Here is a 54,846-nt window from a genome sequence, read left to right on the forward strand (position 1 = left end):
GGGAAAAAAGGATTTAAACTGTATTTAAATGCAAAACAGAAAAAATAATAATATCCTTGGCCAAAACTGGACACACTTAAAAGTAGAGTTATTTTAAGTACTTTAAGTACATTTTTCAAAAAGGTATTGTCTTTAAATAATAATAATAATAACAATTTCAACATAAAGTGGAGTTTTAATTCTTAAAAAAAATAAGGCAGAAACATAAGGATTATTTATTTGACCAGCTTCACCTTTAAACTCTGAGTAACCTTAACCAACATTATTTTGTACATTAGGCTAAAACAGTGTGGTCATCGAACATTTTAGTGCAAAAAATAACAAACTCACTGGACTCACAATACCTCCATGCTTATTTACTGTCCACCTCTATCAGCCAGTTACTTAGGAAAAAACTAGCCTGTTTACTTTTTCAGAGCTCAAAGCAGTTCTCTTTTTTGTTACAATGTAACTTGGAAGTGAGAACATTCTCTCACATGGGACAGAAGTGGCAGCACTAATCAAATACTTGCAGGCCAGGACTGGGTTCATCCCTGCTCGACCTGACCACCAGTCTGTCTCGCTGATGGTGATTTTCTGCTCTGTACAAACTCAGGGCCCTGTTGCACAGGGCTTCCTCATCTGAATCTGGAGCACAATTTCTAACGCCACTGATAGTGGTCTACAGTCCAGAGCAATCCATTTTGCGAGAGAATTTGTACGTTTGTCCGATGTTGACTTACTAATTTTGGTCCCGAAACCAGTCATTTCATCAAATTTGGGCTGCTGACACCCTTTGTTGGTAGTCGAACTGCTAGCACTAACAGCTCCCACGGTTTCTGTGCTCGCTGCAACATGTTTTGCATTTAGATGGTACCGTAAGGTTGAAGTGCTTCGGTGGTATGCAAAGTCCCTTTTGTGCTTTCTTCTGATTCTTCCATTTTTGTAACTGTGTGCATCAGTGTAATTGGTACACAAGGAAATTGTGCATTGGTAAAAGTTCTCCTTTGATTCCACTTTGAAATTAATTAATCGCAATTCACAAGTTAAATTCCCACCACTAATAAAAAGCATAACCAAGTTGATTCTTGAATGAATTCTTAAGTCTCCTTAATTTACAAATGGACCTACTGACAGATTGAACTGTGCTCTCCACAGATCGGAGCATCGCTGTTTGCCAGCAATATTGGCAGTGTCCATTTTGTAGGAATTGCTGGTACTGGCGCAGCTTCAGGAATAGCCATTGGTGGATTTGAATGGAATGTGAGTAACTGTTCCTGAGCCACTCATCAATTATCACTTGTTATATAGAAGAATTTCTCGCCTCTGATACTGAATCAGTTCATGTCAGCTCCTGGTTTACTGATTTTTATGAGCGCTCCATTGTGCAGAGAAAAAAGGATGAAAGGAAACAGAGTTCCTGATTATTGCATATCTGTGTGTTTCAGGCTCTTTTTGCGATTGTTATCCTGGGATGGATCTTTGTGCCCATCTACATTAGAGCTGGGGTAAACAAAAGCCCTCATATATATATTTATATATACATGAGGCACACCCTTTCTAAATAAGCAATGATTAATGAGTAAAATCTCATGTGGATGTATTTAGATCATCACCATGCCTGAGTACTTGAAGAAGAGGTTCGGAGGACAGCGCATTTGCATTTATCTCTCTCTTCTCTCCCTTGTCTTGTATGTCTTCACCAAAATTTCAGTAAGTTCCTGAAAGAAAAGCAGAGAATATTTCTATTGTGCCTGTTTTGGATGATCCTAAATGAAATCCCACTTTTCTTTCCTCCCCATTCAGGCAGACATTTTCTCGGGTGCAATTTTCATCCAGCAGGCCTTTGGGTTGAATATCTATCTCGCTGTTATTGCACTTCTGGCGATTACGGCACTGTACACTGTCACAGGTTTGTACACGGGGAAAAAATCATTTCCTATTTTACTGAACTTACAAACAGACATTTTCCTCATAAACTACCCAAGAAGCAATATCTACAGTTATATTATGACTGGGGTAAAGTCCTCTCAAGGCCGTATGTGGAGATGTAGACACACGCCACACACACACACACACACGCCACGCACACACACACACACACACACACACACACACACACACACACATAATTGCTCTCTTTCTTCAATGTTGGTTTATCTTTGCTGAGTTGCTGTGGTTGATTGCCATGGACTATGATAAGCCTGAATTGGCCTTCTGTTGCTGTTTTGTAACAACACATCCACAATTACACGTTTTAAAGAATGAGTAGTTACATAATGACATGATGAGTTTATTGAAGAGGACTTTTTTATGTATATTAGTGCTGATAAAATCTCAAGTGATTAAGTGAAGATTTTCACAGACTGATAACATCATATATTTTATCCCAGGTGGACTGGCAGCAGTGATCTACACGGACACTTTACAGACCTTTATCATGCTTATTGGATCATTCATTCTGATGGGCTTTGGTAATATGAAATATTTTACATACAAATTATTTGTTGGAAAGTTACAAAAATAAATAATAATGTTGATCTAACTTGCATATGATTTTCCTCAGCTTTTAATGAAGTGAAGGGATATGAAAACTTTGAGAAACTCTACATGCAAGCTATCCCCTCAATCACGGGTAACATCAGTGCAAACTGTTATGAGCCCCGGCCAGACTCCTTCCATCTCTTCAGGGATCCAGTTACAGGAGACCTCCCATGGCCTGGTCTCGTGTTTGGACTCACTATTCAGTGCATCTGGTACTTTTGCACTGATCAGGTGAGTTAAGCAAATAAGTATTGGGCAGCTCAACTGCAGTTTTCAGCAACCAGTCTGTAGTCAAAAACCGAGACAAATTCAACTGATTGCCTCGGTGTGTTCATATATTCATACTAAATTCTACTATTTCTATATGAACAGATCTATTGAAAGAAATTCACGTTCAAGGTGTTGAAAATGCAGATGGAGTCTTGGATCCATCTATGAGTAAACAGGGTGAAGCAGAAATGAGGAGGACCTGGGTTGCATGAATAGGAATCATAAAGGCAGAATGACAGACAAGCACTAAGATTTAAAGTATGCAGAGAGGGGAGTAGCAAGGATAGTATGTATTCTGCCCTCACTGCTACACTGGATACAGTTATGCAGATAGATAAACTCCTCGACAACTGACAGGTGTATCGTCCCTTTTATTGACGCTGCCTTCAATTATCAACAGAGTGAAACTACAAACAGAAGAAAATAAGCAATATTCAGTCTATATATTCACACGATAATGCAAATCAGTTGACTAAACTAGCTAACATTGGAAAGAAAGTAAATCTGAATACAGTACACCTTTAACCATAAAAGTGCATAAATAATAGCAAATAGAGTTGCATTAACTCTTGTTCAACTTAAATACTCACAAGTGATGCTTTCTGTAAAACAACGAAGAGGATGGATGCAGGTGTTTATCCGAACAACATGCTGAGTCAGTCTTTTCTCAAAGTGTGCTGCATTACTGACTCTACAGCTAATAACAAACAAATCTTGGCATGAAAGAACTGTAGTGACTCTTGCTGGTGGGAAGAAGAACTACACCAGCACAGTATGGCGTTATTTTTGTGCCACTATTCTGAGTGCATGTAAAAAAAATTTGCAAGTGTAGATTATGCATTTTGAGGAGAAATTTATTTTGAGCGAAGAAAAGCTCAATTTGAGTGAACAAAATTCATTGCTGTGTGCAAAAAATGTATTTCAGTGTTTGCTATTATCCACACACACACAAACACACACACACACACACACACACACACACACACACACACACACAATGGCAGCCCCTCTCGCTCGGTTTTTGCATTTGCGCTTGCTCGCAATGTGTTGCTTGCGCTCTCAACATTTCTGCCCGTGCGCGTTCAACTCTTTCTGTACACCGTTATATTTGTGCCACAAAACCAGCCAATCACAGACTTGACTCACAAAAATTCTGATTGGCTGTTTTGGTCTCCAATCAGCTCGAAATGACGAAATGCAATATCCCAGAATCTATTTTGTCCAAAATTCAAACAAGGCAGTGGCGGAGGAACACAGAGTGGCGGAGTTTGAAATATTACTCTTTCTGATCACAAAATAAACTTTTAAGATATTTTCATGTGAGAATGGTGCTGAGTAAACTCCAAATATCTGCTCGATTTATCAAGACATCACATATTTGCATAAGTGCTCTAATGTTTTCGGAAATGCCTGTTACCCTCCAGCTGACCGCAGAGCTGGACTGGCCATTGGGAATACCGGGCATTTGCCTGGTGGGCCATGGTGATTTTTCATTTTTATGTTTGTTTGTTTTTTTTAAAAACGGTATAAACAATGAAAGGTGGTGGATTAGCCAATTGGTCATGATCAACTCTGGGCTGGACCAATTACAATACATCTGTATTGAGGGGAAAAGGAACAAGATAAGTCCTTTAGCTAGAATGAAAAAAGACACAAAGCTGGAGTTATCCAGTGTTTTTGCTGCACAACTGAGTGTTCTCCCCTCATTCACCCCCCTCCCTCTCCTGTTGCTACTTCAATCATGAAACTGATCAATGATCAGCTGATCGGCTTTTCTGCCACAAGTCCCGTCTTTCTTGTTTGTTTATTGCCCACTTTGCACCAGAAAGACGAAACCAGCGGATGTCGCGCTAAACAACAGCAGCGCGTTCAAGCTTGATCAGCTGTTGTTAGAATTTATTTAATATTAATTTTTCTAGTATCAGCTGATGTTTGCTGGAGCCACAGCTGTAAAAGTTGCTGCTCATGATATCGGTTTGGAAACATGAAGGTGATACAAATCATACATATATACCAACAAGACAGTGTACATCACTGTCACAACAGCGTTTGTTTTAGTTCAAAGGCTTTATGGTTTTTCCTATAATACCTGGTGGTGTAGTCGGCTGATTTTTTTGTCAGTTCAGCCTTATACATTATGCTAAACCCGAGTGACCACCCCGTCAGCTAGTGGGTAACAGGCATCTCCGAAAACATTAGAGAACTTATGCAAATATGTGATGTCTTGATAAATCGAGCAGATATTTGGAGTTTACTCAGCACCATTCTCGCATGAAAATATCTTAAAAGTTTATTTTGTGATCAGAAAGAGTAATATTTCAAACTCCGCCACTCTGTGTTCCTCCGCCACTGCCTTGTTTGAGTTTTGGACAAAATAGATTCTGGGATATTGCATTTCGTCATTTCAAGCTGATTGGAGACCAAAACAGCCAATCAGAATTTTTGTGAGTCAAGTCTGTGATTGGCTGGTTTTGTGGCACAAATATAACGGTGTACAGAAAGAGTTGAACGCGCACGGGCAGAAATGTTGAGAGCGCAAGCAACATGTTGCGAGCAAGCGCAAATGTGTGTGTGTGTGTGTGTGTGTGCGCGTGTGTGCGTGCGTGTGTGCGCGTGTGTGTGTGTGTGTGGATAATAGCAAACACTGAAATACATTTCAGTGTTTGCACACTGCTCAAAATAAATTTCTCCTCAAAATGCAACACTTGCACCTGCAAATATTTTTTACGTGCGCTCAGAATAGTGGCACAAAAATAATGCCATAGGAGACATGACCAAAGGAACAGAATATAGTCAACTGATGAAAAGGTCCAGATAGCAAACAGGAAAAAGGGAAGCAGGACAGAAAATGAGCCTGCGATAAAAGCTCAAGGGCCATCAGAGGCCAGCAGAGAGTGATATGAACCTGCAATAAGATTTGTGGGTTGACAGAGGTGAGTAGGAAGAAAAAGGCCTGTAATAAGGCTGGAAAGCTGTTGGAGGCCAGGCCAGAGCCTGCATTAAGGCTGCAATGTTACAGGGGCCAGGAAAGGAGGAGAGAGAGAATTTTGGCTCAAGGCCTGTCAGAGGCCAGAAGAGAGTGTGAGCCTGAGATAAGACTTAAGGGCCATCAGAGGCCAGGATGGAAAGCAGAAAATCTCCAAAAGGCTGAGAGTTCAAGAAAGAAGACAGAACCTACAATATCGCTCAAGGGCCAATAGAGGCCAGGAGGAAGAGCACAGAACCTGCAAAAGGCTGAGAATTGACAATGGTCAGGAGATACAAGAGAGTCTGCAATAATGCTGGAAAACCATTTGAGGCAAGGAGAGCAGAGAGAGAGCCTACAAAAGAGATTGTAGACTAATGAAGACCAGAGAACAAAGTACTTGTAAACAGTAATAGAAATTTGAATAAAGGTGGAAAAAGGCTAAAACTCGCTGTATGTCTTCTTACCAAGAATTTAACTTTTGAGTGACTTTAACATGAGGAGCAGAAACCACAGATAAAGAAGACATGGATGAAGAGAGAAAACACATGGACGATCGGGGCAATCGTGGCTCAAGAGTTGGGAGTCCGCCTTGTAACCGGAAGGTTGCCGGTTCGAGCCCTGGCTTGGACAGTCTCGGTTGTTGTGTCCTTGGGCAAGACACTTCACCCGTTGCCTACTGGTGGTGGTCAGAGGGCCCGGTGGCGCCAGTGTCCGGCAGCCTCGCCTCTGTCAGTGCGTCCCAGGGTGGCTGTGGCTACAATGTAGCTTGCCATCACCAGTGTGTGAATGTGTGTGTGAATGGGTGGATGAAGCGCTTTGGGGTCCTTAGGGACTAGTAAAGCGCTATATAAATACAGGCCATTTACCATATAGCATGATGCTGGAATTTAAGAAGAATAGGCTACTGCTGATCATAACAAGACAAGGAACAAAGCCTTGTGAAGCTGCTGAAGCGCCACCTGCCTAGCCTAGAGGTAGCAACCTTACTCAGAGCGGAAAGAGTGGTGCGGCTGGTCAAATAGAATAGGGTGGTTTTGCTCCATGATGAGCACTCCTTGTCTTGCACTCAGGGCCCCATCATCAACCGTAGACCCTAAACCCAACTTGAGAGACCACCGAGGAATCTTCAAAGCCAACTCAACGACAGTGTCACCTCCCCCAACAATTCAAAGATTTTGACATGGACATGTGGGGTTTTGGAGACAGCTAACCACCTAGTTGGGGGATCTCATAAGCTGATGAGGTAGGCCCTCGTTGATGCAAGTTCCCAGCAGAAACATGCTTACTGTATGATTCAGGGTGAAAGGTCTTGTACCTGGGGAGCAGGTGTGGGCCTTCAACCCGGAGAGAAAGATAAGCATTTCTCCTAAACTGATGAGCCAGTGCGTTGGACTCTGCAATGTGTATGACCGACTGTCAGATGTGGTTTACATGGTGTGGCTGGTCAAAATAAAAAGGGTGGTTGTGCTCCATCGTGACTGTCATGCACTCAGGGCTCCAGCACTAACCCTAGACTCTCAACCCAACTTGAGAGACCACTGAGGAATCTTCTAATCTGACTCAACGACAGTGTCACCTCCCCCAACATCTCAAAGATTTTGACACAGACATGTGGGTTGTTGGGGACAGCTAATCACCTAGGTGAGGGCTGTGTGGAGTGTGGGAGTGTCTAAATGTAATTTCCCATCATGCCTCTGGAACACTGTGTTTCATACTTAATTTAAGAAATTTATGTTTGCTGTTATGGTTATGTAGCTGTAATAGTATGTTCCATGCTGCAGGTCTGTTTAGACTTATACGTGTTCTTTATGATGGAAAAGAGATGCATATGTTATAAGTTATGCACAGTGATAGTAACCTGCTGGAAGCACAGTGTTAATATGCTTTTTAAATGCAAATGCTCTCGCACTCTGGGGCCTCTGGATGTCTGGGGCCTGGATCTCCTCCATGCCTGCTTCATGCCCTGGGGGACCGGGCTATGGCTCGCTACATCCTCTTGCAGACCATTACATGTGGAAACCATTTGAATACAAGCGCGCTGATCCACACAGGTGTGCACATGGGTGTTCACTGTTCGTAGACTTAAATTACACCTTTCTTGGCTACTACTTCAAAGCACATTGTGCGCTGTCAGTCCTGCGTGCTGCACAACAACATTGAATATTTAGTATTTACTGCTGTCTACACTTAGCTAGATTAATGCGATGATGTTGTGTTTAGTATGTTGCTTTGGTTTTTGTTGCTTGTTTTCTATCCTTTTTCTCTCAACAGGTGATCCAGGAGATTCCCCCCCCCCCCCCCCCTTTTCTCACTGTCCCTCTCACCTTCTGTTTTTCTTTTCCTTCCTCTTTCTTTCTCCCTTTCCTATCCCTCACTCATGTCTGTCCCGCCTGTAACAACTGAAAATAAAATAAAATAAATAATAAAAACAAAGGTCGATCAAATGGACCAATACGGCAATGCCACAATGATCCATTTGGCAAAATAAATCCATTGGGTATCCTTGTTGGTCTTCAGACAACAATTCTGACGGCTAAAGAACCAAATGGGACAGGCAAAAAAATAATAATAATAATAAAAAAAATAAATGCAGAATAAAAGAGCACAGCCTTTGGAGTTGTAGGGTTTACAGCAGTATTTGAAGATTCAGTGCCTCCTTGTGAGTTTCTTGCTGTCTGATTTCTCAGCTTGTTGCAATACTTCACATTGAATCTGGCTCTATGAGTAAATGTATTTTGTTGCTTACCACCACTGAATTGTACTACAATTGTTTCCTAATTGTAGGTGATTGTGCAGCGCTGCCTCTCTGCCAAGAGTCTCTCTCACGTGAAAGGAGGTTGTATCCTATGTGGATACCTGAAGATACTGCCCATGTTCCTCATGGTTTTCCCCGGGATGATTAGCAGGATCCTGTACACAGGTGAGTGTGGTGTGTGGTTTTAAGAGTCTGTTGTATGCAACTTATGTAGCAAGCTTACTGGTATATTTAAAGTTGTGATAAACTGAAATACTGTGGATTTTCTTGCCTTTAATCTAGATGTGGTAGCATGTGTGGATCCAGATGAATGTGAAAAACACTGTGGGACCAGGGTGGGCTGCAGCAACATTGCTTATCCGAAACTGGTCGTGGAACTCATGCCTAAAGGTTGGTGACCTTTGTCTTATTAACTTTTAATTATTGCAGATTTTTTTTATATTTCTACTTTTTAATCTGTTACTCTATTTCAGGCTTGCGAGGTCTTATGCTGTCTGTGATGCTGGCCTCTTTGATGAGCTCCCTTACCTCTATCTTCAACAGTGCCAGTACTCTCTTCACCATGGACATCTACACTAGAATTCGTCGCTCTGCTAGTGAGAAGGAACTCATGATTGCTGGCAGGTAAAACACATTTTTGTTGTTGTGTCTGATACAATGATTGTCTAAAGTGTTAAATACTGATTGCATTTTTTTCAACTATGTACAGAGTTTTTATCTTGGCCCTGATTGGTGTGAGCATAGCATGGATTCCTGTGGTGCAGGCAGCCCAAAGTGGTCAGCTTTTTGTCTACACTCAATCCATCACCAGTTACCTTGCCCCACCTGTTGCAGCTGTCTTCTTGCTTGCCATTTTTTGCAAACGTGTCAATGAGACTGTAAGTGTTTGCTTGACTTTTTCATGAAATAAGAAAGAAATCTGTTCTTCACTGTGGTTTTGCACAGTGAAAGAATCCTTCACATACCTCTGGGATTTAGTCAGGAAAATGTTATCAAGAGCAAAGCTTTTGTCATTTGACACTTTAAGAAAAACAGTTTACATCTTTGCTGAGTTTTAGGGATAAATGATTAAACCAATCTGTAAGTCTGTAGAGAAAAATAAGCCAAGTAGTTCATAGCTTAGCTCAGTAGATGGACTGGGAATAAAATAGAGCTGTCAGAGTGCTTCTTGGCAAAAGTAGTTATTTCCACCCACAACCACTGAAAAAGTTCAATAATTAATAAGTTGTTTAATTATTACAAAATGTCCACATCATGATTGAAATGTAAAACCAACAGATTAAAATGCAACATTGCGATAAGCGCTAGGCCACCACGAACTATTCATCCCCGTGGTGTCTTGGCAGACACTTACTACTTAAAACTCAGCAAGTCAGAAGGATTGTGAGCCCCTGCTTTCAAAGTCTGTATTCATAATTGAATTGCAAAATTTAATTGTCTTATAGTTATCTCTGGATTATATATAAATAGTCACTTTCTATGTGTTGACAATCAGCTTGCGTAACATCCCAGTAGGTCCTGACCACAAAATAGTATTACACTTGGGCAAAAGTGGTAAATATTCCTTCATGAACTGTCAAACTACTTTTTGTAGACACATTTTTTATATTTTGGATCTGTACATATTAAACACAGGATGCAACAAGAGTTACAAATGCTGGTATGTTAATATACTGTAAGAATCATGATTCCAGCTTCCTGTTCAATATGCATCCAAATGTAGCGCTGATTCAATCTCACTTTTAGCAAGAAGCATTTATCCAAAACTATTTCTTCAAACACAATATTATATATACATATATATGTTGCTATCTATTACCATTTTACTATATTGTATTTATTTACCATTTTTAAAACCTTTAAACTTTTTAAAACTATTTCGATAAAAAGTAATATTTGTCCTTTTTTCTTTCTTTCCACAGGGTGCATTTTATGGCCTCATAATTGGGCTGTGTATGGGCTTGAGCAGGATGATTACTGAGTTTATTTATGGGACAGGTAGCTGTGCTATCCCCAGTAACTGTCCCACTATCATATGTGGAGTTCACTACCTTTACTTTGGGCTCATTCTGTTTGTCATCTCCGGCATCGTCATGCTGGCAGTGTCTCTCATGACCAAACCTATTGACGACAAACATGTAAGTTTTTAATTTAAGACACCAAAATACCAATGCACCCATATATTTTTCTCTGTTGCTCCATTCATGCTGATGACACCCTACCATATACTTTCTCCACATCTACAACACCTCCTGACCTCTCATGATCCTGTCTGACACTCTCTTCACCTCTACAACAGTATACACATACTCTTACAGGGCTCTACACTAACTTTTTGCTTTTTGCCAATTGCACCAGCGCCAAAGTTAGGCACACCCAAATTTTTCAACCGCATTGCTTAACACCACAGTTTTAGATGTGCACTTTTTTGGGGGGGGGAATTGCAGTCCATACAGACAATATTGATTTGTAAATGATTAACTAACAATCTTGTCAACACAAAGTTCTTTATTTGGAGCACAGTTGTACAAGAAAGATAAGTTACTGAAAAAGTGCTTGTGCTTAAAGTGCATTGGCATTCTTTGGTAATATTGTTGACAAAATTAAACTTAATCATCACATCGGCCTCCTCTGACGACCTGTTTGCTGCTGCCTGCCGCTGAAAGGCAGTGGGGAGAGGGGACACTTGGGCAGTGCATTTATCACAGCATATAATGTGTTTTCTGGATATATGTATTTTTTCAGCGTTTAGATACTGATGGCTCCGTGTCAGAGCACTGACTATGAATTTCAGACGGATCAGGCCTTAACAAAAAAGTTGTCAATCGTTCTTTTCATCTTTTCTTATTACCCACAGCTACATCCACTTCTGTCGGGCCTAGGCTACTCACTAGGGCTGGGTATCATCACCGTTTTCTATAATCCATTCAATTCGATTCAACTTTGCCGCAGACAGTCAGAAATATTATAATTCTGATCATTTATCAGTGCTGATACATGTATGACTTCGTCAGAATTGTGAGCATCACAGCCTTTGTGTCAAAGTAACTGAGAATAAAACACAGAAAAACATGAAGGAGGTTTTCCTGGCTTTTTATAACAGAAAACTTAAAAGAAAACTTAAATTTAAAATTATTCTGCAATTTTACATAATTTCAAAAAGTTTAAATTTCTTCAGTATTGACCAGCAGAAATTAGGCTTTGTCCGAGGTCATTTAAGTAAAGTAAAAAAATTTTAAAAAGACAGCGGCCGACAGCACTGTAAACTACGGTAGACTGGTGGGTAATAAGCAGTGTTGGGTAAGTTACTTTAAAATAGTAACTTAGTTACATTACTAGTTACTTCTCTCAAAAGTAACTCAGTTACTTCAAGTTACTCGTTACTTTCAAAGTAACTAGTTACTAGGGAAAGTAACTTTGGTTTTACTCAGAATTCTCTTGTTAATGTGTTTCTTCCATAACTTTGCCAGTCTTCTAGCTTGCTTACTTGCCACAAGTGCACTGTGCCACCTACCAATAGAAAGGAAAAGATAATGTGCATATTTCCACGAGAGAAATCCCACGCCTGGACCGTCATTGACTGCTGCCATGATTCTAGCCTACGTCACAGAGTCATGTGCGCTTTTTACATCCAACACAAAAACTGTAGTCGTGGTGCTTTCGATTGTACTCAGAACTCGGAAATTCTGCCTTCTGAATAGGAAGATGTAGGCAACACCAGACTGCAGATGAGCTGCATACAGGGCTGGACTGGGACAAAAAAATCGTCCCGGGCATTTTGACTAGAGACCGGCCCACCATTATAGGAAAAATCATAAAGCCTTTGAATGAAAACAAACGCTGTTGTGATGTACACTGTTTTGATGGTTAATATGCATCAATCTATCAATCGTTTGTTGTAAGATTCAGATAATTATTTTTTAAAAGCTAGACATTTTAAATGAGAATAAGAAAGAAAAGTATTTCTTTGTGCCCCCCTTTCCCTGTTAATGCCCTACATGCCCCCTGGCAATACTTTGCTAGACCCGCCCCTGCACAGTTACCAGCTGTCAGCTACCTAAAAAAGGATCCTGGGGTTATTTGTCTCTCAGAAACAGTTCATAACTTCCCTTCAACTCATTCATGTCACCTAAAAGGTAAACCTGTTTCTCCATCACAGCTCAGATGATCCAGTAAGGACGTCTCCTGGTTTCATCTTCATGTTTCCCTCTCACCAGATAACCAAACCATATCATGACGAGCAGCTTTTTTGCAGCTGTGGCTCCAGCAAACATCAGCTGATACTAGAAATTAATATTAAATAAATTCTAACAACAGCTGATCAAGCATAAACGTGCTGCTGTTGTTTAGAGCGACATCCGCTGGTTTCCTCTTTCGGCGCAAAGTGAGCGATAAACAAACAAGAGAGCCGATCAGCTGATCATTGATCAGTTTCATGATTGAAGTAGAAACGGGAGAGGGAGGGGGGAGAATGAGAGAAGAAGAGGCAGCTGTGCAGCAAAGACAGAATAACTCCAGCTTTGTGCCTTTTCCATTGTAGCTGAACTACGGGACAAACTGTTCCTTTTCACCTCAATAAGAAGCGTTTAATATTTTCTCTGAATACCAGACGGGACGGTTGGCAACTCTAATAACTTATGAACAAAATAAAGTTCAACATCATTAACTTCATAGCACCCACCCAGCTGTATAGAAACTCCGTCATGCTAGCTAGTACGCAGTACGGAAAAAGTCAGAATAACGAAAATAAACTACACCTAAACTTGGTTCATATCTGACCCAGAGAGACTGCAGGTCATAACTTCTTACCTGAAGTTCAGTTCACACTTGGACCGGCGGCCGCCTCGGGTCTCTTTTCCTTCTTCCACCTGCTGGCCTCCACCACTTGCTAATGTTACTGAATCTGTGGAAGCTCCGCGATAGCCACCACACGAAGTATCGAGTAACGACCCTATCTAAATCCCAGTAACGAGTAACGCGTTCCTGATTTTGGCATAATAACTAGTTACCGTGCTCGTTACCACAATAATAACGTAGTTACTGTAACGCGTTATTAAGTAACGCGTTAGTCCCAACACTGGTAATAAGCGAATGAATAATACCGAAAACAGAGACTTGAGATGAGAAACTGTTCTTGAAGTACACAGAGAGAGAGAGAGAGAGCTGTGCATGAAGTGTGATTTTTATCATGGTGGAAGGAAAAAAAACAGCAAAAGTAAGAGGGAATTAATGACGACATTTATCAAATGTGAATCGTAGTTTGGATCATCTTTTGCTGCTGGTTCAGTGAATTTTGGTTGGAGAGAGACAAAACCTGCAGCTCTGTGTACCTGCTCTCATTTGCTGTTTGGTGGTTGTTGAAATAGTTTTGTGAGCTTTAACCTGAGATTCTGGCATTTCTGGCAAAATACGTTTATATTTAAAAGTCGATTCAGATTTAATAAATCGATAGCGCTTTATTCAAGAAGCTCACTAGTGATGGGTCGTTCGCGAACGAAATGGCTCTTAGAGCCGGCTCTTTGACGTGAACGACGCGAGCCGACTTTTTATCGCGAGCCGTCACGTGGGTTTTTTGGGGTTTTTTCTTTCTCTCAGCCTCTCTCTCGCACTTTTTTCCCGCTTCACTCTGCACGCGGGCCTTGTGCTTTACGCTGGGCAGAGGGGGGAGGGGCGGTAGTTACACTCAGTAGCACAGGAACAGAGCCAGAGAGAGAGAAAGAGAGGCAGGGACAACAACATTAGAAAGGTATAGTAATCATCCACAACTATTTTCGGTTGCAGATGATAAAGGATTGAGAAAGTTTATTCATGCAGGTCCATATGACAGAGAATATGCATGTTCTTTTTGTTTTCATATTATAATTTATATTTAATTGTGTTGTGGTTTGCAGTGTTTTGTGTTCTTTTCACTTTAAATTTGTGAAAGGAAAAAGCTGAAAATTTAATAGTTAAAACTTGAAATGTGAATAGTTGATTTTTGTATTATATGATTTATTTATTACATTTTATGTGGAGTGAATAAATAAAAGTATATTTACGGTGGCCCCTAGAGACAAAGCACATACAAACTTCAAATCACGTACGAACTCCAAAACACGTAAAAACTCCAAAACATGTAAAAACACGTACAAACTCCGAAGCACGTAAAAACTCAGAAGCATATAAAAACTCAGAAGCACATAAAAACTCAAAACACGTACAAAAGACAACAGAAGTGCTCCAGGATGCTGGGCGCAGTGTTGAGCCTTTGTTATCTTGTGGCTACACAAGCCAGCAAGTACCAACGACCGGATTTGGTGTGTGGTAATAACAGGTAAATGAACTTTTTTTTAAATTATTTGAATATATATATGAGTGCCTGTGTATAAATACACAAACAATACACACATGCTTTCAATTGTGTAATTTAAGTGATCTAGTAGCTCTGCTTTGGAAGTTCAGTTCATGCTAGAAATGTGTTTTGGAGTTTGTACGTGTTTTGTCTCTAGGGGCCACCGCATATATTTATATATAAACATATATAAATAAAACCACTTGTTTTTACCTTAGTAATTCCTTTTGTGCATAATTTTATATTATTGTTAATAATAAATTAATTAAAGCAACAAAACAACCTGAAGAGCCGGTTCGGAGCCGAAAGATCCGGCTCTTTTTAGTGAGCCGAACCGAAAGAGCCGGATCTCTAAAAAGAGCCGGAAATCCCATCACTACAGCTCACCTCTCTCTATCCGCCTGCACTTTCAAACGTACTTGCGAAAGGCTACAGGAATATCTAGACCAATCAGAGAGGTCCCACCCCTGACTATCCCTGATTGGTTTAGACCACGACAGAGGCATAATGTGTGTCTGTTGTTGACCACAGAGACTTTCAGAGTTGCGGAGTCTTTTTTTTTTCCACTCGAACAGTTGGTCACCAGTGCAACCTAAGATTTTTTTTAGTCGCACCATTGAAATTGGTCGCACTCTAGAGTTTGAATCCATCTCCAGTGCTCTTGGCCTTGCTTCTATTCCATCTACTATTTTGCACACAATGCATCTACCTTCTTCATTATATCCTCCAGCTCTCTCCCTTTACCAGCCATAGTTGTAACCAGCCTACATTTAATGTTGCCTCTACACTCCTGCTTTTTTCTTCTATCTTGCTGCCTCCTAACACACCTTCCCTCTATCCTCATCCTCCAGCTTCCACCAGACTGATCTAGTATGGAGATTTAACTTGCTTTAACCTTCATATCTGCTGAGTCTCCTTGTTAAACTGTGTTTAATCAGTTATTAAGAAGTAAAATAAAATGATAAATTTTCTGATAATACTTTTTACCACATTTTGTGCCGTTTGACTAGTTGTATCGACTGTGCTGGAGCCTGAGGAACTGTACAGAGGAGAGGGTCGATCTTGAGATGGATGATTGGACTGATAACCAAGATTCCAACAGTGTGGACTCAGACGGTAATGAGCTGACATACGCAGCAGAGTAAAATATAGCACAGTAAATATGCATCCATATGTAACCCGTTCATGTGTTACGCCTGTTGTTGTTGCATTGTGTTCTGGCATGAAAGTAAGAGGCACAAGACAGCACTGGGTCTTTGGCTCTTTACTGCACATCTGTAACACAGAAATAAGTGTCTGATCTGTGTGTGTCACGCACCTGCCAGTACACCTCTCCTCCGGCCAGGCTGAAAGGAGCTGTGCCTGCAGCTTTATTAATGCTACAATAATATAATAAATCAAATACAACAAATTGTTTTAAAACAGTAACTTAAGCTCTCAAAAACAAAAAGCACAAAATAAATAATATGTTACTGAAAAATCATCAAAAGAACTTATAAGAACAATAAACAAAATAATTCAAAAACAAATAAACAGTCAGACAAATACAATTTAATAACCAGGACCCAATATTCTAGTGCTTATAGTTCAAACATTATACTTCAGTACAATCATATTAACAACCGCCATCCAACAGGCAATACAACACTGTACCATTAAAAACACTGAATGAAAGACCGCATCTCCAAAACAAGAGAACATCTCCATACCTGCAACACAGAAATAAGGGTCTGATCAAGGTTCAAGGTTCTTTATTTGTCACATGCATAGTTATACAAGTATAACACACAGTGAAATGTAGCCTGACACGCTCCTCGACATGTGCAAAAAAATTGGGGGGGGGGGGATCTGTGTGTGTCACACACCTGCCAGTACACCTCTCCTGACGAAGGAGAAAAGAGTGCACACTGTTAAAAAAAAAAAACTGCAGCGAATACGCCCACAAGCCGCTAGCGATCAGACTAACTTATCCCGAATGAGTCTCTTAATGACAAACAAAAACGCGGCGGTTCGGCTGTATTCAAATTGCAGCTTGGGGTCTGAGCAAACTTTAATTAGCTGAGAGCAACGTGGCAGTGACTTACCTCCGGCCATGCTGAAAGGAGCTGAGACCGGGGCACAAATGCACGCGCCTACGTCACCACGCAGCGCACACACACGAACGCACACAGACTCAGATCACACAGGTAGGAGATTGAGATGCAAAATGAAATATTTAATTGAAAAAAGGGGTGTTTTGTGTGAAACTGACAAGTATTTGAATGTGTGTGTGAATGGGTGGATGACTGGATATGTAAAGCGCTTTGGGGTCCTTAGGGACTAGTAAAGCACTATATAAATACAGGCCATTTACCATATTTAACACATGTTATGCATACATATAAACAAATACATGCAAACTTTCGTTTGTCTTGTTTCTTCTTTTGCAGATGATGAGCCTGGCTTCTTGAAGAAAGCGGTGATGTGCTTCTGCGGCCTGGAAACCAAAAAAGCCCCCAAGCTGACTAAAGAAGAGGAGGAAGAGCTGCAAAGGAAGCTGACAGACACCTCAGAGGTGCCTCTGTGGAGGAACGTAGTCAATGTCAACGCCGTCATCCTTCTGTGTGTGGCTGTGTTCTGTCATGCCTATTTTGGCTAAAAGTCAGCTGATTTCAACTGCTCACAGAGTCTAATTTATACAAATTTAACAGACTGCTCAGTAGGCCTCAGCCCTAAAACCCTGTTTAAACCTTATGTTTAGAGCACTGTGCTTTTCTTTATTGCTTCCTGGTATTTAAAAGTTTAAGTGAACCAGTAGACTGTAATATATTAATACATATTAGACTTAAAAAATGTTGAAGTGCATAAATATTTACACATTTGTATGCTATTTGTCATTCTAAAATGTCTGAAGATCATTTGGGAGAAGTATGAATTTTCTTCTTTATCTTAATGGTAAATTTGAAATATTTTGTGAATGAAGCTGCAGGTTAGCCTTCACTTGTAAAGAACAATCCAGCACTGTGATCTGTGATCATCTTTGGGCTCTTGTTTGTGTATTCTGAACCATTATTACATTTAACTTTCATTGCAGTGGTCACCAGGACATAAAAACCTTGCAATGGCCTGTATTTTGTATAGCACCTTACTAGTCCCGAAGGACCCCAAAGCCCTTTATACATCCAGTCATCCACACATTCACACACTGGTGATGGCAAGCTACATTGTAGCCACAGCCACCCTGGGACGCACTGACAGAGGCGAGGCTGCCGGACACTGCCGCCACCGGGCCCTCTGACCACCACCAGTAGGCAACGGGTGAAGTGTCTTGCCCAAGGAGAAAACGACCGAGACTGTCGGAGCCGGGGTTCGAACCAGCAACTTTCCGATTACAAGACGAACTCCCAACTCATGAGCCACGATCACCACGTATATAAACTCACTATTCACATCAGACAAAAACACTCCAAAAGTTTATCCTAGAATAACGTATCATAACGTTTCTTCTACCTCCATCTTTTCCGTTGTAGAACTCGCTCATAGAGTAACACTCTAATGCCATATCTTTTTCTTATATCTTCTCTGGCCTTCAGGCAATATAAAAAAGACAATATAAAAGCAATAAAACCTTAACTGACCAGATAGTAACTACAATAATAATTTTATTATGCTGATGCCATAAAAAAGGTCGCTGAGTGTGGTGAATCATACGATCATGGAATGCAGGGCGTTGCTTTTTGGGAACCACACCTACACCACACCTGTGTCTTCACAACCAAATAATTACTGCAAGCTTTGCGCATTACACGTGAGAACAGAGCCTTGAACACTATCATGTGGTTTGTTTATCAGGTGTCAAGCAAAGTAACTGGAAGCAAAGCATAAGGAAAGAAACTTTAACACAACCTGTTCTTCACCTGTCAGAGCTCAGTGACATCTGGCTCATAAAGCTGTTACTGTAGGGACACCTAGTGGCAGCTGATAGTACTTGCGTCTTTAGTCACCTCATAATATTGTTTGCTTGTGCTGCATCTATTTATTCCCGCTCTGTCCACTCTGATACTGTAATATTGTGAATTTCCCAACTGCTGGAACAACAAAGACTCTCTTATCCAAATGATATTAACATGCAAAGGTTCACAACATCAACTGTATCTGTCCATTGACTTTAACATACATACATAAAAATCATACATATCGCCCTCTGATGTGTTTCCTTTGTTGTTTTGGTGCTGTTTGGTTTGGCTGAATATCACAGGTAACATTTTTTATTCTGACATTGGTTCTCGTGTATTTTTCAGTCTGTTACAGACCTCCTCAAACAGCAGTGAGACTAATAAATAACCTAGAAAGGGGAAATAAAACATCTTTTATCAATATTATTTCCTGTGAGTATTAGTTGTCATAGACTTGCAGTAAGTGAGAAAAAAATATTTCCTTGTTTCCTTGACATGAGTGAGACAAGTTATCAGTGGCAGTGTTTGACGGCTATTCTTGTTTTACTTATCAACAAAGCTGTCACAGTCAGTTTATCAGTGACACAGCAAATGGTTATAGTTTAACAGAGCTGTCATGTACACACTTGCAGCAACCTAAACTGGATTATACTTTATTAAATTTGAGCTATAACCCACTGCGATACAAATACTACCTGTTAGGTTTTTGTATCTCAAGTATCTTCACTTGAGGTATTTCCTTGTAGGTTTATAATTAACAATATTATTTGCTAAACAGTTACATATTTTAACACATTCATTTTTAAACCAACATTTGTGAAACCGTAAGATTTACATGCCAATCTGTACATGCATCCACTTTCAACTAGTATGTGCTATAACGATTTAGATGATTAAATCATGATCAATGATTAAATCCACTCTTTATTACCCTCCTTTACATCTATGCCTCCTTCTTTGACACACTATCTCTCCAACACACACACACACACACACACACACACACACACACACACACACACACACACACACACACACACACACACACACACCAAAGGTTATAAAGGTAATCGCTTTGTGTAAATGCTTCAGACAAACACGGGCAGCTCGAGCAACACTGCCGTTGTCCATCACAGCCAAAATGTCACAAGATTATTCGTATCATGGATTTTCCTACATAAACAGAAATGCAGAAAACAACACAATCAACACGGTGGCCCTTAGAAATGCGGCAGATATCTCCGTTATTGTGGTCTACTTTCTGGTTGTCCTGGGGGTCGGAGTATTGGTAAGTTTTACAATCCTTCACCTGATCATTCTTTAAATCCCCTGTCTCTGCAGCTCCCTGACATTTTTATAGCTTTAAGTTGTTTTGAGTTATTACATTTTCTGTTAATAGTAATAATGAATTACATTGCCAAAGAAAAAAATAACATTTCTTTTTATGTTAATTTGAGAGGCAACTTACTAAATAACAAAGGTGTCATTCTTTACTAATAATCATTTTGCACAATTGACACAGTCATTTTTCTCAGCAACCTGGTACACAATAGCTTTCCACAGCAGATCGCAGACACATATTTCGCATTTCATAATGTTTATCTATCTTTTACTGTGATATCTTTAAGTTGTGTGAAATCACCCACAATTTTAAACATAAGAATTATACCATACGAACAAAATTACTGAGCCACGTAGCCATCACACCTACAAGAGCTGGCAGGCCATTGAAATACATCCTATGAAGCGCCCAGTTTACTCTGATGTTAGTGCCACAGGAGGGTTATTCATCAGGACTCAACCTGTAACCCAAACTCTGTAACTTTACATCGTCGGCTATTTTGTTGCTGAGTTGTTGGTAAATGTAATATCTAGGAGGGAAGACACTTAAGGGACTAGTTGCAACAGTGGTATTCTATTAGACTGGAGTTCTATTATTTTTAAATGACTCATTCTTCCACTAATATTTTTAAAGCACAGTGGCTAGGTGCTTGATTTCATACACCTGTGGCAATGGAACTGAAAACTTAAGCGGTGTGGCCAGATACTTTTGTCCATATATTGTATGTGATGCTTATGAACAGATTATCAGAGTAGTGTGTTGCTATTTTGCACAGATTTAATCATTTTCAAAAATTGTTCTATTACAGGCTATGATCCGCACCAACCGATCCACTGTAGGTGGCTTCTTCCTTGCAGGGAGGAGTATGGTTTGGTGGCCGGTGAGTATCTTTCCTTGGAAGACTCCTTTACTTTATAATCCATGCAAAGTAATTAGTTCTTATTGCTTTGTTCAAATAGATGGAATGTAATGTGATTAAGGGTGTCATAATAGAAGAATTTTATGAATTGTCATATTTTTATTAGAGCAATCAAGTGTGTAAAACCATTTAGTACTTATTTAGTATGCTGAGTATATGACCTTTCAAAAAAACCCATAATGGATTCTAATTGAATTTTAAAAGGAGCTACTGACAGATTTAACTGTGCTCTCCACAGATCGGAGCATCGCTGTTTGCCAGCAATATTGGCAGTGGCCACTTTGTAGGAATCGCTGGTACTGGCGCAGCAGCAGGAATAGCCATTGGTGGATTTGAATGGAATGTGAGTAACTGTTCTTGAGTCAGTTATACCACTTCTCATGTAGTTCTTGTCCCTGATACTCTATCAGTTATCTTTGTCATGTCAACTGATAGATTGTTACGAGAGCTCCGGCCTGAAGAGGATGAAATGAAACAGGATATCTGATTATTTCTTCTATGTTCGTGTTTTTCAGGCTCTTGTTGTGGTTGTCATTCTGGGATGGCTCTTTGTGCCCATCTACATTAAAGCTGGGGTAAACAGAATACTACTGCTACACACTGGCCTGAAAGCTCCTTATATGTATTAATTCTCCTATCCAAATGTGCATTCATAACCACCGTGTTTATCTACAGTGTGAGTAATGAGTAAAATCTCATCTGTTGTCGATGTATTTAGATCGTCACCATGCCTGAGTACTTGAAGAAGAGGTTTGGAGGACAGCGCATTCGCATTTATCTCTCTGTTCTCTCCCTCTTCTTGTATGTCTTCACCAAAATCTCAGTGAGTCCCTCCAAGAGATGCAGAACACACTGTTCCATTTGTGGATGATCGTGAATAAAATCCTGCATTTTTTACCCTTCCCCATATAGGCAGACATGTTCTCGGGTGCAATTTTCATCCAGCAGGCACTTGGGTTGAACATCTACCTCGCTGTTATTGCACTTCTAGCGATTACGGCACTGTACACTGTCACAGGTTTGTACGCGGAAGAAATACACTTCCTTTTCTACGGAACTTATAGATTGACATTTTCCTCAGAAACTACCCAAGAAGTGTTATCTACAAAAATTATATTATGACCGGGGTAAAGTCTTCCCAAGCCCATATGTGGTGATGTAGACACACACCACATACACACAATCTCTTTCGTTCCTCATTGCTGGTTTATCTTTGCTGAGTTGCTGTGGTTAATTGCCCATGGACTATGATAAGCCTGAATTGGCCTTCTGTTGCTGTTTTGTAACAACACATCCACAATTACAAGTCTTACAGAATGAGTAGTTACATAATGACATGATGAGTTGATTTTTGTTCTTTCAAACAAGTGTAGTCTGTTAGTTGTGATAAGATGTCAAGATTTTAGGTGAAAATGTTTACAGATTGATAACATTGACATAACATTGATAATCCTATTTTATCTCAGGTGGACTGGCAGCAGTGATCTACACAGACACTTTACAGACCATCATCATGGTTATTGGATCATTCATTCTCATGGGCTTTGGTAATATGACACTTATCATATATCACATATCTGTTTGAAAGGTTTAAAAAGTCTAATTTCCATATGATTTTCCTCAGCTTTCCATGAGGTGGGAGGCTATGTAAACTTTGAGAAACTCTACATGCAAGCTATCCCCTCAATCACGGGTAACATCAGTGCAAACTGCTATGAGCCCCGGGCGGACTCCTTCCATATCTTCAGAAATGCAGTTACAGGAGACCTCCCATGGCCTGGTCTCGTGTTTGGACTCACCATTCAAGCTACCTGGTACTGGTGTACTGATCAGGTGAGCAAAGAAATGAGCACTGGGCAGCTCAACTGCAGTTTTCAGCAACCAGTCTGTAGTGAAAAACTGAGACACGTTCAACTGATTGCCTCGGTGTGTTCACTAGACTCAATTTCTATACGGAGAGATAATTTGGAAGAAATTTATGTTCAAGGTGTTGAAAATGCAGATGGAGTCTTGGATCGAGCTGGGCACGTCAATAGATTTTAGCAATCATTCACAACAAATGGGTGGTCATAAACACTGACTCAGCCAACTGATTTACTCACATGCACATTCATGCCCGTTCATACAGATTTAAAAAAAAAAACAATATTCAAAAAACATTCTGCAGTGAGAGGATAACCATGCTTTTAGTTTAGACGCTGGATCTCAGCGAGAGCCTGACACCAATTCATGTGACATAGAGCACACGCGAACAAAACACTATGGTATATCTATTTTCCGTTACAGAAGAAGATGATTTGCTTCTTTGGTTTACTCAGCAAACATTTTGAGTTCAACCACAAAGACTGAAAGTGGTTTGAAATCCATGACAACCACTTACCCACCCAGTCTATCATTCAGCCAAGTCCCCCTTATGCTCAGAATCAATTGGCCAGGCTGTTGATTTAAGCTTGATTTATAGTACTGTATTACTACAGCCTGACGTTCAGCTTTCTAGAAATGTTCATACATGTTGCACCAATGCAGACAAAAACAACTATGTAAACAGGGTATATCAATTAGCATAAGGATAATACATCTGCTAAACCAAAGAGACTGCAATTGTATCTAGTTTGTATCCTAACACGAACAACATATGTTGTGTTTTTAATTTTCATGGCTCTGACAATTCGTGTTTCAAGGTTAAGTAAAAGCCATGATCGTTCCAAATGTAGTTGTTTTTTGTTTTTTTTTCACATCAGCTCATAAGTGCAAATGTAAAAATGTAGTGTCAGCCACTTGTATAGGCTTTGCGGTCAATTAATGCAGGGCTAGGAACAGGTGTACACACAGAAGAGACTGGCAACGTGGCAACCAGAGACTGTAACAAGTCAATGAAATTCAGTATTCTCAAGCAACAATGAGTAAACTAACCATTGGCAATGCAAGCAGGTCAGCTGAAGGCTTATCAGGGGGCTTTTAGGACAAGCTGATAATAATGCCACCTAGAAGTAATAAGCATCACTAACATCACTCTGAGACCATATTTTTCTGATTTTGGAGATGTTGCACAAATGCAAGAACCACTACACTGCAATACCTGCAGCGACCCAAGTTAACTGTCTGTTGGGATCTCTGCATCTGTTTCCTGGTGTTTTGGACTTTTTGAATCAAATACTGTATTGTGTTTTGAGAAAAGGGTTCTTAATTTATGTCTGGATTTAGTGATTATACTACTGTTGTTTTATACACAAGAGTGTTAGCCAGACAACAGGACCCTGGAATATATGCAAGCAAACTGCTTCCAAACAGGAAGCAACATGCATCAATAGAGAGCCAATGACTTCAAGAGAAAAAGAACAATACACTGGTGACCCAAAGTGGTTGGATCTTAAATTAAACTTTTAGCATCTTTAAGGTCAGCGCTCCAACAGCTTCAGCATTTATAAGGCTGATGAATTAATTTTCAAAAAGTAAAGAACATCACAGTGCACTCTGTGACATCCCTGCTGGCAATACAAATTAAACAAGTAAATAGCAATACATAACAAATGCTAGAGAAATTGATTTATGTTTCGTGTCTCTGAAAGGTGTATCCTGTGTGGATACAGATATATTAAACAAGCCCATAAAAGCCCATGTTTTCATGATAGTTGATGATTTCGAATTTATAAGCTTTTATTTAACACCATGCGCACAAAGCCTGCTCCAATGTGACTGAACAAGAGAACTCTAGAAAGCAGATAAAAGCTTCTAGTACCCAAAGTATTTTCCATGACCACATATTCTACATATTATTTTCTAAAAACGAGTCTTGTTGAAGCTTTTGCTCTTGAACGTTCATAGATGTTCCTCTACATGTATAAACTATACTTTATAATTTGGAAACATATCATACGATTTGTGAAATCTTAGTTTGAATGTAAAAGACATTACTATTCTACAAGTATAATATTTTGCATCGAATCTCAATGAACTAGAAATAACAACTACCACCAAGTTTAAAAGTACAGTAAATGTGGGTAAAATTGTGATACCTGAGTAAATGTATTTAGTTGCTTATGACCACTGAATTGTACTCCCATTGTTTCCTAATTGTAGGTGATTGTGCAGCGCTGCCTCTCTGCCAAGAGTCTCTCTCACGTTAAAGCAGGTTGTATCCTATGTGGTTACCTGAAGCTGCTGCCCATGTTCCTCATGGTTTTCCCCGGGATGATTAGCAGGATCCTGTACACAGGTGAGTGTGGTTACATGTGTGTGACATGGGTGGCTGTAGCTCAGGTGGCAGAGCAGGTCAGCCACTAATCAGAAGGTCGGTGGTTCGATCCCAGGCTGCATCCTGGCTGCATGCCAAATGTCCTTGGGCAAGATACTAACCCCGTGTTTGCCTACTGGTGGTGGTCAGAGGGCCCGGTGGCGCCTGTGTCCGGCAGCCTCGCCTCTGTCAGTGCGCCCCAGGGCAGCTGTGGCTACTATGTAGCTTGCTATCGCCAGTGTATGAATGTGTGTGTGAATGGGTGGATGACTGAATGTAGTGTAAAGCGCTTTGGGGTCCTATGGACTAGAAAAGCGCTATACAAATGCAGGCCATTTACCATTTACATGCAACTTATGTAGCAAGCTTATTGGTTAACATTATATTTGTAGTTCATGCACAAAATTATTCAGTGCTGACCTCACGCACTGTGGATTTTCTTGCCTTTAATCTAGATGTGGTAGCATGTGTGGATCCAACCGAATGTGAAAAATACTGTGGGACCAAGGTGGGCTGCAGCAATATCGCTTATCCGAAACTGGTCGTCGAACTCATGCCTGATGGTTGGTGACCTTTGTCTTATGAGCTGTTAATAATAACTACAGGCTTCTTTGCTTATCTTTCCTTTTCTTGATCTGTTACTCTATTTCAGGCTTGCGAGGTCTTATGCTGTCTGTGATGCTGGCCTCTTTGATGAGCTCCCTTACCTCTATCTTCAACAGTGCCAGCACTCTCTTCACCATGGACATCTACACTAAAATCCGTCGCTCTGCTAGTGAGAAGGAACTCATGATTGCTGGCAGGTAAAACACATTTTCGTCGCTGTGTCTGATACAATCATCGTCTAAATTGTTGAATACTGACTGGATTTGTTTCAAATGTCTAGAGTTTTTATCTTGGCCCTGATTGGTGTGAGCATAGCGTGGATTCCAGTGGTGCAGGCAGCCCAAAGTGGTCAGCTCTTCGACTACATCCAGTCCATCACCAGCTTCCTAACTCCACCTGTCGCAGCTGTTTTCTTGCTTGCCATCTTCTGCAAACGTGTCAATGAGACTGTGAGTTGCCTCCTTTGATTCAATGTTCTTTTTTTTTTCTTTTCTAAATCAGATTTCCAGTGTGGTTTTGTGCACTGACATTATTTTTCCCATACCTCTGAGATTTATTGAAAAATGACATTTGTTTCCATTCTTGCTGTGGGTTAAATGAGATGATTGGTACAAGTCTCATGTCTGTACAGGAAATTAGCTGGAGCCAAGAGCTGGTTAGCTTATGTTAGCTTAGTATATGGACTGGAAATAAAGGAAAGCCTTTAGAGTGCTTTTTGTCAGAGCCGCTCTACACACAAGCCAGTTATCCCTGTGTATCATTTCGGAAATTTCCTGCTTAAAAACCTGAAAGTCAGAAAGCTTGTGAGGCCAAACTTTGATGCTCATTCACAGCTAAATTACTGAGTTCTGAGGTCATCCAATTGTCACTTCTGGTGTGTGGAGACCTTAAGAATACCAGCATTTTGGGGGAGAATCAGTTTTAGGTCAGTAATTTTCTGCCTGGTCCTACTTTAGTCCAAAAGTGTTGCAAATGCTAGTAGGAGCATGTCATGGTGATAGCTTCCTAATTTTTGTGCAGCAAAGAGTGGTGTTGACGTGATCAAATGTACAGCAAGAAGGATCCATCAAAAATTATTCCCTTAAATACAATATTGTGGTAATATCACTCACTTTACTTGATTTAGACTGACCTTTGTCCTGTTTCTTTCTTTCTCCAGGGGGCCTTTTTTGGACTGGTAATTGGACTGGTTATTGGCTTGATTAGGATGATTGCTGAGTTTGTTTATGGGACAGGTAGCTGTGCTTCCCCCAGTAACTGTCCCACTATCATATGTGGCGTTCACTACCTTTACTTTGGGATCCTCCTGTTTGTCATCTCCTGCGTCATCATTCTGACAGTGTCTCTCGTGACCAAACCCATCGATGACAAACATGTAAGTGATAAATTATTATTATTATTATTATGTAAATTAGGGGAGAGCATTTACTCCAACATAACTGTCAAGTTTTTGATGATTGTCGCCAAAGCTCACCTGCCCACAGCACTTTAGGCAGCCATAGATCAGCCAATAAGCAGTCACTTGGTTTGCAGTGACACATTTTGGTTTGCTTCGAGTTCACTATTATTATAGTGAGAATAAATCTGTGAGAATAAAAATTAAACCCTCATATTCTTACACATACACACCTCATCGCTACTAAAAACACCAGTAAAAACAGTAACTATTCTTAATGTGCTGTAACAAACACCAAGAAGCTTGTATAAGAGCAAGAAGGCTAATTGTCTAATTCTAGGCACTCACATGTCACAAGAAATGTTTTACAGAACATTTGTGTTCTGTAAATCTTTCGTGTCAGTGCGTTTACTCACTCAAAACGATTACAGAACTTTGCATTAACCCCTTAAAGGGAGCAGCTGAAAGAAGAAGACACAATATTAAATTGAGAACCCCAATGATCAGATGAGTGAGGACTTGGCAATGATGTGGAGGAAGAACTCCCAGCAGAACCAAGATCAGGGAGTGGCAGTCAGCAGCTCAGGGATAAGAGGACAGAAAGGCATAAAAGAAGAATGTACAACCAGGATAAAATACAAACTACAAGAAAGAGCAGACAAAGGTTAATGCCATACAACAGCAACATAACAACAACTGAGGAGTAAAAAGAGGAGTGCAGCTAATAACCACAGGCAGCTAGCTATTTAAACGGCAGCATCTACACATGAAAAACTGCTTAAGTCTTTACTGGTGGCCTTCACATCTCCTCAAGCTGCCACGCCTAACTGCAGAGGACAAAAGTATTGTTGTTGACATCACTTAGGCATTACGCAAAAATTGTATGTTTGGCTGATGGTAAAAAGATATGTGCAAATTCCCATTTTGTATCTTATTATATTAATATTTAGTGACTATATTATTACTTCAATGCAAACAAACTAAACATGTGATCTATGCAGCATCTTTGATGTTTCTACAGCGCAAAAACTTACTGCAGTCTGAATAGTAATTTCGTAATAACAAAGTGAGTCATCACCAGTCTCTACAACCACATAGCCATCTAGTCAAGTCTTTGCATGAACCAACATTTAGTAAGCTATTAAGAAGCACCCCAAAATAAAATGACAAATAATCTATTTCTCACCACATGCTTTGTCATTTGACTAGCTGTACCGACTGTGCTGGAGCCTGAGAAACCGCACGGAGGAGAGGGTTGACCTTGAGATGGATGATTGGGCTGATAACCAAGATTCCAGCAGTGAGGACTCAGACGGTAAGGAGCTCACGTACCCAGCATACATACAGAGTAAATATGCATTCATGCACAGATACATGCAAACTTTCATTTTTCTTGTTTCTTCTTTTGCAGATGATGAGCCTGGCTTCTGTAAGAAGGCGGTGATGTGCTTCTGTGGCCTGGAAACCAAGAAAGCCCCCAAGCTGACTAAAGAAGAAGAGGAAGAGCTGCAAAGAAAGCTGACAGACACCTCAGAGGTGCCTCTGTGGAGGAACGTGGTCAATGCCAACGCCATCATCCTTCTGTGTGTGTGCGTGTTCTGTCATGGCTATTTTGGCTAAGAGTCAGCTGATTTCAAGTGCTCTCTGACTCTCTAATTTATACAAATATAACACACCACTCACTCAACACTCTAAAACACAACCATGCACTTGCAACTATATTACAATGTTTAGCCTTTGATGTAAAATATATTTTTGTAAAGCACTGTGCTTTTCATGAACTTGTCCTGGTAGATCGCACTGTAATATATGAACACATATTGCACTTACTGTAAAACATGTTAAAGTTGTGTATATTCATATTTGCATGCTACCCATTGTCCCTATGAGTTTTCTTTGTCGTCTTAACAGAAACATTCAAACAGCTCACGACAGGAGCTGCAGGTGTGCATCCACCTGTAGAGACCACTCTCACGCAGTAAGCGTTATGTAAATGTGTGGTTTTATTTGCAACACATATTAACCACAACACGATAAAATGAGCTGCAGCACACGCTTGTAATCTATTTAATTAATGATTAATCTGTTCAAAGCCAATCTCCAACTAAAGGAATTGTAAAAACGTCATGAGTGTCTTTTGTACTTTCGAGTTTACACATGAGTGGGGAGAAGGGGAATAGAGCATGTCTGTTTTAAAATTCAGGATTCTGTCTTTTGTCAGTGAAGAAGGGAGACAAAATAATATGCAATACACCAGCAAGTGATCTGTTATATAAAACCAACTAAGCACAGCATGGGAGACACTTTAAAATTCCTCGAATTACAGTGTGTGCTACCTCATTCCACTTAAGCTCTGTTTCCTGATTATGTGTGCTCAAAGTCCATTAGTGCTGTCACTTCTTAAATCCACACACCTTACTCTGTGTTGTTTTAGGTGTTAATGAATAAAAGCATCTCAGGGATGAAGTGCTGAGAATCACTCAATAGTCATGGCTGACTAACTCTACTGCCCTCTAATGGTTTATTCTTGTTTCTGTTAAACTAAATGTAAAATATTTGTTTTCTGATTGATTGTCATTTGGCTAAATTTTTCTTCTCTAACTGAGGATGAATTTCATTCGTATTGCTCGGTAAACAAATGTTAAATTTCAAACAAACATGTAGTACTATTTTTGAATTTACTAGGAGGCCTGTGAGTCATTCCCATTAACTCTATCTTATCAGTAACTCTGTGGTTAATGTGCACTGATTGCAGATCACCAGCATATGAACAGTTGAATCATTTATGATTGCTTGGACCTTCAGGCTCTGTTCCCTTAACTTTTATATCTTTTACCTCCAGCTTACTCTTCACCAGGTGTATATTACTTTATAGCTCCCTGCAACTAATCTCTGGCAGATCCAAACGGTAACTAAGCCTAAAAAAACCTAAAACAAACCAACAACCTGAGACAAAATATATGCTTATCTCACTCCCCCTGGGCAGAAGAGGTTTTTTCCCTTCTTTTTTTTTTCATTTTATTGCTAGTGTGCAAACACTGTCTGTAGATCAGCCTGTCTGTGACGAGGAACTGGAAGTGTTTGACATTATTTCGAAGCTGCAAACAAAAGATTGAGTGTATTGTGATATGCAGCATTGTATGACACTGTGCCTCTGTTTAAGGAAAAGAAGAAATGAAAATGAAATAAATTATCTTCAGTGTGTTCAGCCTAATGTCCATTTAAAATAAGGGGGAAGGGCTTGTGATAACAAATGCTTAATAGCACTGTGAGCCCTTGAGGACTGAATGTGCAGCACAAGACTTACACAAGTTGTGTGATTAAGAATGCAGTGAGTTTGATGAGACGTGAGCCTAAAGGTCCCTCACCGTGCCACCTTTATGCAATAAAAGGCACTGGTTATGACTCTCTATAAATCAGTTCCTAACTGATACTGAGGACGACAAAATGTCTCCCAATAAGCTTCACAAAGCTACTAAATGATTACGTCTGGTTATGGAATCTTTACAGATTTATAACAGGAAGCTATATCTGTGACCAACACTCAAATGATACTGAGTGAAAACGGCACATATTTGTTGTTCTGTAAAGATCCCAATCAGCGTTTGACACAGGAGGAAGAACGCAGGAGAAGACAAAGGTGGCTTAGACACAGGCGCCATCTAGTGGCAGAAGATTGGGGTTGGGGTTTAACATGACATGTGATATTACACGTCCAGTTTAATTGTGTAATTGGTGTGGCACTGGCTGTATTCGCACCCAGCACTCATTTGACTGTAAACTGACACCAGTGGAAGTGCTTTCTAATGAGTTTGATGTGTGTGCTGGATGATATCCTACTTTCTAAACAAAACTACAAAATCATCAGGAGAAACAATTTTCATCTTTCATGCTTATATAAAATTATTTCAGTTCTGTGTTCCCAAACAAATCAGAGCTGTTGTACCAGGAACGACATCATTTCACGCCCACCTCTTCTTATGCATTTGAAAAACAAGTATTATTAAATTTAACTGTGAATTTCAATGGTCAAAACCTGCATGTACAGAACCAACAATCAAGTCAGTTTAAAAATGCTTCAAAGGTTTTTCTTTCTCCTTTCTTCAAAAGGAGTTATTACTTCTTTCCTGTCACAAACAAATTAGTTTCATCTGACACAATGAAATTAAAGAGGGAGGAGAATTTTAACATCAATACAAATACACATGATGGACAGATGATGGACCTATGCATTATATGTTCCTAAAGTTATGTTTTTTTCATAGTGTGAAACATATAAAAGTTATACTGACTTTGTGTTATTAAAGGGTTACTTAAAAATACCAGGCAGTTTATTCCTGGCTACACTGGATGGTGTGCAGTGCTGTTTATAGCTGCTATATTGGACAGATGTAGATGAGCTGTGGTGTTCATGGTCTGTGTGAGGCTACGTTAAGTTTAGCAGACATAATTTTATTAAGGTGATGATACTGATTAAATTCATCCACTGAATATCAACTTCATACAAGCTTTATATAGGCACCACTCAGTACAGAAACTGTACTTGCACCCACAATGCAAATTATTGTGACTTATTTCTAAATAATTCTGTTCCCCATGTTGCCCCCTACCTGCCAAATCCCACTTTAACTTTAGTAATTGATTTTACTCATTTTTCTCTGTGGGTGCTAAGGCTAAGTCACTCTTTTACAATGCAGGTAACAGCAAATACAGCTAGATTTCTTTTACGCCCTTTGCTTTTCTCTGCTTTCTCTGGGATGAAATAAAGTTTATATTCCTTCCAATTAATATTGTTTTAAACCTGATATTAGTATGATACTCTTAAAAAAACGCTTTGTTTTTTATGGGCCACCTCTGATTATACATAACACCAGCAGGTACTTGGCAGCCACCTGCCAACAGCAAAAATTACCTGTTTTCTCCTTTTTGCACCTCCGACACCTTATGAAAGCATCCTGTCACTTTAATTTCAAGACAGCAACACTTCATCTATAACCAGAAAAGCCGAATTACAGGCCCTGTGTTACTTAACCTCATCATGTTGCATAGCAACCACCTAGCCATGGTCTCAAATGACCTACTTTTTTGTATTTGTGCACCTATGCCTTATAACAATCATCATTTCAGCTCATAAACAAACCAAACATTACTGTAGCATGGGCATGCACCAGTAAATAAAAATAACCGAGGTGCTAATTAATTGATAAGATATAATTACTTAGTAGCTATTAAAATAAATTACCTCTCATTGGTGCTGGTAACAGCGTGTATTGCGCAATATTTTTTGACACGTGTGTAATGGGAAATCAGACATTTCATCAAGCAGCCAGCTTACCTTCAGCTTCAGATATTAATGAGCAGATAGTTTAACTTTAGCCTTGAGCGCTCTCCAGACATCCTGTCTAGCCCTCAGCAGAAAGCCACAGATTTCACATGCACTCCCTCCAGCTCCGTATAAAGCCAGGTGATTCATGGCCTCTAAGGTAAGGTAAGGTACGGGGAGTGGGCCTCCTTTTTTTTCCCTACAGCATGCTGCCTTCAGGGAGACAATGCTACATGAAAAATTCTGCTGAAAATATCTTCGAGTTAGTCACTGAACTGTTTCGATTCACATTTGGGTCAGATTTATGCAGCAGCATTGATTTACTGTAGTCAGCAGTTGAAGAGTTATTTTATTCTGCAGTTGTACTGCAGTTTTTAGACTTTTAAAATCCAGCTATTAAATGTGACTGTCTTTGTGAATGGTGTAGTCCTGTATCTATAGCAGGCACCATGAATGTTGGACATTCTGCATGATTTCAAACATGAATCGTTACCTGAGGCAAATGCTAAAAAATATGCTAAGAGGGAGCTAATTGGTATGCAGAGTTGTCAAATATATTATGCATTTGATTCCCACATTATGTAAGCAAACCCCTATTGCTTTAATAGAAAATTCACATGCTGTCTTTTCCTACTTTGATCTGAGGATTATCTATTGGTCAGCATGAAAGCTTGAGCAGATAGAAACTTATTATGCAACATCCCTGCTTATGTGGGTCCAGGGCTTAGGATAGTGCATTTAAGTTTTTGAGTGAATTTACAGAAAAGTCTGCAGTCTCAGATTTAGCTTTGAAAAAATCTAATTAAAAGTCTTAAAGAAGAATTAATACAAATAACATCACCCTGCTCCAGTTTGTGTTTATAGAGCCTGTAAACTGACGTGCAGTGACTGATTTGTTTTTCCAGAGTTTCCAGTCAGGTATGCAGTACATCAGTGGGTCAGTTTGTCTTTTGTTTTCTCATCTCGTGTATCAGCTGTACTCTGTAGATTACAGATCTGTTTATACCAGCTTCCTGTGCCCAGCTGGTGCACTGAACCATTCATTTCAGTCTGTGCATGTAAAGTATGATTCATAGCTTCTGGTGCTTTCATATCTGAAAAGGCCGCGTGTGCGCCTGTGTGTAAATATGCGTTTGTGTGCTTAGATGGGGGTATGAGAGTGGGGGTGGGAGTGTGGTTCTGCTCCTCATTGGCTGATTTTTTTTCTCTCTGACAACCAGAAAACGTGATGCTGGCTGCAGAGGCACTGCAGTGTGTGCTGCAGCGAGAGAGTGAACAAGAGGAAAAGAGAGGCCTGTGTGTGTGTGTGTGTGTGTGTGTGTGTGTGTGTGTGTGTGTGTGTGTGTGTGTGTGTGTGTGTGTGTGTGTGTGAGAGAGAGAGAGAGAGAGAGAGAGAGAGAGAGAGAGAGAAGGGGGCAGGCAGGCAAAATAAGCCACATGCATAAGGAGGGAGCCAGAAGCACAGAGAGAGAGTGTATATGTGTGAAAACACCGCGCATGTGTGACTGTGAGGTGCACTGACGGGAGCAGACGGAGGAGGAGAAAGAGCAGCGATGAACGGCAGTGGAGCCAAGAGGAGAGAGAACAGCAGGGGAGACGGAAGGGAGGAGAAGTGAGGTTTACCTGAAAACCAGAAGAAAGGAAGGAAGAAAGGAAGAAAGAAAGGGAAGGAGACATATGAGAGTCACAGCACAGAAGGTCATATCAGTGCACAGAATGAGCTGTATCATCTGAAGGAGGAAGAGGAAAAAAGGGATGGAGAAAAGGATACCGGAGGCAGACGTTCAGCCACAGCTCAGAGGAGAAGAAACAGGGATAGTGGAGTGAAGGACGAAAGGCTCCAGAGAAACGAAACAAGGGATGTGGAGGTCGATGAAAGCAGCCCAGAGACGTGATGTATCCACCTAGCAGCAGCTTCCTCCATCTTACTTCCCCGTTGATGCCTCCCTTCGCTGCTGCTAGTCGCTGATGCTTCAAGAAGAAGACTGAGAGGAGAGAGAGCGTCCTCCCTCGAACAAAGAGACCACACGGTTTGGTTTTACCTTCACAGAACGAAAGATATCACAGCAAAAACAGAAAGACAGGAACGTGGCGCGAGACAGGACTGAAACAAGACAACTGCGTAGACAGGCAGGTGAGGCTCAGTGTATGCTTCATGGTGAAGACGCTCAGGTTTTTGATCTGTGTTGCTCCTTGGATTATCTGTGTGACCTGTACATTTAGGCTCTGAGAGGTGTGGCTCGTGTATGTTGCGTTCATAGCAACATACACACTTTTTGTTTTTTGTCTTTGTGCTTGAATGAAATAGACAGGCTTTGCCTTATTTTTTTATTTATTTTTTTGCTTTGTTACATTAAGCTGGGATTTGTGTGAGTGTTGCATCATGGCCATCCGTTCTGCAGACACACACACCCACCTGGATGTATGAATGGAGACACACGTGCGCGTCTGCAGAATGGGACCTGCACCTGCCTGCGTATTTATCTGCACGGAGCACAAACAAACATTGTCTGGAAACTGTGAACAGAGCCTGAGCATGTGTGAGTTTGCGTGTTAACAGTATATTCAGGTTTTCCTGTCTCTGGTTTTGACATTTGACAGACCTCTGCGTGGATGGACAACAGGGGCAGGAGGAGGAAGGGTAGTGGTAGCAGGGATGGGGCAGGAACGCGCTGTTCTGTAGCTGTCAGCATCTCCGTATTGGCCATACATTGGCGCCGCAGTGAGAAAGCGGTACACCACCATGCTGTGATTGCATAACTGCTGCTCCCGAACGCACCCCTCCCACATGCAACCAGCACACTGAAGCGAGCTCATCTCACACAGTCCGAACATTTTGGCCAACGCACATTAGTCCCTCCGGAGCATCATCAGTGCCATCAGCCTTAAACATGTGCCGAGACAGCCTCTTTAAAGAGAAAAAAAATCAATTGCCTCAGTCAATCGAGCCACTGTTGTTGAAGAGCTCACCCCCCCCATAATTCTTGTATGAGGTCTGTGTGAGGCATGAGACATTCAGGTTGTTGCTTTTATTTTACTGCCTGTGTGCGGCTCTGCCATGTTGCTGTGGGAGCTACACAGATGAGAACAAAGAGCACTTGGCTGTAATAAATTGTGAGGGAAAATGGCCGATGTCTGCCATGAATGGCAGCGTGCTTAATTATTAAAAACAACACCTCGCCGCTCATGCACGGAGCACTCTGTGCCCATCTAAAAACACAAACATCAGACTGCATTCAGCCAGTCAGTCAGCTGACTGTAAACATGACAGATGGATGGTTACAAACATGTGCCTAAAAATCCAGCAAATAACAGTGAGATGTATTTAAATGCTGTCATTTAAATTTTATTAGCTTGACAGCACTTTATTGGATTATGAGTGAATGAGTGTCCAAAGCCAGGAAATTAGACATCTATATGTCGCATATAATGGGGTTAAAAATATTAAGAAAAACAGGAATGTAAACAGGAGAAAAGCTCTGTTGTCTTTATAAATTAGCAACCACAATTAACCACAGGAGTAACTCATACTTTCGAATCAGCAACTCCATAATTTGCAGAGAAAAGCTGCAGCCAGCAAACATACAGTAAATCTGGGGATTTGCCCTCAGTGCCCGCTAAGGTCACCACACGTTATGCAATCAAAATAGAGCATAATATTTCACACGGGTCCGACTGGAAAGTTTGTTTGTTTGGCTTTTTTTACCAGCCGGGGTACGAATGTAGATGCAAATTTCAACATAGCTGGCATACTTGACATACTACTGGTATGAGGTATCGGGGCATGATGACCCAATCCTCTGCTCTCTCCATCCGGACAGATATATGGGAGACAGAAACGGTGACGGGCAGATTTTCACTGAGAAAATGAGACAGACAGACATGGAGACTCGCGCATCGTCTCTATGACTCATTCAGAACATGGTGCCCTTCTCCTGCACTCCGATGTGCACAGGTGGAATCTATCCACTGTGATCAGGAGGACCAGAGCAGAGCGCTACGTAAATGTGTGTTAATAAATCCACCACTAAGTATACGAGACGTTTAAAAATCCTAATTTTAGCGGCAGTTATCAGCCGGTTATCTGGTTTGTTTGTGTGTCCAGGAATGTAAAGGGTGGTGCCCTGTACGTGATGGGGAGTATGCTGGTGAGAATGTGCTGTGTGTGTGTGTGTGTCAGAAATGTGAATGCAGCTCTGTGTGTCTTCTAATGGTATGAGGAATGTGCAGCTGAGGCAGCCTCCTCTAACATCTCTGTGGTCAGCTCTGCTTTTCCTCCTCGTGCTTGTGATGATGAGGTCAAATGCCTGCCATGATTTCATTAGTGTAATAATTCCTGTGCAGGAAGATCCAGCTATGTACACACACAAACACACACAAACAGTGTCAAAGCTGTGTAGGGCAGTTTGCACTGTTAATATGGTGTCTTGGTAGAAGATGAGCTCCTTACATAACCGCAGAGGGCTCCGTTGGTTAGGAGGAGGCTGCGCCAAGGCTGGCCCATCAGCAAGCAATCTGCATCCGTTATCAGCCCTTTTTGTAACACTGTCACCAAATTAGAGGGTAATTTTAGCTTCTTCTACTCCCCCAGGCTCAAAGGATCCTCATGCAGTCTAGATACTTTATCAAATTGACCCTTGCCATTGTCAGAGTTATTTTTACAAGCTCCGTCTAGACATGAAAGATCTTTTTTGATTAATAATCATTTGATCCAAATAGAAATTTCAGACTTTTAGATAATGATATTTTCTGTGTTATCTATATGAACATATGACAAAGTTTATTTGTGCTGCTGTGGTGCATAGTAATAGTTGTTGTTGTTGTTGTTGTTGTTTTCATCTTTTTAAGGCTCTACTACAGATTTTGTGTTTTAAGCTACATTTGTTGAAAACGTAGATAAGACTATAAGATTAGAGGGAAAAAACTTGTCTAAGTAAAATGCAGTCTAAAATGGACAAAACGAGATTTAAAGTAGACCTATTAAATTATTTACTTTCGCTCATACAGTATATATGCTACATTAGTGTCTATTCATGTCAAACATAGCTGAAGTTTTAAATAATAAGTACAAAGGATCCCTGTGAATGATGAGCTCAGGGCTCAGGCTGCTGTAAACTTTTGTTTCAGGTTGTTTTTCTGTTAGTGGCTCTGTATAATGTCAAAGAAAGGGCACATTCTAAATATGGTCATGTTAAGCACACTGCTTTCACTGTTAGCAAATCAGCTCCACCCACCTGCTGCTGGAGAGGGGCAGAGGGGCCACCAGTCAAAAGAAGGGCCTAAAGTGACAGTGGCATTAAAGTGAAGCCCAAATGGTTCATTTCGGCACCTTCTTTTTTGCTTTCTTTTGATAAATATATGTATATAATGCCTCCGCACAACAACACTCATTCCAAGGTGCTTTGTATTATAAGACGAAGACGCTGCAGTATTAGAGAAAGCGTCCCACTAACTTGGTGACAGTAGGGAGGAAAGACCTCTTTTTTAGCAGGAATGATATCTGATAGAAGCTAGCTCATGGAGGTACATCCTCTTTAACTGGGGTGGGTGGGTAAGAGCACAGAGAGAGACAGAGGATCAGTGGAAGAGTTCCATGAAGGCCTGGTATAATATAAAGAAGGATTATTTTACACTTTGAATCATGTAAAGCTACTGTCACAACATCCAAACATTAAAACATGAAGCTGGAAATTAACAAAGCATCAGAGACACGATCGAAGAATAAAGTATAGAAAGCAAAAAAGTTGGTCTTTGCACCTGACCTTAAATATACTGAATCCATGAAATAAGTTTGATATCTAGTAGAAAAATTGTACAAATATTTTGTCTTTAACAAAAGTTTTATGCCAATTATTAAACGAATTGTGAAATCGGTTAAACGTGTCCCACAGCATTAACATTGTCTAAAAGAAGGCGCAAATAAAAGTCTGTAAACTATATCATGTACATTCTTGTTGTTTATCTCTTTGAGAATTCCCACGTAAATATTTTTTGAAAGAATCAAGGATTTTAAATGAAAATGAGATGGCACTTTGTCTTAACTGCCAACACCACCGAGCCTTGTGAAATGCACAAATTTTATTAATGTTGATTGTGTGCGCAAGAGGATGAGAAAGGCTGTTTTTGGGAGGAGTGTTGTGGCATTGCAGTGTTGGATGATGGTGTAATTGTGAATGATGTTTCCCCACACCTATGCCTGTGTGCAAGTATGACAAGAGATTAATAGAGAGCAGATAAATGGGAGAAACAAAGCCTAAAATGGCTCGCTGCAGAGTAATGAGCTAAAGACTTCCGCCGTCTGCGTACATCTTCCTCATTCAGCGTGAATCTGCAGCAGGGGTTGGGGGCAGGAAACCACTGAGAAGTGAATAGATAAACAACCCAGAAATAGAAACCAGGACCTGTGCTGTGCTCTCTCTCTCTGTCTTTTTTTTTCCTCCTCGCCATGTAGGTCACCTCCTCTGCTCATTTTTTTCCCTCTCTCTCTAATGAATCATCACCGCTGACAGCCACGCGGAGAATGAAAGATGTGTCATCCTCCCTCTTCTGCTTTTCGACAGCTTTTGTTTTGGTCAAGCTAAAAAAAAATTCATCTGTGCATTTGTTCTTTCTCGCAAAAAACCCACACGCGGTATGACACAAGCTCCCCATTGCTTGATTGTAACCTGTTCCCACGCGTGTTGGAGTCGGACTGACGCAGCTCAGATGATGGCTGGGTGTTGACAGGAAGCAGGAGGAGTGACAAGAGTAGGCCTGAAACTTGTGGCACAATCACCTGCTCTAACCACACGGTGTAGCAAGCTATGACTTAAAATACATGTCAGTTACATTTACTGGGGGGGGGTGCACCCAGTTCCCAGCACCGTTTACTTTATGTAGAAGATATAGGTACACACTAGTGTTTTTGAAGGCTGCTACTATGTTGAGGCACTTCATGACTCAGTGCTTCTTCAATCCTTGCTGCAGTGTTACCAGAACATTAGTGCAGTCTACTACACTGAATGATAGAGGCTCAAAAGAATAAAGAAAGGCATACACTGAGTGGTAACTTTGTTAGGCTCATTCCAGGCCCTGTGTTTGTGATTCTTTCGCCATTGCACATTAGATATCAGCACGATCTTCAGACCTGGCGGCGTGCTGATTGTGTTTAGTCACAGGAAGGCATGCTCCCTGTGCTGTGCCCCAGAGCGTCTGGAAACATGATATTTATCTGTCTTTGTAGAGACTCACCTGAGCCAAATGTCAAGATGCAGAAGGAAGTAGGACCATTTTTTTTACCCCTTAATGAACTGTTGTGATATCCTCTGTCATCAGAATGAAAAACAATCAGTATACAGATAGAGCGGAACAAATTCCGGTCGGTCACACGCACATATTTGGCACCATTTTAGAGAAAGCAACCGTGGATTTTTCGAGAACCAATGCTAAAACTATTTTCTTTTTCTTTCTGATCACAGGTGGATGGACAAAAGGAATCCGGTTATTGGACTGAGGCACCAAACTGTTACCACTCTTTCTGCTTAGCTGGGACGACTATCTGAAAGTCCAAATAAACCACCCTTCACTCCCACCTCCGAGGAATTCAGGAGCCTTGGAGATTTAAGGAGTCATTGCAACAGCTTTTTTTCCTTTTCTTTTTTTTTATGGCACCTTCCAATAAAAGGCCTCCTCGCTACTTCTTATCACTGAGCCAGTTCAATTCAACTTTATTTATATAGCGCCAAATCACAACAACAGTTGCCTCAAGGCGCTTACAAGGGTCACACAGGGTCAGCTGACCAACCTGGACCAAGAATTTATTCTTTCGTTCTCACACACTCAAGTTGATGTGTAACACATCCGCAGCCAAAAACAGGAAGCTAAGCAAGGCTGAGCAAGAAACATATCTAAAGCCTTAGCAGGGCACAGGATATCGTTTCAGACAATACCTCGTGGACCTTTCTGAACTGCCTGTAATCCAACCCTCCACTAAACCTGTACTGTATGTGTACATGTGAGAATCTGTGTGCATATGAGATTATTTATCAGTGTTTATCTCTGTGCTGAGCAGTTCTTGTGAGTGAATAGCCATCAGAGACAGCAGAGAACCATCAGCATAAGTGAGTTAAAACAGCAACAACAAAAAAAACTACCTTTAAGTAGTCAACACTGGTCCGATACTGTAAGCTGGACTGTTAAGTCATCTGTACATATTAGCTGTGACAGAATAAGAGCTACAGATTGTGGTGCTCTGGCAAAGCTCTCCTATCTGTCTCCACCTCATAAAGACTCAGGCTGACAACAGTGCCCACCAAGGGGAGGGTGTGGGGGATCTCTGAGGGAAACATGGAGGGAACCATCCGTCCCCATGTCCCCTCTAATGGCTGACTTCAAAAAAGGAGTCTAATCTTTTTTGCCGTCGCACAGAACCAGGCAGAGTTGTCTAGCGCTGATAAGAGCCATTGCTCCTCTCTTTCCCACCTCCAAAACCGTGCGAATGTCCTGCCTCAGGCGTCAGCCCGTGACCATCCCGATGGACACCGTCAAGATCATCCAGTCTGAGAAGTTTCCCAGAGAGTGTCCTGTGCCCGTCACCCAGCCACGCTATGCCCCGCCCCCCAGAGTGGCGTGGGACGGTGGAGGTGAGGGTGAGATCATCGTCAACCAGGCCTGCAGCGACCTAACTCTGGACATAGCAGGGTCTCCCAGGCCGATGGTTTCCCCCCCGGCCCCCGTGATGCGCAGGGAACAGAGCTTCCTGGCGCAGCGAAAAACCAGTGCCAATGAAATCTGCTACCACCAGTTCCACTACAAGATGGACGACGTCATAGTCAACCAGTACGTGCTACGTTCCTCTTCCACCTCCTCCTCCTCTTCTTCCTCCTCCTCCTCGGGACCCGTAATGCCCTGCGAGCCCCTGGATTGCCCTACCTGTGGCCACACATACAACTTCGCCGGGAAGCGGCCGCGCATCCTCTCCTGCCTGCACTCAGTGTGCGAGGAATGCCTGCAGATCCTCTACGAGTCGTGTCCCAAGTACAAGTTCATCTCCTGCCCCACGTGTCGCCGCGAGACAGTGCTGTTCACTGACTATGGCCTGGCTGCTCTGGCCATCAACACCAGCATCCTGAGCCGCTTGCCCTCTGACCCCAACGGGCCCGTGCAGTGGGGCGGGGACGCCGACCGCAGCTGCTACCAGACTGTGCGTCAGTACTGCCAGTCAGCCTGCACCTGTCAGATTGCCAACCCCTTGTCTTCCTGTGGCATCATGTAGACAAGGACGGACACTGCAGGCATGACTTGACGCTGCTCTACCACCACCACCACCATCACTCCTCGTCTATAAGCTCTGCCTGTTCTGCCAATTCCCTCCTTCACTCACACATACAGTAAATAAAGCCCTCCATAGATGTTATCTATATATATTTAATAGCACAGATGGATGCTGTGTGGGACTAATGGATGCCGGTGGTTCAATAAATAGTAAATAAATGTATTTTATGTATGGACTGGAATCCTGTTCACCCTCTCTCGTTTGGTTGGACGTGTTTGTCTTTGTTGACATCTCTTTACATGGGAATGCCTGGGGAGGTCCATCTCCCCCAACCTAGGTGAATAAAGATTATCTAAATGAGAAAAAGTACCTCTGTGTGGCCTGCACTTGTTGGGTGGGAATCATAGGGTACTCACAATACTGACTTTTAAGTACAAAAAAAAGAATGCTAAACCAGTTTCTTACAGCATTCAGATGAAAACCCCAAAATTGGATTAAAAAGTGTAAACTTTTTGATAAGCAAGGAAATTTTAAAGGCAGTTTTAGCCCATGAAACCCTTAAATTGAATAGTTAAAGTTTCTAAGTAGTGAAAATCAATTTACTCCAAATCTGAAATAGCTGATTCATTAAGTTCAACAGTCCAACAGCAACTGATGAACAATACATTTGGCAGTTGGTTAAAATCTTCCACATACTGTAATGAGTTGGTTCAAGTCTGTTCTGAGTTTCCTAAAAACTTACTGGACGGTTTATTAGGTATACCATGTTAGTACTGGTTTGGACCACCCTTTATTCTTTGTGGTACAGATTCAACAAAGTGGTGTAAACATTTCTCTGAGATTTTGTTCCATTTAGCATGATACCATCACATAGCTGCTAAAAATTTGTCAGCTGCACATCCACGAGCTTCTTATTTCTAAAAGTGTTCTACTGGAATGAGATCAGGAGTCTGGAGGCCAATCCCTTGAGGTGGTGTGAGATTTGGGACATGGTTAATTATCCGGCTGGAAGCAGCCATCAAAAGATAGGTACACCGTGGTCATAAGGGGATGGACAGCAATAATACTCAGATGGGTTGTATTGTATTTCTGTAACAATACAGAAAAAACACTATTACACCGACACCAAAAGCCTGAACCAGTCATACAAGTGAAGATGGATCCATGTTTTCATGTTGATTATACCAAATTCTGACCCTACCATCTGAGGGTTGCGGAAGAAATCAAGAGTCATCAGACCAGGAAATATTTTTCCAGTGGTCTGTAGTAAATTTGCTTCAAGGTTCCATATGTTGTATGTTCAGAGATGCTCTTTGGCACACCTTGGTATTAATATGTTGTTGTTTATGTTGTCTTCCTATGAGGCCATTCTTGTTTGACATATCCTGTGGTCAGAGAACTGCTGACCACTGGATATTTTCTCTTTACTCTTTGTAAACTCTGGAGATGTTTGTGCTGAAAAATCCTAGTAGATCAGCACTTTCTGAAATACTCAGACCAGCCTATCTGGCACTAACAACAACGCCATGCACGTAAGTCACTTAAATCACCTTTCGTTCCCATTCTTCTGCTGCTTGGTTTGAGCTTCATCAGGTTGTCTTGACCATGTCTACGTGCCTGAATACAGTCCGTTGCTGCCATGTGATTAACTGATAAGAAATGAATAAGTTGAGTCTATGAAAAGGTCACTGAGTGTAACCCTTGAACTCCTGATGATTAAAAATTCTAAATAATAAGAAGGAAAAAAGCAACATTGTTTAAACTGCACGGTCTAAGGTAGGTTTTCACATTAAGCAGAAACTCTGTGTTATGTAATCATGGTTCTTCTTAGACATGAACAACATGAACTTTGTGTTGTCAAATTACAAGAAGACAAAACTCTGGAACTTCTGTGAAGTATTTTCATCATTCCTTTATTTGACATTTGCAGTATAGCCTGCTTTAATTGTTAAAAACAGTAACATAGGACATTTTTGTTGTGCTAATTGTAAATAATGAGAGAACCACTTAACCATTTACTTCCCAGTCAAATAAACAGTATTGAAATTGCCTTTATTTGTCAATATAAATTTTTAAAAAGCAAGTAAACTTTTTACATTTATATAATGCAGCACACTGGTGCATAAAGGGATGAATAGGAAGTAGTTTTGAAAGCAGTTAAAGTGCTTGTAGTTTTGCAGAAAAGCCTTTTCTCCTCAGAATCTCTAACATCAAAACATCAAGCCAGACACTGTGGTCCATTTATACAGTTTTGTCTTTCCTCTTGAACAGTTGGCTCAGCCTTCGACGGGTCGAGTTTTTCTCAGATGGCTGCATCTGTTGGCTTTAAAAAATTCATTAGAAAGAGATGAAACGAGTCAACGTCAGAAAGTGGAGGTTGCGTTTGTGCTGCGTTTCATGAAAAAAAGAACAAAATGTTCAAGAGGAGCAGATGCATCGTCTGAAAATCAACACCAAAAATCTCACCAAAGCCTCCTTATCGATGATCCATTACCTGTGGACCACTGCATCAGTGTATAAATAACACAACTCACCTCCTTTTATATGAAGCATTAGACCCCTCTCTTCTCAAGGACAGGAGTTTTTTCCTCCAGTTCATTATAGGTTTTTTTGTCTCCTTCTCTGTGGATTCCTGAAGAGGAAAAGAAGATTAAGAGTACATTAATAAAATAACATATTTCTTATCACTTATAATTCATGATATACACATGTATTTTTTCTTATTTACTTCTGATGTTCTACCTGATTTTCTTGGACTTCCTCAAGCTCCTCCAGCAGGTCATGTGTACTCATATGCTGCCCTCTCCAGCCTGCATTCACTTTTTCTGCAGCAGGAACACAAATAAGGCTTCATGATCACAGAAAGTACACATTCTATTCAACAAATGGACAGAAATACAACCACAAGAAGTAATCAGGCTTTTTTTAAAAAACAACAGTAGGATGATAACTCACTTAAATGCATCATGGCAAGAGTTGTATCTGAAGCTGATCTCTGCCGAAAATGTCCGTATTTCCTCTGCTTGGGTTCGCTGCTAACATGCTCTACATTTACTGTATCTTCAAGGCTTTGACAAGTGGTTAAGTCCTTCTCTGCAGTTACAGAGTCAGTCTGACAGATGTCAGGAGTCTAAAAGAAAAAAAAGTGAGCTTTTTAATTCATATAGGTCTCCAGATTGCAGGATAATTTGTCATCACTAATCTGACAAACTCGTGTCAGTTTTATTACCTGTTGAAACTGTTACGAGTTCTTAACTGTGAGACATCATAGAGCCTTGAAGGGACTGTTGTTGTGATTTGGCGCTATATACATAAAATTGAATTGGACTGGACTGAATTGAATTCATACATTAAGAAATGAATGACGTTACCTGGCTCACTTGGAAGACTTTGTGTTGCACGAGGACGTCTGCCTCCATCTGTAGCGCTCGGTTTTCCATCTGCTGTCTTGCAATATCTTCTAGCTTCTGACACACCTGCTCCAGGTAGATGAACCCAGGACTCAGTTCTTTTATCTCATTGCAACCAAAGCCCTGCAAATGTCAAAGAGCAAATCAAATGTTAACTTAAAAATCCTGCTGTTTTGTTACAAATACACTTCGCACATGCAAGGAAATTTTGTGCAGATATTACTTCTGGGAGTGGGAAACTCTTCCATGATTCCCCTTTTTTTAAATTTAGCACCACTATGAAACATACCTGTTTAAAACATCTCAACACTTTATTTAAAAAACTCCAACAACAACTGGATTTTCTGTCCCGCAACCCCTGCAAACTTGATTACAAGCTGTGAAGCCAACATTTGCACATGCCAGAAATTTGAGTCAGTACCTTTTATTAAAACAGGTGTCAAAAGATGAAACAGCTGCGGCAGTCATACTATCAACCTTTTCATTTTACATTATAATGCTTCCTCTTGGCCACGAGGCAGAGTGGCTAATTGCCAGCAGAACTGGCTCTGACAGTTCCTGTCACAGTTAAACTGATTAACCTGCAGTTCTGCCGATTAACGAAAATCCCACTTTTTGTGCAAAATGTATGCGATTCTCTGCAAAGTTTTTACATAGCGCCTTCTTAGGGGCCTAATTTCACCATGCCTGTGGTGTTTGGAGCTAATTGAGTGTGTTAGCATGTTAAATGAAGCAATATATCATATTACTTTTTCAAGTTATTAAGTTCAGATGAGTTGAGATGAAAACCTAACAATGGAAATCACAACCTGTTTAGTTAGAATATCCACATTCATCTGACTGACACATTCATACGCATCTGATTGCATGTAATTAAAAAAGTATATAGTTATGTAGATGTGACTACTTGGCATTAAGTAGCTTCCTTGTATTGCATTACCCAAAGCTATTTAACCTTGGCCAAACGAATACAAGAACAAACTTATGACACACACCCAGTGGCTAAAAACAAAGCATTGTGAACTAAATGCTTTCAAATGGTTCAGGTAATCCAGTTGTTTCTTCACCTTTGTGCACTGTCAGCGTGAACTGGTTTTCACATTTTTTGAGAATTGAATCCATTCATCTCAATCTTGTACACCCAAAATAATTTTCCAAAACAAGACATTTTTTCTGCCCTCTGATTAACGAAATATGTCTCACATTCTGAAAAAAAAAAAGACCCACAGACTTCTCCCCACATGTCCTATATCCATTCTTCACATGCCTGCTAACTGGGCAGACTGGTTTATGAGCCCATGCGCAGACGACGGTCTTGTGAAAGTTTGTTGAAAGAGATCTTGTCTGATTAATGACATGCAAGCCTTACTTTGAATATGAAAGCAGCTTTCTGTGTTGCAACCCTCCAGGAAAAAGTGGAGGGCCTGTTAAACCTCTTGTACAGTCTATCAACCGTTCCTCTAATGTCTGGCTTGTGCCGTGCAAGATGGTACATGTAACCGTGACTAAATTATGTCATCCCGAAACTGGCCCCAGAAAAGCACAAACAGAAACCAAAAACAATATTTAAGTGATAGAGCATTACTATGGAAAAAACACAAAATCTTAAGAGATTTAAAGCTTGGTTCATGATAGAAGAGCTTCTCACCTCTGATGTCCGCCTGTTACTAATCATAGACTGAGTCCGTCTGCACATTTCTGACACTGGCTGAATGGAAACAGGTGGACTGACTGTCCTTCTTTCGTCAAGTCTGTCTGATCTTTGACCTCTTACTAACTCCGATGTGTGCCGTTTGATCGGAAAAGACGCTTGAGGTCGCCGACTGAGCATTTCTTCTGGTGTCAGGGGCTTTGAGTTGCCCTTTGAATACATAGAATCAGTCCTTTGTAACACTTGCTCTAATTTAAGGTGCGAGGCAGTAGAGTCTTTCTGAGTGCTGCTGGAACATAGAAGCGGGGATGAAGAAGGGCAGCAGGTGGGCTTGGGAGAGGAGAACACAGGAGACTGCGATGTTAATGCTGGAGTGAGATCTTCTTCTATTTCTGTTGAGGCAAAGGACGATGTAGCACGAAAACATGTGTCACAGCTGGCCGTCTCCACTCCAGAGTCCACTGATTCTGAGCGCCCGTTTGTTTCCATCTCTGAGGAAGGTGTTGGAGGGTCTTTAGCATTGCGCTGAAACCACTCTGAGTCAGGACTTGTGTCATCAGTTACCCAAGTCTCCATGAGGTTTCCAAAGCTCTTGTACAGATTCATGCTTGTTTCGTCCCTTGCACCTGTGCTGCCAGGCTGAAAGAGGAAAATAAGCGAGGCACCAGCTCAGACAACCCACGCAGTCATTTGCAGAGATGAACTAGAATTCACAACATGCCTTCTGATTCGCCTGTGCGCCTTCACCACGCCCATCCCGGTCACAGCTTGCAGCTGCATGTTGATACCTGCTCCTTCCTCGCTAATTACTTGGAAAAGAAGGTGACTCAGATGCAATGCAGCTGAAATATTGCATTTGTCCTCACACCTGTAACAACGTCCAGAAAATGACATGAGCAAGCCTCAGCATGGCCACACATCTTCAACCTGGGAATCGTGTGTAATTACAGGTGAAATAATAATAATAATAACATGCACTGAGCTTCTAAGAAAGTGAGGTAGAAACGAAGGAATGCTGATATTTAAGGTAAATCGTATAAGTGCTGCCATTTATGTTACCCCCACGAGATAAAAGTGGAAACATACTGACGTTCCTCAGTGGATACAAAGAGTCCAAGAGGGAAAAGCAAAAGAGCTTGACTGATAAACGCTGCTTCGTCACTTCACAAAACTCAGGTTTATCTGATCCTGTAGGCATGTGCAGCACGGACGGTCATGTCTGCTGCATTCCCCAGGTGAGCGGTGACAGCACGGGTCATCTGAGCAAATGCAAAGGCTCCTTCGCAATCCTGGAAACACTGAACAGACATAATGTTCTCACAGTGGTGTTTGTTGTCATCTTGATAAATATTTTCCTTACTCCAAAACTTCATCACACTCTGTAAATGACTTTTAAGGATACTTATTCAGTCTTTTCAAAGGATTTTAACACACATATATGTGTGTGTGTGTGTGTGTGTGTGTGTGTGTGTGTGTGTGTGTGTGTGTGTGTGTGTGTGTGTTTTCAAAAATCAGTGTTTCTCACATTGTATTCTGTATTAGTACATTTTTTAATCTAAATGCAGTACTGTGCAAAAGTATTGAGCCACCTCTCATTTCTTTTTATTTTGCTTCCATGAAGCCAGACTTTCTTATCCTTTTTTTTAGCAATTGAGCAATCAATCAATCAATCAATCAATCAATCAATCTTTATTTATAAAGCACTTTTCATACAAAAAAAAAATGTAGCACAAAGTGCTTTACATAGTTAAAAGCAGCGCACCCCACCCTCCAACTCACTCCCCGCACTCTCATTAACATAAATGATGTGAATACACACATATCCCTGAAACACACGGGGAGCCAATGCAGCGATTCTAAAACCGGTGTAATGTGGGCCCGCCCTCTGGTCTTCGTCAGCACACGAGCTGCCGAGTTTTGCAAAAGTTGTAAAGTTGAAATATTCTTCTTAGGAAGACCAGAGAGCAGGGCATTACAGTAATCAATGCGACTGGTAATAAAAGCATGCATCAGCATCTCCGTGTTGGCCCGAGAGAGAATACACTGAAAAAAATATGTTGTTGGATTTACTTAATTCAATGGTGGACATTTGTTGCACACAGATGTTTTGCTTTGGCAGCAACTTAAACAATTGAGTTAAATTAACACAATTTATTCATGTTCAATAAACCTGTGCAATTTGTGTTGATAAAATGTGACTTAAACATGTTTTGATGAAGTAATTTGAGCTCTTGAAATATTTTAATCCTTCACAATTTTCTCACTTTATCCCAACACCATTCAATAACTTTTACCCAATACTACTTGGTCACTTAAATACTACATGTTATCTTCAAATTACATTTTGCTATTATATTCTAGTATCAAATACACAATTTTCAAATGGAGGCCTTATAACAGATTATATTGTTCTCTTCCAAGATGGTTGCTGGCATCCACCAGTAACCTTTCAAAACAAAATGTCTAATTTCACTGCATTGACAGTAGGTAAAGAATTAAACTGACATTACTCCACTACTGAATCTATATAAATCAACAGTTAAATAATGTCAGTTCTTCCGTGTTCTCTGGAATCAATCACAGCAAAGAAATTAGACTGTTTCTTTTGAAAAATGTTGGGAAAGAACAATACAAAACATTCTATTTAAGGCCTCTGACATCAAGATTCAGTTAAACAACAATTATAACTAAACAATTTGAGGTAATGTTAGTTTCCATTAACATTAAATTAGGTTACTGAATTGGCCTATTAACATTACCCATTTTACCCCAATAACTAAAGAAATTAGCACTTGCAGGTCAAAACCTTTATTCAAGAGATGCAAAAATAACATTGATACAGTGACTGTCAAAAATTACGGCACTGATCATACTGTGACATCTTGGTTCAAAACAGCACACTTAGAAATATTCAACGTTCCTTACTTCAACTGAATGAAACTGAAAATACCATTTCACACGGCCCATATGGGATATTTAGACTGCATAACTGTTCATGCTACATCTCTTCACTAGTAAAAGAAAGAAAAAATACAAAGAGAAATTTAAAAATGCTGTCAAACAGACAGAGAACTTGTACAGAGCAAAAGGAAAAACAAACAACAACAACAACAAAACGGCTCGTCCTCATGGCAGTTGCAGTGTATATAAAAATGAACCCTGCGATCCGTTCCTGGAATTGAGCTTCAAAAATGCAGCAGAACAAGTGTGAGATTTAAATGTCTTCTCACCTAGAGCTGGTCACCTCACATGCATAACAGTGAGCTTCGTTGCAGGAGCAGTTTTGTCTTAGTTGTGAGCTTTTCTTGAGAGCTGAGTTGCTTCCAACTCCATTACCACCCATTGAATCACCTCAAAAGTGTAGCAGAGTTGTGATGGGTAACTCATATTGAAGGAATAAAAAAGGTCCAAACAGCATGGCTACTGCAAAGGTCACGTTATCCAGATCTTGAAGAACTACTATACCCTCGATGATGATGCCAACGTCAGAAAAGTCATTGCCTGGTGCATCCTCTGGAGACTGATGTTCATTGTGGTTTTCTCAATCTGTGCAGTGGCCTCAGTCAAGTCCTGGTTAAACACAAAACATTTCTTTAAGATTCCTTTTTAAACTCATCTCTTTTGAATCTACCAGTTCTAATGTTAGAGTAATTTAAACCAATGCAAGCAACATAGTAAATAGCTATAGCCAAAGAGTGGCCTGCCATGCTGCCATTCATGGTCTAACAGAGTTTCTAAGAGAGGGTGAAAAACATAATTTCAAATGCTTTACATTAGTTTTTCTTAGAAAGACCGGCCCATCAGAAATCCAGGTTTTGTCACTCAGAAGATGTTAGAATTTAGACTTTCAGCCCCACAATTTGGTTAGCTGTTGGTCTTTTTTTTTTTCAAACAAAAGCTAATGTAAATACTGGTGGGATTTTCCTTTGTTCACTAGAATGACAAATTTAAAGTTTTTTCACACTGATGTGACCCCTAATATAGGGGGGTGGGGCCTCAAGGGGGGGCGGCCGAGTTCACTACCAGGCCTCATGTGAACTTCAAATTATTAAAGAGGACTACTGGTCCTAACCAGTCCAATGAGGATCAAGTGGATAACTAAATGCATTTTTAAATGTTGCAAAGCCACAATCTACTCATAAAACACTCACCATGAACTCCTGCACCAAGATGTTGCAATTGTCTTTCACACAGATGCGGAGCACTTTGATGAGACTCCCTTTGAGCATTAATGTCATCCTAAAGTATTATAACAAAGAAAACAGAGATTTGTGAACTTTTCAGTAGCACAGAAGAAAATGATCCCAGACCAAAACTTAAACCAGTCAACATGCAACACCAGCATCTACAAAGCAATATCAAAAGTTTCTGTTTGACATCAACTTTATGGATATATAGTTTCCAGAACATTTATTTTTTTAAAAAGATAAATTTTTCTCAGTGGGCCAGTAAATGCATAACGAAAATTATGGCATCCTTTTAGTGGAATCAGTACTCACGGGTAATAGTTGACTGTTTCAATGGATGCAGCATAAAAATCTTTTACTGACCTAATGCAATACATATACACTTTGTAGTTAAAGAATTTTAAAGTTCTTACTGTCATCATGGCAGCTACATCCTTTAGCTTTGTGCACTGTTCCCCCGATCACTTTGCAAACACTTTCAGCAGACTGTCAGAGAGAAACTCAGCTCCGTCAGAAACCTTGACTGTAAAGGCATGGTTGGGATGCACTGGAATGCTGCATTTTATCTGAAATAACATTTTGAAATTTTGAAATAACAGCAGGCACTGTGCTTGGTTAATCAGTAATGTTTTGTTGAATAAAAACTGTGTTTCCAGATCTTATGGGATTAAAAAAATCCAAAGATGTTTATTTCTGATTTGCAACCCAAGAACCCACAAGTTACAACCTCATTTTAGTTCAAGTGTGCATTAATGTGAGTCCAGTAATCACCTTTCTGGCAATACATACAGGTATAAGTTAAACCTATGGCAGATTTTGGATTTCTCAGTTGTATTAATAGGGTGGTCTATTTGAGTATGCATGCACCTAATAATTATAAAAAACCTATTATAATTAAGTTACAGAAACCTTAAGCGAAAATAGAATATACTTTCTTACCATAACACCTTGAACCCACAATCCATCAGCTGACTCCTGGTGAAATGCAGAATAGAGGTCATCTCTCAATGTGCATCAACAAAAACAAAAACAAAAACAAAAGGACAGCAGGTGAGGGCAGGAGGGGTAGGGATGTAAGCTAGCATAATACCGCTGATGATATTAGCTAAAGCTGTTCAATGTCCAAAATCTCACTAACACCACGGTGCAGTAAATACACAATGTAACTGAAGAGTCAGTTGACAAATCTATTCACACAGAAAACCAAATTATGTTATGAGTGCCTCGTAATTAGGTTTAATGTGATATTACGGCTCTTGTGCCAAAGACAAATTCAAATGAAAAAGCGCCAATTCTTTGATAACAGATAAAACAGCAAATAAGCTAACGGCTCTTTTTTAGCATGTTACATGGCGACACTCTAGACGTTTAACTACATTTGGCTGAAATATGGTAAATATTAATTCAAAAAATCAAGACATACCAAAAAACGTAGAGTTGGCTGCTCGACTTGACTGAGATGGATGCATTTTTTAAACCACGATCCAAAGCCCGCGAGATGAAATCACGCGTGGTTTCACGAGATTTAACGTTGCTATCTTATTGACTTACTTCACCTGAACATGATATGAACAATTTAATACACCCTTTCTGCATATCATGTAGTTTTTACACTATATAGTTACATTTATCTTTAAAACATGAGGCAATTGTGTTAAATACATGCAAGATGCTTACATAAATCCAAGAGATGGCCAGTCCCTTTTTTTCAGTGTAGGGCGGACTCTGGCTATATTTTTTAGATGATAAAATCCAATTTTGGTTACATGTTTAACATGTGGGATAAAACCAAGCTCAGAGTCAAAAATAACACCCAGGTTTTTCACTTGTAGCGAAGGACATAGTGAAAATGCCTCTAATTTAGACAAGAGTTTCTCTCTCTGAGCCTCAGGACCGACAATTAAAACTTCAGTTTTGTCCTGGTTAAGCTGTAAAAAGTTTTCTGCCATCCAAGATCGTATATCTAAGATACAGTTAAAAAGGGCATCCATTGGTCTGGTGTCATCAGGAGACACGGAGATGTACAGCTGCGTGTCATCAGCGTAACTGTGGAAGTTCACTCCATGCCTCCTGATGACACTGCCGAGAGGGAGCATATACAAATTAAAAAGTACAGGGCCTAAAACCGACCCTTGAGGCACACCACATGTCATTCTATGGATCTTAGAGGAGCATGTATCCATACTCACCATAAAAGTTCTGTCAGAGAGATAGGAAGTGAACCAGTTGTGTACAGCACCAGAGAGGCCCACCATGTGTTTCAGTCTGTTTAAAAGAATAGCGTGGTCTACTGTATCAAAGGCTGCGCTTAGATCCAGTAGCACCAGGACTGAGAGCTTTTGGGAGTCCCAGTTACATCTAAGATCATTTAAAACCTTTAGGAGAGCCGTCTCTGTGCTGTGGTTCACCCTAAATCCAGACTGGAATATCTCCAGGATCTGTCTATCATTGAGAAAATCAGTAATCTGAGTAAAAACAAGTTTTTCTAAGATTTTACTTAAAAATGGTAAGTTGGATACAGGTCTGTAGTTATTAAAATCATTACAATCCAAATTGCTCTTCTTCAGAAGGGGCCTCACCACCGCCGTTTTAAAGGCAGCAGGGAAGACACCCAACTGAAGAGAGCAATTCATCATGTATAAAAGCTCAGCCTCAAAAAATCCATAAAGTGTTTTAAAGAGTGAAGAAGGGATTGGATCTAAAAGACATGTGGTGGGTCTCACTGTGGAGAAAACTTTCTGAAGGTTCTCAGCATTAACCAGGACAAAGCTGTCCAGTGTCTCCTCAGGTACAATCGAGCCATCAGATGTGTTTACAAACATATCGCGATTAGATAAAATATCAGATCTGATGGCGCTGATTTTTCCCCTGAAGTGGTCTGCAAACTGCTCACAGAGTGAGTCTGTGGGGTTCTTTGGGAGCTGTTAAAATCAGGGTTAAATAAATGATCTATGGTGGAAAAGAGGACCTTGGGATTATTTTTGTTATTACTGATTATTTTGGCGAAGTATGAATTTCTTGAGTTCCTTAATGTATTATTGTACATTTTAAGTTGCTCGCAAAATATTTGATGGTTGATAGTATTTTTATTTTTCCTCCACCTCCTTTCTGCTGCCCTGACTCCGGGGGCGTAGTGGTGGAGATGGCGCAGACCTCAGCAACACAGCGGGATGGCGAGGGCTAGCGGTCAGAGGAGGAAAGTCCACAGGATCCAGGACATTGAATTTATTCTCCAGTACTACCGCGCCGGAGGGGTGAGGGTGCGAGAGACGGATCCTCCTGCCCCCTCTGCAGCCACCACGCGTCTCAGCCACGGTCCATGGCGCTGGTTGGAGTGGAGTGGAGCTGACCAGAGCCTTGTGTCTGGCCCCTAGCTGAAACCAGGAGTTCTCGTCCATCCATGCGTGGCTGACTGTCCGTCCCGTGCACTGGTTTCTCCTGTTTATGTCGGCATAGACTTTGACGCTATGGCCGCTGACCAGCGTGCCGACCCGGACGTCCTTGCTCTGTGGTCTGCGCAAACGGGCCTTGTACTGAAGGACGTTTCGTTTCGGTCCCCCCACCGACATCACCTCAGACAGGGGCCCCCAGTTCTTTTCGGAGCTTTGGTCTGCCATGGCTGATGGCCTGGGGGGTTAAGGTCCACCAAACCACTGCGTACCATCCGCAGGCCAACGGGATGTGCAAGCATTTCCACCAGTCGCTTAAGGCCGTGCTCCGTGCTTCTCTTACAGATGGCAACT

General features: G+C 40.8%; 4 protein-coding genes and 1 long non-coding RNA gene across 6 annotated transcripts; 3 read left to right on the plus strand and 2 right to left on the minus strand.

Moving 5' to 3' along the window:
• The first annotated feature begins 1,538 nt into the window (after positions 1–1,538).
• On the plus strand, positions 1,539–19,022 carry LOC113025822 (sodium/glucose cotransporter 1-like). The gene is made up of 11 exons (XM_026173992.2): positions 1,539–1,692; positions 1,786–1,891; positions 2,373–2,453; positions 2,546–2,754; positions 8,546–8,681; positions 8,799–8,906; positions 8,990–9,140; positions 9,226–9,394; positions 10,439–10,654; positions 15,858–15,963; positions 17,277–19,022. The coding sequence occupies exons 1-11, from the start codon at positions 1,597–1,599 to the stop codon at positions 17,483–17,485; spliced, it is 1,587 nt and encodes a 528-aa protein (XP_026029777.2). The 5' UTR covers positions 1,539–1,596; the 3' UTR covers positions 17,486–19,022.
• An 856-nt stretch (positions 19,023–19,878) lies between these two features.
• On the plus strand, positions 19,879–30,483 carry LOC113025823 (sodium/glucose cotransporter 1-like). The gene is made up of 15 exons (XM_026173999.2): positions 19,879–20,070; positions 20,933–21,004; positions 21,282–21,386; positions 21,559–21,618; positions 21,762–21,866; positions 21,956–22,061; positions 22,510–22,590; positions 22,668–22,876; positions 25,124–25,259; positions 25,733–25,840; positions 25,930–26,080; positions 26,164–26,332; positions 27,043–27,258; positions 28,489–28,594; positions 28,691–30,483. Exons 1-15 carry the CDS (start codon positions 19,924–19,926, stop codon positions 28,897–28,899), a joined length of 1,980 nt encoding a protein of 659 aa, XP_026029784.1. The 5' UTR covers positions 19,879–19,923; the 3' UTR covers positions 28,900–30,483.
• A 3,372-nt stretch (positions 30,484–33,855) lies between these two features.
• Positions 33,856–42,224, plus strand: rnf208 (ring finger protein 208). Of its 2 annotated transcripts, none has more exons than XM_026174001.2 (2): positions 33,856–34,736; positions 40,060–42,224. In XM_026174001.2, exon 2 carries the CDS (start codon positions 41,079–41,081, stop codon positions 41,853–41,855), a length of 777 nt encoding a protein of 258 aa, XP_026029786.1. In that variant the 5' UTR covers positions 33,856–34,736; positions 40,060–41,078; the 3' UTR covers positions 41,856–42,224. The 2 variants fall into 2 exon arrangements, with proteins under 2 accessions (XP_026029786.1, XP_080160453.1); XM_080304327.1 differs by having other exon boundaries at positions 33,856–34,732.
• A 1,528-nt stretch (positions 42,225–43,752) lies between these two features.
• Positions 43,753–47,625, minus strand: LOC113025824 (uncharacterized). The gene is made up of 6 exons (XM_026174000.2): positions 46,914–47,625; positions 45,227–45,388; positions 44,811–44,985; positions 44,598–44,680; positions 44,390–44,487; positions 43,753–44,178 (listed from the first exon to the last, which is right to left on the minus strand). Exons 1-6 carry the CDS (start codon positions 47,520–47,522, stop codon positions 44,097–44,099), a joined length of 1,209 nt encoding a protein of 402 aa, XP_026029785.1. The 5' UTR covers positions 47,523–47,625; the 3' UTR covers positions 43,753–44,096.
• Positions 47,626–49,708: 2,083 nt separating this feature from the next.
• Positions 49,709–52,830, minus strand: LOC145430040 (uncharacterized). Its single transcript, XR_013910415.1, has 4 exons — positions 52,043–52,830; positions 51,517–51,669; positions 51,068–51,155; positions 49,709–50,486 (listed from the first exon to the last, which is right to left on the minus strand). It is a non-coding gene; the product is annotated as an uncharacterized LOC145430040 (long non-coding RNA).
• Between the last annotated feature and the right edge of the window lie 2,016 nt (positions 52,831–54,846).

Source organism: Astatotilapia calliptera, chromosome 7, assembly GCF_964374335.1.
Source record: "Astatotilapia calliptera chromosome 7, fAstCal68.1, whole genome shotgun sequence".
In the NCBI taxonomy this organism is placed as follows: Eukaryota; Metazoa; Chordata; class Actinopteri; order Cichliformes; family Cichlidae; genus Astatotilapia; species Astatotilapia calliptera.

Coding starts and splice junctions, on each gene's coding strand:
- LOC113025823 (XM_026173999.2), top strand. CDS start 19,924: ATGTCACAAGATTATTCGTATCATGGATTTTCCTACATAAACAGAAAT. Junction 21,005..21,281: donor GGAGTATGGTTTGGTGGCCG/GTGAGTATCTTT, acceptor TGCTCTCCACAG/ATCGGAGCATCGCTGTTTGC. Junction 26,333..27,042: donor GCAAACGTGTCAATGAGACT/GTGAGTTGCCTC, acceptor TTCTTTCTCCAG/GGGGCCTTTTTTGGACTGGT.
- rnf208 (XM_026174001.2), top strand. CDS start 41,079: ATGTCCTGCCTCAGGCGTCAGCCCGTGACCATCCCGATGGACACCGTC.
- LOC113025822 (XM_026173992.2), top strand. CDS start 1,597: ATGCCTGAGTACTTGAAGAAGAGGTTCGGAGGACAGCGCATTTGCATT. Junction 1,693..1,785: donor ATGTCTTCACCAAAATTTCA/GTAAGTTCCTGA, acceptor CTCCCCATTCAG/GCAGACATTTTCTCGGGTGC. Junction 9,141..9,225: donor GAACTCATGATTGCTGGCAG/GTAAAACACATT, acceptor AACTATGTACAG/AGTTTTTATCTTGGCCCTGA.
- LOC113025824 (XM_026174000.2), bottom strand. CDS start 47,522: ATGAATCTGTACAAGAGCTTTGGAAACCTCATGGAGACTTGGGTAACT. Junction 44,681..44,810: donor TCTTGCCATGATGCATTTAA/GTGAGTTATCAT, acceptor TTCCTGCTGCAG/AAAAAGTGAATGCAGGCTGG. Junction 44,179..44,389: donor AATGCTTCATATAAAAGGAG/GTGAGTTGTGTT, acceptor AATTTTTTAAAG/CCAACAGATGCAGCCATCTG.